Below are 69,365 nucleotides of genomic sequence, written 5' to 3' on the forward strand. Positions count from 1 at the left end.
ACAGTTATTTTTAAGCATATTCAAATCTGTGGCAAATGAGTGTCTAGAACAGAAACTGTTTTCATTTGCAGCAGCACATGTGATGGCAGCAGTCACACGAGGCTGTCTGCTGACAAACCCCCTGCACCTCCTGGGCAGCAAAGAGCTCTGCTGCTGCCTCTGAACCTGCACACCACATCAAGAGGGAGAGGAAAATAAGGACCTTGATAAACATGGATTATCTTCTTTGCTGTAATCACCTCAAAATGGCCCAGGCAGGCTGCAGTTCCCCAGGAGTGGAGTGCTTTGCCCTGTTTCTATAATGACACCTCCTCCCCAAAGTGTCCCCATGAGTGTCCCAGGGCTCTCATGAGCTGGGGCCATCCTCAGACACCTCGGGAAGGGTTCATAAATTTCTATTCCTGAGGTTTTGCCAGAGCCCAGCAGCAGCCTGGAGCCTCAGGGCTGGGGCTGTTTGGGGTTTGGCTCAGGGGTGCTCATGGAGCCCCCCAAGTTCTCCATCCCCGCTCAGGGTGGGAGCCACAGGGCTGGGGCTGTTTGGGGTTTGGCTCAGGGGTGCTCACGGAGCCCCCCAAGTTCTCTATTCCCGCTCAGACTGGGAGCCTCAGGGCTGGGGCTGTTTGGGGTTTGGCTCAGGGACGCTCACAGAGCCCCCCAAGTTCTCCATCCCCGCTCAGGGTGGGACTGGCAGCAGAACAAACCCTCCATGAGAGCCCAGCGTGGCTGGCAGGGCTCGGTGTCATCCCCAAAACCACTTCCTTCTCCTCGTCAGCACATCCTGTGTGATTTCCTGTGCTGTTTTGTAAGAGCAGCACAAATGAAAGGATTCCTCATTTATAGAAAGCCTTTCTCTGTCTTTAGCAGCTTTTCTTTCAAATCTACTTACAAAATCCCTCTCTAAAGCATTTTTTCTACCAGGTTTTCTGGTTTCTTTTCTTCTTTTTTTTTTTTTTCTCCTCTTTTCCCCTGGAATTCAGAGTATTTTCTCCACAGTCAAAATCCTTTTCCTCACTTTATTCTGTTTTTTTTTTTAAACATCATTACTGTTCACATAGAAGCCCCAAGATCCACAATTTCTGTTACAAAACATATTTACAGCACAGCAAAGCTTTTAGGTCATGCACAGGAACCAATTTTTCACTGAAATCACTTACTGGTCATAATAACCACAAACACTGTTGGCTTTATTTCAAATAGAAATTAATTTCCTTTCCATCTTCATCCCAAAATCCACCGTGAAAAGCTAATGTATTCTGAGTCATTTGCAGGCACCGTGCACCACTCCCACTGTGGTTGGGATGCCACTCCCTCCCACAGGAACATAAACTGCTGACTCAAAGACCAGCTTTAACACTGCTTTGATGGATCCTAACTTGAGATAAGTTGGAATTTTCTGGCAGAAATTTAAATCCTATACACTCAATTAGATTATTTTAGTCTCAGTTAAATCACCATCCGCTTTCAATTGTGTGTTATAAACCCTCCAAACACCCTAAATTTTCTTTTTTTCTATTAATTCACAAATTGAATCAATTTACCTCCCTGCTAGTCATGTTCATCAGGGTGCAGCTCTAAGGAGAGCCCAGCTGAGGCAAAGGCAGGCTGTTTACACTCCACAATATTCCTCTGCTCACTACATGTTATTCTTCATGGCTTGTTGGCTTCTCTGCTCAGAGTCAAAGCCATTTACTAAGGCTCTGCTGTTATTAAGAGCATTGCCCATGTAATAATCCCGAGGGTCTGTGCAGCACAGACAAATTCAAGGTTTGTTCACACCACGGGGATCCAAAATGTTTGTTCCTCCTGACCAGCAGCATTTCCTGTGACAATAATAGCTTCTGCTTACCACAGGCTGCCACATATTTACTACAAATTCCAGTTTCTGAGAAGAAAATAATTGTTCCCTTCATGTGAAACTCGACAGGTTTGGTTCACATGACGTGGTGGAAACGACCCCAGCTCCCAGAGTTCATCCATGGGTTTGTGTTATTCCCCCTGTGTCCTTCACATCACCACATTTCAGCTATAATATCTGTGTTTTATCCACCTTGAGTATAATTTTCACCAGTGGCCGCCTTGTTTTAACCTGCAGTCAGTTTTACCCCGAGGGCTGGAAGCAGGAGCTGAACTGCAGGATTTATTCTGGAACACTGCTGAGACACCAAGGAACCTGTGTCAGGAGCAACGAGCTAAATTCAACAACAGCTTCTGTTTTACACAGCCTGTTCCAGAAGCTGTTGGCCTCACCCTGCCTGTCTGGGTGTGATGACACCCTGCCTGCGTCTGTGTGACAGTGCTGTGCTCCAGAGCTGTGCTTTCCCTGTGCTGGGATGGATTCTGGGCTCCAGAGCTGTGCTTTCCCATGCTGGGATGGATTCTGGGCTCCAGAGCTGTGCTTTCCCATGCTGGGATGGATTCTGAGCAGTGCTCCCCAGCTGCTGTCCCTGCTGCAGGTGTGTGCCAGGCACGAGCACAACTCCCAGGTTTAATGTGGGTGCTGAGTTTGCACTCCTTAGTCAGCTAATTACTATTTGTGGCCTCAGTAAAATGAACATTGAGCTATTTGGAATCTTCCCAGGCCTTTTACAACAAGGCCTTGGTTTACAACCAATCCCTTGGTTAATGTTTGTGGAAGGTTAGAATATGCATGATACTTTTTTAGCATCATCCATGTATAAACATGTATGTGTGTTGCTAAAAAAGCATATATAAGCATATATAAAAATTTATACATAAATACATAAATAAATAGAAATGTAAATATATATATATATATAAAGCATATATGTTTGGGTTTTTGTTTTTCTTTTGGTTTTTTTTTTTTTTTCTTTTTAGGATCCATCAAAGCACTATTGGGATTTCTTGAGCAACAGGTATGCAGTGGCCTCAGTAAAATGAAGACTGAGCTATCTGGGATCTTCCCAGGCCTTTCACAACGATCCCTTGGTTAATGTTTGTGGAAGGTTAGAATATGCATGATAATTTTTAACATCATACATGTATAAACATATATGTGTGTATATATATATATATATATAAAGCACATATAAGCATATATATAAATAAATAAATATAAATACATAAATATATATATATATAAAGCATATATGTTTGGTTTTGGTTTTTTTCTTTTCTTTTTAGGATCCATCAAAGCAGTATTGGGATTTCTTGAGCAGCAGATATGCAGTGGCTCATACCCTCTCTGTTGTTTCCAGCCAGAAGCAAAGCACACACAAGGCAGCATCTCTGTGCTTTTCTTGCTCGGCAAGACCATGGCAGCCCCTCGTGGCTTTGCCTCATGCCCTCAGCTCACCGTGCAGCTGGGATGGCCACTGGCAGCCTGAGCACTGAGCTGGGATGGAAGCACAGCTTGGGATGGAAGCACTGATCTGGGATGGAAGCTCAGCCCCAGGAATGCTGCCTGGCCCGGCTTCCCCTCTGCTCTGAGCTGGGGAGCTGTGCTGACTTGCTCTGCCCAGCCCCTGCACACCCAGTTCCTTCCCTGGATTTTGGGCTGGTTTCAATCCCTGCCTTGGAACTGAGGGCTGTGGATATCTCAGGATGCACTCGACAAGCTGACATGGTCTGAGCTAGTCAAACAACCCCAGCCATGGCAGACTTCCCCTGTGGTCCCTGAACATTCCCAACCTTCTTGCTTCACTGTGAGTGAAATTGTTCCCTGTTAATTGTGCTCCTGCTGCAGATATTCTGCTTCCACCCAGAGAGAGCTTTTCCCAGACCTTGAAAACATTGTTCTTTCACCAACCAGATTGGACTTTGAATCTCATGAGTGGCAGGGACTAAGTACACTGTGCCTGTAATGCCCCATCTGTCTTCCCTGGAGTTGCACAGTGCACAGCCAGAGGACCTTTGGGCTCATGAAACCTGAACTAAAAATAGTAATTACTGGGAAACAAAGGGGACAACCTGACCCCGCAGCTGGCAGCCTCAGTACAACAGCAGTGAGCTGTAATTGCCTGCATATTTCTGAACTACACTGGGGAGCAGCTTCCAGGAACTTGCAAGGAAAGCTCCACACACAGCTCTGACAGATGGTTCCCCTTGCAGGAGAGAGAGCTCCTTAAACTCTCCAATCCCCATCCCAAATACAGACTAGGCTGTCTGGAATATTGCAGCTCAACTACCGACAAAATATGCCCAGACCTGACTCTATTCCCTGACAGCAGAGGATTTGGAGAGAACAGTGAAGCTCTAAATTACCCTGATGAAATAAGATTGGGTCACTGTAAGAGCAAAGCCCTTTGTGGTGGTAGAAATCCCAGAGTAGATCAGGGTCCTGTATTGTTTGGCAGTGAATGGATGTCCTGCAGTTCTTGCAGAGAAAATGGGCAGAGCCCAAGAAATGACACAGATTTGAGTTTGTGAGGGCTAAAGGACAGATTAGCATCAAAGCCACAAGTGTTGTCCATCTTCTGAGCCTGACAGCAACACTTTAATTCACTGGCTGAATTAAAGAAGTTATTGACCCTAAATTAGCACTGATGTCAGTTAACCTCTTCTATCCACTCCCTTGCCCAGATGACCTTTGCATTTTATCTTGTAACTCATACCAGATAATTCTGGTATGAGTTACAAAACCTGTGTCCTCATACACAAATATCATTTTTCTATCTTCTTTCTCTGTTTTTCTCCTTTAGGCTGCTTTGTAATGCACAGCTGCAATAAAGATGACTTCAAGACAGAGAAACTCACACACACAGAGGATTATTGCTAAACCAAAAGCATCCCTCTGTCTAACACAACTCAAAACAAGGTATATGATGTTTGCAGAGCCCATTTCTGAGAAAATGAAAACCTTGCTGGCCTCCCACATCTTTGTGGTGGAGAACAGTCACTTCCCAAGTCAAGCCCAGAACAGGTAAAGAGCAAAAGAAAGAGGCTAGGGTTGTCAGGCTGCTCAGAGCTGCAGAAGCCCAAAATCTCCTTGAAAGCTGGGATTCTGCTCTCAGGATCTAAGTTACCCATCAAAGGATCTCTCACCAGGGATCCAGCTGCAGCAGTGAGAGGCAGGGCTAATGAATGCAGTGTATGCATCAGGCTGGTTCAGCCTATCCCAAAATGTCACTTTTCAGATGTTGTCTGTATGAGCAGGACCAGGAAGAGCAGAAATAAAAAAGACATTTCATTTTTCACAGTGTGCTCAAGTTTATCCACTGCTTTCCATAGGGGGACTCCCTCTAATCCAACCCACTGAGGGAAAACATCCCAATGATTATCCCAGACATCTGCATGGGGCAAAATCCTCTTGCCTGGCATTGGAGAAGAAAAAGAAACTTGAAATGGAATTTTGTACCACAATTCTATGGCCCTTTCTGCCAGGTTTGAGCACGAGTGGATCATTTAGCAGGACAAATTCAATCCAGACCATGCCTGGGCACACAAGGAGGTTTCTGTTGGATCAGCCAGGGCTCACAACACAGCGTTTGTGCTGGCTGCGTGCCGGCAGCAGGGAGAAAGACAATATCTAATCTGGCATAAAGCCTACCAACACAGAGCTCCTGTCATAACTTCTTGAACAATTTTGAATGGGATCGGTGCTTTGGGTTGTGTGGTCTAGGATTTTGTACCCAGGAGCCCTAAAGCCAGGTTTCCTGTTTTATCAAACTATGACCACTTTTTGCTGTGCATAAAACTTTCTCTTGTTATGAGAGACCCTTATCCCATTTGAGTGCTTTCTGTAATTCATGATAGTGCTGTACTCTCTAAAACATACATTCAGCATGTCCCTCACAACAGCCTTTCCCAGTTGCTCCTGCAGGTCTGTATGTGTGTGTAATTGTGTGTAAATTTTGCAAAACAAACATCCCAGCTGTTTGATCAACTGGGCCAATGGGTGCCCACGAGCTGGGACTGCTTTGTGCAGTTCCTCAAATGTGGCAGTGCTGGTCTCTGAATCCATCTCTGCAATGATCATTTCTGAAGGGACCTTTTCTCCACCGCAGAGCTGGGTTGGAAAGGCTGAGCTTGCTCCCATTCCCGGAAGGTGCTGTTTTCTAAGAAAGCTGACAGAGTGCCAGGCTGTCATTCCCTGAGGAACTTGGAAGAATCTGCTCTCTGAGCTGTTTTACCTGCTGACACTTCTCATCCAGTGAGTTTTACCAGAGTAATCCTCCTAATTTACGGCCACAGGCTGGTGTTTGTGTAGTCTTTGGGAGAAAACTTATACTGGAAAAGTTGCTTATTTTAGAACCCACAGCCTGAAGGAAGATATTTTCCCCTAATCCTAAACTAAATGATATCATACTTGGCTAGTGCTGTAACCATGGTACTGCAGTTATTTATGACTCTGAAATTAATGCTATAGTTAGCAACACTGGAACAGGGTTTCTTCTATGCTACTGTCCAAGTGCTTTCCTCCCTCAGCCCAAGGCTGCACTGGAAAGCAAGACAGAATGTCTCCAAAGGGTCTTTAATTTGCAGTAAACAATGTCAGCCTCTGCTGATTTCCAAAACTTGGCAACACACGAGTGGATATGTACAAAGATGCGTCTTCTAAGCAAAACAAAGCACTTGGCTATGTTGTTATTGATCTTGTTTTGTGGGGAGATTTATTTGGGGTTTGTTTGTTTTTAGTCCTTAAAGTAAATGTTAATTTCTGTGAAAGGACCTGGAACTGCAGTGTGCAGAGCCAGGACTGGCAGGAGGAGGGAGAGCTGGGCTGGACACTGCTCATCAGCTCCACATCAGGGAATCACCACGAGGGCAGAGAGGAGAGGTCAGCCCTTATCCCTGGGACACTCTGGAAATCATCTCCCACAAATGGATAGCCTGGGTGCACAAAATATGTGTGCACAAAATATCTGGGGACCAAACCAACATTATTCCAGCCTGATCCCTCTGCACAGAAATCCCAGAGAAAGTTGGGGAGAATCCAGCAAAGTAGAACAGAGGAAACACAGAAAACCACCCAATGCTGGATCCCTCCTGGTCAGAGATCAAGCAGTTCTCTGATTCCAGATCCCTGTCAGGAATGCTCAGGGCCATATCCTGAGGGTCAGATGGCAGCCTGGGGACCCAGACACCTCTCTCTGCTCTTGGAGGGGACTCGTGCCAGCAGCAGTAGCTCCTGCATGCCTTACACTGTGCATCACCCCTCAGCCAGGGAATGAGGAGAGCCATAAAACAAAACTGCAATAAAAGCACTGAAATAGAAACAGAGAGGGCAAAATGCAAAGGGGGAAAAAAGGGAAAGGATAAGAAAACAAAGGAAGGAGAGACAGAGCCAAGTGTGAAGATGTGATGGGATCGCGCTGTGGGATGCAAAGGCAGCCCATGCTCTGGTCCACACCTGGAGGCTGTTGGAGTGAATTTGAGGGAATGGAGCTCAGGTCACAGTGCCCATCCTCACAGTGCCCATTCGCACTGCCCATCCTCAGTGCCTGCTCTGGGACAGCAGCCTGAGGCAGGGTTACAGCACAGCAAGGCTGCTCACCTGTGCCACTGCCATTTGATGTAAGGTCTGACTTGGTGTCAGCTCTGCTACCTGGATTAACCTTTCTGTGCTGCCTCTGAACAGAGCTAACAGAGCATTCCGAGTCTGCTTGTGCCAAGAATAAGGAGGATCCAAGTCATTACCCCTCAGTTTAGGATTTTCCAGACTCTCTGGCCTCGGGCCCAATCTGATTTACAAGTTGGTGGAAGAAAGTCTCAGAGCCTTCACTGAGAAGCACATAAGGCATTCTGGGAAAATTTATTGGGTGAGAAAGTAGCATTTATTTGGGGTTTCAGTTTTATTTTGGTTTACAGTCTAAACTTCCAATTCCCAGAGCCACAATTCTCCCATCGCCTTCATGGGATTTATAGTGGAGTCACTTGACCGGGTTTTGCTATGTCTAACATGTTTCTTTATTTTTTCCTTTTTAAATTTTTTCTCCTTTTGACCACAGGCAAAGCAAATAAATCATCTGACATCGTGCCAGCAAACTGCCACAGGCACTTTGAGATTGGAGGAGTTTCTCCTGTCCCAAAAGAGCATTAAAAAAAAAAACTGGCTGATAACTTGGACGGGGTTCAGGTATGTTTGTGCACATACCAGCAGTTAAACTTATTTCTTTTACTATCTTATCTGTCCATTTCTGGTTTTAAAGGGGAGGAAGTTTGGCAGGCAAGTTACTCTTGGAATGCACTCAGTAAACCATGGGCAAGAGGAGTGAAGAGCACAAACAGAAATAACCATAGGTACAGCAGCTGGGAGCCTGACTGCTGGCTTCTATTCCTGGCTTTACCCATGACTCAGTTGGTGACCTCAGGCAGCCACTTCACCCCTCCATTCTCCAGCTTTCTCACAGGCAAAATCCCCCAGCCCACAGGTCAGCCCAGCCAGAGGGACCCTGTGTCTTCCAGATGGGGGGGTAAAAGCACTGAAATTGAAAAATTCCTCTCTTTTTTTGCAGGAAAAGCCCCATCCTACTCCCTCAGCCAGCTCCAGAACCCTCCACATGCAGGATGAGGACGTGGTGCCTCCCTCCCCGAGGGGAGCTGGCAACTTTACCCGAGTGCATTTTGTGAAGGAAAAGCACTATAACAAAATGCTGCTAATTTTAGCGTGACAGCACACAACACATTCCTGCTCTGCACAGAGCTCTGCTATCAGCCAACTTAATTATCCAGTACCTTTGCCCAGCTCCCTCCTTATTAATTGTGCCCAAAGCACCCAGCAAGGCCAATTTGCTGCTTGCTCTCCATTTCTCCTTATGCAAGACCAATTCCTTGACAGCCTGGGCCGTGGGACTGCTGTGCTGGGCAGTTCCTGTGCTTTCTTTCCCCCCAGCACTGCAAACAGGGCTCTGCACTTTGTTCCTGCAGCAGATTCCTGAGATGTTAATGCCAGGCACAGCCCTGCTCTGGGATGAGCAGCCCCATGGCTGGGGCAGGATGGAGCTGTGCTGCAAAAAATGAAATAAAATTAAAATAAAATAAAATAAAATAAAATAAAATAAAATAAAATAAAATAAAATAAAATAAAATAAATTTTAAAATAAAATAAAATAAAATAAAATAAAATAAAAAGATAAAATAAAATAAGATAAGATAAGAATAAAATAAAATAAGATATAAAATAAAATAAATAAAAAATAAAATAAAATTTAAAATAAAATTTAAAATAAAATAAAATTAAAAATAAAATTAAAAATAAAATTAAAAATTAATTAAAATAAAATAGCCCAGAATGCACCCCTGGAAAAGCAGACTCTGATTTTGTAGGAAAAGCTTTTCCCTGGTGCTTGGGAACCTCCTGCACTATTTGGTCGGAGGAATGGAGGGGAATGGAGTGATGGAGGGGAATGGAGGGATGTCCCTCCATCCTCAAACCCGAGATCTTTTGCAGCCAGGAGGATCTCAGGGACCATCAGGAAAGCTGAAATAACACTCAGAATGCCCACAGACAGCCTCTGTGTGCATCAGGACCGGCAGCCGCACAAAGGCATCCTGGATCTATCGAATTTCTGTATAAAAACAGGAAACTGCCCCTCCCTTCGCCAAGGCAGAGGCAGAGCCGCGTGGCTCGCATCTGTCTGACCGAGAAAAGAGGCGGGGGAAGCAGCAAACAGCTCCCTTCCTCCTCCCTTCCTCTCATCCCCGAGCGTGGCAGAAAGAGCATGCATCAGTCAATGTGTTCCTGGGACAAGGAAGTCTGTCCCCAGGACAGGTCCTAGAAAACAGTGAGATTTCAGAGCTCAGACCTCTCCTAACACCCATTTCCAGCAGGGATGTCTCCCCAAAACACCCTGGGAATTTCAGGTGGTTCAAGTTCAGTTTGACACTGAACCCCAGTGTCACCTTATCTGAGGGTTGTTGGTGACCTGGAGGAAATGAATCCTCACACACCAGCCTGCCTGGCCTCCCCTCCTCCTCCTCCAGCCTCACAGCAGGGAAAGCCAAGGCTGAGTCAAGACTGAGCAAAAATAAACCCTTTCCCTTCAGAAACGGTGCTTTTCCCACTGAGCCAGGCTTCGTGAGGCCTGGGGAAGGCTCTCACTTCTGACGCTTAATTCTACAGAGAAAACATCTTAAGAGAGCAGGGATGTCAAATAATACCTGGCCTCTGCCCCACATCCACTACAGAAAGAAGAGGGGAAAGTGAGAAAATATCTATATTCCTACTGTCTTTATTCCCCTGGATTGAGGGAAATTTACTATCATAACTTGGGAACTCGTGTATTTTCTCAGGGCACAGCACCCTTCTCTGCTTCACTCATCATCTCACCGGGTCTGAGTGATGTAAGATGCCAATATAAATCCTGCAGCTCCACTGTTTGCTCTGGCATTGCAGGCAATGCAAATCAGGCTGTAATCAAAGCTTTACCCCTTTCAGTGTCAATGAAATCAATGTATGGTGTTAAACCAAAAACCACATTCAAACATCATTGCTCTGCATATCAAAGTTATTCTCAGCTTAGCATAAAAGTGAGAAACCTCAAAATCATGATCAGCTTTTCCTGACAATGACTCCTGGACGTTGCTATGTTCAAAAGGAAATATCAGGGTGATATTTGTTCACACACTTATAACCATCATTTGCTTTTTTTGCTGTTTTGTACTCACCAGGTCATGAACTCTGTGTATCAAATTATTTAGAGATGAGGAAGCAATGGGGAGATGCTCTTCATGCAAGGAGAATCAAAAAGGGAGAATGTAGCTTCTTCTGGGGGTAGATTATACAGCTGAGAGTATCTTTATCCTCCCCTTTTGGGCAGAGAATTTTCTTTTCATGACAGACACTTGGCTTCTCAATCCTTCCTCTCAAATACACTCTTCTCATCTCTAAGCATCACCTTTCCCCTGCAGCCAAAGAGTGGAGACTCCCCATGGGCTCTCCACACATCCTCAGGAGCTGCTCCACCTGCTTTGGAAATGTTATACAGGGACCAGACCAAACCATGCTCATTTTCACAGCTGGAAGGGCTCCAAAGTGTCTCTCAATTCCTGTTTGTTCCAATCTGCTGTGATAGCTCCAAAACATCTGTGACTTTTCAAAATGTGCTCCAGCTTTTCCCGCTGTCCATTTGTAGTCAAGGAAAGGGCACATCTGCCCAGATCTGCCCTGCCTGGCTCAATTTCAGCCAAAAGGAATCAGAGGAGTCCAAACACCTCAGCTTTGTCCTTGTTGTCACCATTTCCCTCTGACATACCTCATAATGAGTGTTCAGCCACCTCCCAAACACTGATGACAGTTTGAGAGAAGGTCTGTAGGTCACTGAGAATCTCAGGTGAAAACTGTGGCCTGTGCCCCACATACACTACGGAAAGAAGAGGGGAAAGTGAGAAAATATCTATATTCCTACTGTCATTATTTCCCTGGATGGAGGGAAATTTCCTATCATAGGGATTTCAGTGCCCTCCAAGGCCCTATCAGTGTGTGCCACCCAGCAGCAGAGCTGATAACTTGCAGTGACTCCTTCCAGGGCAGCATCTTTACACCAGCACAGGCAGGATTTGGGACCTTTAGCCCCAACCTGGAACACCAGCACTGGCCCTTTTGGCCAGGATTTCTGCTAAGCTCCTTCTCCCTGCCCAGCCTGGCACCAGAAAGCAAACAAGGAGCTCTGGGAGCTGCAGGATCTGCAGAGCCTGGCTGTCAGCAGGCTGGCCTCTCTGGGGGGACAGACCTGGGTGCCTGGGAGGGCACAGACCCTGAGTGAAGCTTTTCCCAAGGTTTGGGCATCAATCAAATGTCAGCTCCAGTGGATTCTCCAGTGTCTAATAAGGTCTGACAGCTTGTGTTGGTTTTTCTCACAGCTGCAGCCCTGGCAGGGCCATTCTTTGCCCAGCTGTTTGTAATGGCAGGAGCTCAGCTCTAGCCACTCTCAGTTTTTGATAGAACTGGCCAAGGGGTTAAAAAGATTTTGAAGAGAATAATTTGGAGGAACATGAGTGGGCTGATATACAATGTGCTTGCATAAGCTCTGTTACATTAGGAAATCAAAATAATCGACCCTTTTCCCTCTAAATGGGATAGAATTTAAAGACCAAATGCTGAGCCTGGTAGTGCAAAATCCTCTTTTAAACTTTGCTCCACGACCTCCAGACACACTCCAGAGCTTCAAGTTGCTGCTTTATCTTCAAGCTTGAGCACAGGAGAGGCAATCTTTGCACTTCAGGTCCCTGTGGAAAAAACGTAGCCCCCACCAGAATGGCTCTTGAGTCAGGCTGTGAGCCGCCCTGGGGAGCCACAGAGATATGCAGGTTTGTAGCACACCTGATAGCCAAGGCAGAGACTGGGACTGGAAACGTGTCTCTGACATTCCACAGGAAGCTTTGAGGCCTTCAAAGAGTAAAAAGGCTGTAAAGGGTGCACAAGTGCTTCTCACAAGGAATAAATTAGCTGTGATGAGACTGCACAGCTCAGACCAGGTATTCTGCAAAGACAGCTGCAGCACTGAGATTCACAGGGTGGATTTATGCCCTGGAGCTGGGCTGGTCCCCAGAGCTGCTCTGCTTCCTGCAGCCTCACGTGCTAGCTCTGTGCACACACAGGAGCAGCATCACCTCAGCGTGTCCCCAGCTGCCCCCAGCACAGGAGCTGCACATTCAGGGACAGGGTGAATGTGACCTTTGCAATCTCAGCTCTGACAGCACTTCCTGCAGGGTGACAGCACAGAGCTGCTCCTCCTCTGCCTCTCACTTGGGCTGGAGAAGAGCAGGGACTGTTGCTTCCTCAGAGCCCACTGCCAGGAGCATCTCTTTTGGTCACTCCAGTCTGAACATGCTCTGCTGCTTGGAAAGCTTTAAAAAGCCCAGGTAGCTGGTGGGGGAAAGGCTTTCCTAAAGCAAAACATCTCTGAAGCCTTCATCCATCCAGCTGCATCACCTGCCAGCCTCTCAAGGGACACACAAGCTGGGAACACCCTGGAAGGGACCAGCCCATCCTGGTGCTGCAGCCAGGCTGACACTGCAGAGCCCTTTGGAGATGGCACTGAGCAACTGTTGAAGGATTTCTCCAGCAAATTGTGCTTTGGAGACCCACTGGGAACCTTGCTGTATCTCAGTCCTGACACAGGCTGGCTTACCTCAGATATTCATCAAAGGAGACCTCCTGCCCCTGAGCATCCTGCCTGGAGTTACTGGAGCTCTCCTTGAAGAGGAACAGCAGCTCTGTAGGGGCTGCTGTTGTGCTGTACTCACAGCTCCCTGCAGCCTATGGCAGAGCTCACCCTTCTTAAAATCACAGAACCAAAATGAAACAGAATTGTTTGGGTTGGAAAAGCCCTCTAAGATCATCAAGTCCAGCCATTACAACATGGCTGCCAAGCCCACCACTAAGCCATGTCACCAAGTGCCACATCCACAGGGCTTCTAAATCCCTTCAGGCATGGTGACTCCAGCATTGCCCTGGGCAGCTTGTCCAATGCTGGACAACGTTTTCTGGTAGAAATTTTCCTTTATATCCAACCTAAACCTCCCATGGCACAACCTGAGGCTATTTCCTCTTGTCCTGTTGCTTGTCCCCTGGGAGAAGAGATCAATCCCCATCTAGCTACAATTTCCTTTCAGGTATATGTAGAGAGTGAGAAGCTCCTTCCTGAGCCTCCTTCTCTCCACACTGAGCTCCCCCAGCTCCCTCAACACCTCCTTGTGTTGCAGACCGTCTCCATTCCCTTCTGTGGACACCTCCAGCACCTCAATGTCACCTTTTCAACCAAACACCGGTTTTGAGGTGTGACCTCAGCAGTTCCCAGCTCAGGGGGAGCAGTCGCTGTCCTGGACCTGCTGGCCAGGTCTGAGCCTACTTAGCAACAAAAGAATTAGCAGAAAATTTGGAGAACCATCGATGGAGTGCCCAACTCTTGCACACGATGCGTCCGTCGGGTACCGAGGAACCGGCGGCAGCTCCCGGCGATGGTTCGCGGCTGCCCCGCGCTCCTGGGGTGCTGCAGTGGGGGCGCCCCCCGCTCCCCGCTCCGCACAGGCTCCTTCTCCCGGCGATCGGCAGGGGCAGGGAGCAGCCAGAGCCCCGCTGAGCCGCCGGGACCCCCCGCCCCACCGAGCCACGGGGACCCCAGAGCCGCCGGGGATGCCCGGACCACCGGGACCTGCAGGGGATGCCCGGACCACCGGGACCTGCCGGGCTCCCGGGGATGCCCGAACCGCCGGGACCTGCCGGGCCTGAGCCGGCGCTCCCGGCGGAGTCGGGCGGCACCTGCGGGCAGGTCCCGCTACTGCAGCGGCGGCCGCGGGAACGGCACGGCCGGGACGGCTCCGGTGCCGGAACGGCCCCGGGGTTGAGCCTCCGCCCCCAGCTGTCACGGTTCGGCACCGACACGGCTCGACCGAGGATGCCGCTCTCTCCGCCGGTGCCTCTGGGAGCGGCAGGATGCTGCCAGTCCTTCCCCGGGAGTTCTCCAGGCTGGCATGGGGGAAAAGCAGCTTTCCAGACCCTAGCAGTGTTCCTGGCTATGGATGGCAGCGTTTCCCACTGATAGAAAAGCTGCGAGACCGAGCTGCAGCCAGGGGTTCACTGCCAGCCCCATGGTGCAGGGGGTTTGGAAGCTCCAAGCATTTCCTCACAATCCACACTTTTTAAAGAAAAACCGTGATTTCTTATTATCATCTGAAGGAACACACTGGATGGAGAATCATAAAAAATCACAAGCCCAAATCATGTAATCCTGGAATGGCACGGATTGGAAGAGACCTTAAAGCTCATCTCATTCCAGCCTCCTGCCATGAACACTTCCAGTAAACCAGTTGCTCCAAGCCCCATCCAACCTGGCCTTGAACACTTCCAGGGATGGGGCAAATGTTCATGAAAATTGCTAAAAATCTCAAACACACACTACAAAGCAGTTCCTGAAGACGTGGGAGCCTTTATGGGCATTTGTGAGCTTCCAGTTAAATGAATTGCTAAAGAAAATCGTGAGGGCTGGTGGCCCGGTCACACAGCAGGAGGGAGCAGCCTGGCAGTCACAACTCCACACTGGAGCTGCTCCCAAGATCTGCACAAGTTGCAGGCAGAGGAAGGACCCTGCTTTGTCTGCAGAGGTCCCTGGGTGAGAGCTGTGGAGATCCCACTGTGAACTGGATGGGTGAAAAGAGGAAAATCCAGAGTGCTGGACAGGTACAAAATGTGGGAGGCACTTGGATCTGTCTGATCCCCCAGTGCAGAGGCAGAGGGATCAGCTCAGAGATGCTGCTCGCATGGGTGGGGGTCAGGGTGGAGTTTTCACTGCAGGAGTCACATTTGGGGCCTATTTTAAACACGTCCCCCACGTCGCCGAGTGCACGTCTCGAGGATTGAAATAGATGGCAGTTTGATCATTGTCTCTCCCAGGGAAATGGTTTTTAATGAGGTTTTAAATAATAAAGTGGGATAATTTCCCTGGCTGGCAAGATCATGAAATTTTTATGCCTCCTTTCTCTCCCAAAGTTTTATCACCCTTTATTTTTAGTGATGTATAATCCCCGCTTTTGAGAAAAGAAAAAAAAAAAAAAGCAGAGAAACCACTTACACAGGGAAAGCCACTCCTGAGCAGCGAGCCTTAGGTGGGAAACAATCTGGGGGAAGCTTCACAGACAGCTCTTCCTCATCCCCTGGGGATGGGAGAACACCCCAGAGGAGCAGAGGGGATCCCCAGGGTTGGTGCAGGGTGCCAGTATTGGTGCATGATGCTGATGCAGGGTGTAAGTTTGGGGTGCAGGGTGTGAGTACTGGGAGCCAGTGATGGGTACGTGATGCTGGTGCTGGGTGCCAGTAGTGGATGCATGGTGCTGGTTATCAATAGTGGGAGCACAGTGCTTGTCCTGTGTGCCAATATTTGACACCTGGTGCCAATATTTGACACCAGTACTGGGTGCAGGGTGCTGGTACTGGGTACCAGCACTGGTTCTGTGATGCTGGGCACAGCAGTGGGTGCTGGTGCTGGTTATCAATACTGTGAGCACAGTGCTTGTCCTTTGTGCCAATATTTGACACTGGGCGCTGGTGCAGGGTGCTGGTACTGGGTACCAGTGCCGGTACTGGGTGCAGGGTGCTGGCACTGGTTGCAGGGTGCTGGTACTGAGTATCAGTGCCGGTACCGGGTGCAGGGTGCTGGTAGTGTGTGCAATGTGCTGGTACCGGGTGCAGGGTGCTGGTACTGGGTACCAGTGCCGGTACTGGGTGCAGGGTGCTGGTACCGGGTGCAGGGTGCTGGTACTGGGTACCAGCGCTAGTTCTGGGTACAGTGCTGGTTCTGTGATGCTGGTGCCGGGCACAGCAGTGGGTGCCCGGCGCTGCGGGCAGGGGGCCGGGGCGGTGGGTGTTGCGGGTGGGTGTCAGTGTGTGAGTGTGCGTGTGTGTGCCGTGAGGAAGTGCCAGGGCTGCAATCGCTTTCGGAAGTGGCCGGCGGGGCCGGGCCGGAGCCTGCGCAGTGCCGCCGCCGCCGCTCGGCTCCCGCTGCCGCTCCCTCTCCCTCCGGTGCCCAGCCCGGCGGCAGCGCAGCGGCGGCGGCCGGGGGCGGCGGCGGCGGCGCGGATGCCCGGCCCGTGAGTACCTCGCGCCCCGGCCGGGGGCTGCCGCGGCCGGGGGGGACGCGCTCCCCTCGCCCCCTCCCTCGCCCGCTGCCCAGCCCAGCCCCGCTCCCCCGCCGGACCCCGCTTTGCCCACCCCGCTCTCCCTCCCCCAGCCCCTCCGCACGCTCCCCCTGCATGGACCCCTGCCCCGAGCATCCTCCCTCCTGCACTGCTCCCCCCACACGCGCGGAGGATGGAGAGCCCTGCCCGTGCCTGTCTGTCTGTCCGTGCGTCCGTGTGTCCGGCTGCCGCCTGTCACCGGCCCCGTGTGCGAGCGCTGGGGCGGGGGGATGCTCCGTGGGGACCGGGCGGCGGGGCGGGGGGACCCCGAGCACCGATCAGGGAGGGGGAACTCCCCGCCGCATCCCCCCAGGGGAGGGCAGGGCTCCTGCCAGGAGGAGGAGGATGGAGAGGGGGAAGGAGGGGGGCACCCTCCAGCCGCAGGGCCGACTGCGCCGGGGTTTGCCCAGCCCGGGGCGGGGGTTGCAGGGAGGATCCCCCCCGAGGCCTCCCCGGCTCTCCCGCACCCACAGGTGGGTGCCAGGGCGGTGCCAGAGCATCCCCGCAGCGGCGCGGCCGGGCAGGGCTTCGTGCCCGTGCGGCTCCCCGGGCTCTGTGCGGAGGGTGCCGAGCCTCGCCCGGGCTCGGGGCAGCGCTGAGCCGGGCTCGGGCAGCGCCGGGGCTCGGGGAGGTTGCCTGAGGTCAGGGCAGCCTCGGGCTGCGATGCCGGCGGGTTCTCCAGCACAGCACGGCCGAGGGCTGGCTCAGGAACCTACCTCGGGGGTGTCGGGGACGCGGCTGTCCCCAGAAGGGCCGTGACATGCGAATGTCGCCCAACACGAGCCCATCACGTGCGCGGCGTCGCGGGATTCCGCGCTTGGCACTGGGCTCGGTGGCCCAGGGATGGAGAGGGACAGCGCGGCCACCGCGCCCTGTGCCAGTCACTGTGCCCTGTACAGGTCACTGCGCCCTGTGTGGGTCACTGCGCCCTGTGTGGGTCACTATGCCCTGTGCGGGTCACTGTGCCCTGTGTGGGTCACTGTGCCCTGTGCGGGTCACTGTGCCCTGTGTGGGTCACTGTGCCCTGTGCGGGTCACCGTGCCCTGTGCAGGTCACTATGCCCTGTGCGGGTCACCGCACCCTGTGTGGGTCATCGCGCATTCCCCAGCACTCAGGGGCTCCCCAGGAAGCTCCCTCTCCCCGCTGCTTCCATGAGGCTGCTCTGGCACGGATCCACGGCCTTATTTAAGAAACTAAACAAAACGTGTGAAGCGAGTGGGAGGGATTCCCCTGCTGCGAGGGGAGTTCATTCCCCTCTGGATGCGCCTCCATCCCCATCAGTGGAGATGCTCATCCCGTGTCACGCTGGGTGAGCGGAGCTGTGGCATTTGCTGGCCTGGTGCACGGCGTTTTCTTTGGGAAAACGGGTCACCCCAGTGGGCACATACTTCAGAGTATCTCCCAGGGGAGAGCGCCACATCAGACTTCCCTAGAAGGATTTTAGCTGCTCGGCGTCAGCCCTTCCCCACAAATGACTCAAGCCACTGATCAAAATACAGTCATGTTCTTCAGCAATTAAACAACCTCCACCTCACAGGATTGTAGTGGAGAAGCAGGAGTTTAGTGACACAAATATATCTCAGTCAGGGTGCAGGCACCCGTTTTGGTATTAATATTTAAGAAAAGAAGGAACTGAAGGCAGATAAATTATTCGAATGAAACCCAGAAAGAGTAAGGGAGAAAAATACCTTGGCAGGGTTGTTGGTTCTGAGTCTGCCCAAGGTGCTGGAGCGGCCCATCTCAGCCATCTCCTGAAGTGCATCCTCTCCCATCTTGGCTGAGCTTTGGTTCTTGTCTTTGCTTTAGGCTGGGCCTGGGTTTCAGCTGGCCTGTGTGAAGTGAGTGGGTGAGCTCAGTGCTCAGAGCTCTTCCCTGTGAGCAACAGGTCAGGAGCAGCAAAGCAGCCACTGTGTCACTCCTCAACCTCTGCAGAGCATGAGCTTGAGCTGCTGAGGCTTTTCCTCTTTATTTTTTTCCCCAAATTTTTATCCCCTGGATAAAAATAATTGTGGAAAGCTCAGGAGGAGATAAGAGCCACTCTGCTTTTCCCCCTCAGCACCTCCTGCTCCTCAGGTCAGTTCATGCACCAACCCCTGGCCATGCCTGAGCACCCCAAAAAAGAGCAGGCAGGGCACAGCAAGGCCAGCAGGCATTCCCCCTGCCATGCCACACTCTCAGGGCTCAGCAGTGGTCTCTTGCCTGAATAACAGCAGGCTCTGAGTGATCTGGTGCCCACGGCCTTCACCCGAGACTTCCTATTGCTCAGTTCCTTATTCATCTGCACATCCCTCTCTGCATTTCCATTACAGAAGCTCTTCAGAGAGGGAGCATCTAAATGCAGCTGGTTTTGTACTTTATTTCATAGTTGTCACTTATTCTGGGAGAAGAAAAGATCCTGGACCTCATCAGTGATTTTTTACACCCTCCCCATGTGTTACAACCTGGGTTCCACCTGTGGGGAGGACAGGAGAGGGAAGTGTCCGACATCTTCCGTGGGGTGAGAGGGGAAGGAGCTGAACTCGCAGGACTCCAAACACCCTTGTCACAGAGGGGAAGCAGCGCTGTGGTGCCATCACTGCCCCAGCTCTGGCAGCTCAGGGAACGGGCATCCAGCCCCAGCATCTCCCTGTTCACTGCCCATCCTGCACCAGCACCACTTGAGCCTCCTCCAGCTCATTCCCATCACTGCTGGGCTCAGCCAGCCCTTTTCCTTTCCCAGCTGCCACTCCATGGGTTACCCCATGCAGCCCAGGGAGGGTGACCTGCAGAAAATCCTGAATCCTCACTGCCCTGGCCATCCAATGGGTGTGATGGTAACTCCAGCTACACCACTGGCCAGCTCTCCCCTCTGCTCCCACGGGTTTCAGGACATCCAGAACTTCTCACAGGGATCAAACATCTTAAATCCAGCTGTGCATGCTCTGCAGGAGCTGTTGGCTGTGCTGCTTCACAAGCCCTGGGGTGAGTTCCCTGTGCAGCTGCCCAGCCTTCCTCAGGACCTGGGGACACAGGAGCTGGTGGCTTTGGGGTAAAGCTAGTGAAGGCAGAATCCTGGCTCCATCCAGATCCTGAGCACCATGTAAGACAAGGCAGCAACCCCAGAGTTTTGATCAACCTTTCACCCTTCTGCGAAAGCGCTCCCTGGGAGCAGGGAGAATTATTTTATTTCTGTTATTTTTGGCTGGAAGTCCACTGGGTTCCTTCTTCAGAGTGGACCAGTCACAGAAACCTCCTGCCTGTGATTTTTCCCCTCCCCAGACACTGTGCAGGGTGTGGAGGGTGATGTCCTAGCCCATCCCATCATATTTTCTGGATCCATAGGATCTCAGTCATTGTGGGTGAGTGCACCAGGAGAGGCAGGGAGTGCTCTGCCACTCACCCATCCTGCAAAACCTCCTGCCCTTGGCCATTTCGTGAGAGCAACATTTAACCAGCAGAAGGGTGGAGCAGCAGTGAAAACAACAACAAAGTTCTTTGGGGTTCAGCTTCACCATTCATCTTAGACATGGAAAAAAGGGGGTTTCCTGACAGCAGGAAAATGTGTGGTCAAGTTCTCGAGCAAGCCGCCCTTCCAGTTCTCCGAGCACTTGGAACCAGCCTGGGCTGACCTTTTGAGGGCTCCCTGCTGGGCTTGGGGGCCCAGGTTTGCCACACTCCACTCTCACTTGTCAGCACTTGCCCCACTCTGGAGGCAGAAATGCTGCAAAGCCTCCAGGGGAGCAGCGGGATGGGCACGGCAGAGCGGGGTCACAGCATTCCTGTGCACGGCCGTGGCTCTGGGTGCACTGGCAGTGCTGGAAACACCCCTGGTTCAGCCCAAACAGGGTCAGCAAAAGGGTTTGGGGCACGGGTTTGGGTTTTCCAGCTGCTCCCCCTCCTGCAGGTTTAACCCAAGCAGGGCTGCAGCTTCCTCGACAGAAGGCGAATGCCCAAGCAGCGCTGCAGGGCAAAGGGCAGGAGAAGAACAAACAGGTACATGTTGGCATTAGTGGGCAGAAAGCTTCAAGGTAGACTGGAAAACACCCAACAAAAACCAAGGGAAGATGCTGCCTGAGAGCCTGGTGTGGGTTTCACCAGGAAGAGAGAGCTGGCGAAGCAGATTTGGGGCTGCAGAAATGTATTGCTGTGACAGCAGCTCGTGTGCTCTGATGGGACCTGCACCCTGCAGCATCCTGGGGGCTCAGCAAAGGCCATCACCATGGCCTGTAAATCAGGGTCTCACTGAGATGCCCTGCAAGGCCCACTGCCACCATGTGAGCCCAGAATGCCTGCAATGGGCACCCACCATGGCCAGGGTCCTGCACCCCAGCTCTGCCTGCCCTGTCTGGTAGCGGGGGGATGAGCAGCTGCACTGCCAGACAGTGTCCCAGGGCATGGGGCCACACAGGGTGACACTGCTTCCTTCCTCCCCACACTGCCAGCTCCTCCCTGGGTGATGGAGCTGAGCCCTGCCATCAATCTTCCCCTTAGGTTGGAGTTTAAATCACCAGAGCAGCTGGATTTGAAGGACACAAATTGCTCACCCTGATCCCTTCTGGTGGCTGGGGCAGGGCAGAGCCTGCCTGCTGCCCTGGCACCATGACCACACCTCAGGGGTCACCTGTGACCCTTGGGATTCTCCAGAACTTGGGCAGGGCATTGGGTCAGCAAATCCCCCTTTCCCTGGGTGTTTGCCTGCAGGATGAGGCCTGGGGGGCTCATTCCTCAGTCCCTCAGTGTTTTAATGCAGGACCCAAGTCTGATGTGGGAGGAAGTTTTGCTGGTATAAGTGACAGCCCAGCTCTGAAAGCTGTAGTCCAGGGACCTGATGCTGGGGACATGTCCCAGTCCTGGTGCATGTCCCCAGCAGCACAAACTGACATCTGCCTGAAGCCAGGCCTGCAAAGGCATCTGTCAGGGCTGGCAGTTGTGCAGGCAGCAGCACCCACAGCTGAATAAACCATGGTGGGCAAATTCCCCTGGTGCAGCATTTGGGATGTGTCCCCAGCTGTCCCCAGCTGCTGGTGTGGCCCTGGCCTGGCTGGTCCCACTGCTGGTTGAGCCAGGCTCAGCCCTGCCCTGACCACATCAATGCCATTGGGGCCGTGCTTTGGGCAGGAAGTGTGGCTGCAGAGCAGGGCCAGACCTGTCCTCAGCGTGGTCACACTCAGCTCCTGCCCGTGCCAGCACAGGCTCCCAGACCTCCTCCTGCACCTCCTGGTGCCTCCCATGCAGGGCTCTGCATGCAACCACTGGGGTTTGGGCTTGTGCTGGGGCCGGGGGAAGAATCACCCCTCAGGTGTGCTGGGAGCTCTCAGAGCTGTGCTGAGCCAGCCCTTTGATCCATCATTGCCCTCTGATGCAGTGTTCTTCCTTTTCATCCCAGTCTGGTTCCTCATTTCCTTGAAGGATGCCACTCTTCATCCCTCAAATTACCACTGTCCCGTGGTCCCAGGGGCCTGGCAGCTTGCTGTGAACAAGGAGCACCCCACCACCCATCCAGCTCAGCTCTTCCCCTGGCCATGCCAGTGCCTTATCCCCCTCCCTGTCCTCTGATCTTGCCTCCCATCAACCAGCAGGTTCCTCCACCCCTTTAGCCCCTGCTGGGTATTGATCACTGATCTGTCTTCTCCTCTCCCATGGATCATTACTGAGGTCAGAACAGGCCCCTGCCCTCACACCACAGCACCTCTGGTAGTAGAAACACAATTGTCAGGGCTTGCCTTACTAAATCCCCCAGCTGATTGGCATGGGGCTATTTTTATGCTATAAAACAATTGACTCTGTTTCAGTGTTCCAGGGTCAGGGGGTGGGTGCTGGCAGCGCTGTGCCTGTCCTGCTGCCCAGCAGCTGTGGTGCCAGGACAGAGCCATGGGTCTGTTCTCCTCTTCCCAGCAGGTGCTGGATGGGTTCATGTGGTCCTTTTGGAAGGGCTTATGGTGGAATTTAGCTTGGAAGATGCTCAAGCAGAAATACACAGGGAGCAGAGGAGGTGGCTGGTCTGGAGAAGGATCCTGGCATTGTCCTCATCCTGGCAGGACAGGGGCTGTCAGCTCTCGTGGTGTCAAGGACTGGGGAGGTGTTTGGACACACTGAAGCATCTCACAGTTCCCATCAGCAGGATTTGCCTTTCCAGCCTCTGGGAATGGCAGAGGAATCACTGCAGGGCACAGGATCTCCCCAGAGGTACCCGCTGGCCACCGCTGCCTCAGCGGGCACATCTGCGGTGTTATCAGTGCCGTGGGCTCCTTATCAGTGCCGTGGGCTCACAGGGCAGCGAGGACACGGCAGGATGCAGCCACATGGGCACAACCACGCCTTCATCCTAGCAGAGCCCAGCCCTGCCAGGGATCACTGGCACCTCTGTGCTGGTAGGACTGGGCTCAGCCCAGCCCCATCCCGCAGAGCCAGGGGGCTCAAGCCCTCAACCTCTTTAATCTTTTTCTAAAAGATTGCTAAGGGGTGGAGGGGGGGGGGATTGAAAACCGAGTCTAAAAATAACTCCTAAAACTTCCTGTGCTGCTGGCAGGTGGCTGGGACAGGCTGCGGGGGCGGGAGGCAGCTGTGGGGCTCGGGGCCGTGCCTCTGCTCTTACCATGGGGTAACCCCGGCAGAGGGGTCCCGGGGGGTGCCAGCCCCCTGCCACCCACCCCAGCTGCATGCTGGGCTGCCTCGCCTCTGGCTGCACTCCGTGGCTGGTTCCAGCCAAATTTGGCAGAGATCAGAGGTGCTGGGACCTCCTGGGAGTATGCCAGGGAGGGGGTGGGGAAGCTGCAGGCTGTGCTGAGCCCTTATTAGACACTGGAGAATCCAGCAGCAGCAAGCCAGGGCTGCCAGGCTCTCCTTGTGCTGATCCAGCGGGGCTGGTCTGGCAGGTGGTGGGTGTTTGCTGCTCCTCCAAGGCATGGAGAGGGCTCAGAGCCGGTGCTCCTGGCTGAGCCATCACTGACAGGGATTTGGACAGGGATGGTGTCTCCATGCCGCTGGTGGTTTGTTCATTGTCCCCACCTTGCCGGGTCCTGTGATGAGCAGCAAAGCTGCTGTCCCGGTTTTGACCCATAAAATACCAAGGGAAGGTCCTTCCTGGGGTGGAGAGTGACAAGAGGTGGCCAGAGAATGGAAAAACTCTCAATGCCTGTGACCTGGGGGTGCTGGAAGCCGTGGGAGCATGGCTGCATCCTGACAGCCCCAGCTCTCCCCCTGCCTTGTAGCAGCAAAGGGAATCCTGGAACACCATCTGGGGAATGAATGAGGTTCGGGAGCGCAGAGAAGCGGCGCCTGGCTGAGCCCTTGGAGCGCCCGGGGGTGACGGCAGGGGAAGGAGCTGCCCAGGCCGGTGGTGGCTTTTGGGTGACAGGAAGGTTTCCGTCCGGATGGAGAGGCTGGGGACAGCAGCAGCACAACCGCGTGGGGTTTCGGGTGCCGGGTGTGCGGGCTCGGAGGAGGGGAGGTGATAACTCGTGGCCGGGGAAGGCGGCGCTGGGATGAGCCGATAGCAGGCACATGGCGCTGCCCCAGGGGAGCGGGGTGGCTGCCAGCATCCCTCCTCCCTCTTTCTCCCCTTCTGCCCTTTTTCACCTGCGGTGAGACCGTGCCACCGAGGGGCAGCCGCCAGCAGAGACCACAAGCCGTGTTGGTCGCTTGTGGGCTGCAGCCTCCTCTGCCCACAGCAGTGCCGGGGGTGAATTTAATCAAGAAAACGGAGGTTGGCTGATTCCTCTCTCTCTCTCTCTCTCTCTCTCTCTCTCTCTCTCTCTCTCTCTCTCTCTGTTTCTATTTTTCCTGAAGAGGAAAAAAATCAAACAACTTTGTTTGTGAGTCACTCTTGGCCGAGGGAGCAGGGCTGCGCTCTGTGTGTGCATCAGGCTGGCACATCCCACCTCGCAGGGCCAGGGATGCTGCGGGAGGCACAGCCAGCGGCTCTGACTCAGCCCGCCCTCCGCACAGCCCTTCCCGCACTGCCCACCTCGCTGCCGCTGTCCGTGCCCTGCGGGCAGTGCTGGCAGCCCGGGCACATCGGGGGCACAGCGTGGCAGAAAGCGCTGTCGCTTTGAAGCGGCCTCGGCTGCGGGGTTGTTCCAGCCTGTCACCCTCGGCAGAGCGGGGTTGTTCCAGCACCAGCGTGCCAGGGCTGTTCCCGAGGAGCTGCCATCAGTGCCAGTCCTGGCTGGGGAGCCCCATCTTGGTAGCCCTCGTGGATCCATCCTTGCATGGATCCAGCCCTCCTGGAGGCAGGAGGCTGACCTGGCTCAGCCCCTGGTGGCACCCTGGTGCCCCTCCATGGGGCAGCTGGCCCCGTGATGGAGCAGCAAGGAGAGCGTCTGGGCCGGGCCGGGGCTTTCCCAAAAAAGGCCTGAACTCTTCGGTTGAGTTTGCCACTTCCCTTACCACTCCCTTTCCTGTGAGAGGATGTGTTCGGCCGCTTTTCTTTTCTCTTTCTCTCTTCTTTTCTCCCCCACCTCCCTGCCCGCAGAGCCAGCGGTCCTGGCGATGCCACGCACCCCCTGAGCCGGCCAGGTCACCCTGGCTGGTGCCATGGCCAGGCTGCAGGTATGGACACAGCACAATGGCTGCTCCCATGCCCCCCAGTCCTCCCAGCACCCACAGCACCGGTGGGCACGTTGAGGACAGCACAGGTTGTGCTGGGAGTGCCCCTGCACTGAGGTGGGTGCTGATTTGTGCCCCGTGCTGCAGAACTGGGGGAGGCTGCTCTGCCCAGGGTGAGCAGGGCACAAGGAGCTTCATATGCAGGTGTGTGGGATGGGGCCAACGCCTCAATAGGCCTGCTGGAAGGGGAGGTTCCCCTTTGAACGTGATTTTGGGGAGAGCTCATCTTGTCTGGTTGCTTGGAGGGTCCCCTCTCCATTTGGCAAGAGGACAGTGCCAAACATCATGGGGACATCACAGGTGTGTGATGCCACCTGGCACAGCCCAGGGACACCCAGCACACGGGGACTCCCAGCCTCACAGGGGGCTTGGGGAGCTCAGGGAGGGTGGTTCTGGGCTGTCTCTTCTTTCTGTGGGGAAATGTCCCCTTTTTGTCATCCTTCCTCTTTCTGCAGCCTCGAGCGCACGCCCTCGCCTTCCCTCCAGCACTTCCCTATCCGCCAGCCCCGTGGGGAGGCCTGGCACTGGGGCAGCTGGTGACAGCCCCACAGCACCCAGCCCCTGCCAGCTGGGGAGCTGGGGGTGGCAGGGGCATTAAAAGGTGCTGGGAAATCATCCCTGCAAATCCAGACCATGATGGCAGTGCCCTTCGGTGTCCATCAGAGTGTGCTGGCATTGCTTTTGGTGCCAACCCAGATGTGCTGAGCTTGGCTTTTGGTGCCAACCCAGATGTGCTGGCATTGCCTTTTGGTGCCAACGAGGATCACACCAGCAGCACCTCTTGCTGCCATCAGACAGTGTCCCTGTGGTCCCTGTGCAGGCCCACAGTTCCTTTCTCCCTGTTCCCATGGCACAGCACACTCCTCCAGAATGGCCCTGGGTTGTGTCCCACAGCACCCAGGGTGGGCAGTGGCCTGATCCTGCTCCTGGCTGGGTGCTGAGTGCTGAGCACACCCCTGGCATGGGAAGGGGGTGCTCCTGTCAGGGGATGCTGCTCCCTCCTGCTGCCTCTCCAGGGTGTGTTGGCTCTGCCACTTACGGGTCAGCTCTGGCCAAGGAGCAAAATGAAGTACCTGGATGCCCTCACAGAGCAAAGCTGTCCCCACACCCCAGTCCCTCAGTCCCCCCCAGTCCAACCAGTTCCATAGCCAGGGCTGTGGCAGAGCCAGGCTGAGCTGGGAGGGAGCTGGGTGTTCCCAATGCTCAGGATGTCCTGTCCACCCCATTCCCACAGCCTCAGCCCCAGCTCCTGTTGGTGCCACAGCCCCTGGCAGTGCTGGGTGCCATGGGATGGGCACTGGGATGTGGGTGGGCAGCGGGAAGTGGAAGATGGTTGGGCCAGGAGAGGCAGAGGAAAGGGAAGAAGTGGGAGTTTAAGTGGACCCGAAGGCAGCACGGTGTGAGAGGGAGCAGAGCTGCTGCTGAACCGGGTGACAAGGTCACAGCCATCCTGCCAGCACTTGGGGCTATAAATAGGGACAATTGGGAGTGAAACACAGACTCTCTCCTTTTTCGTTCCTGTGGGAGCACTGGGACTGTGGGAGGGTTTGGGAGGGCCCAGGAAAGCACTACTGGGTGATGGCTGTGCTGGGAACAGGGGGACTCATGGAGGGCTCTGGGGACAGCTGTGTCCCCAGCTGCATCCCACAGCCTTGCTGTGTCCTCTTGCTGAGTGGCAGCAAGACTCAGACGAGGCCTGGGGCTGCTCAAGGTGGGGATGCTGAGGCTGAGATCTCTGGGGTCTCTCCCTGCTGCCTCTGCTCCCATTCCTTCATTCTGGCAGGGGAAGGACCAGGATTGCTGCCCATCACCTTTGGCAAGGCCCAGGGAAGTAGAGCCAGCTGTGGCCTGACATAAACACTGCCCATGCTGAGCCCAGCATCTCTCCTTCCCAGGAGCATCCCTGCTCCAGGCTGAGCCAGTGGCGCAGGCAGGGACAGGCAGGTGGCCTGGACAAGGTTTGGTTTAGCACCAGGAGCTGTGAAAACTCACCACCACCACCCTGTTTCCTTTCACTCACGTGATGCTGTGGAGCAGCTCTGACTTCCCCATCCCGTGCCTGAATACACCAGGGGTTTCAGCCTCTCTTCCTTGTGGCACAGGGCATGGCCAGGGGTGTGCAGGGCCAGCACTGAGCCCCTCACCCTGCCAAGCCCCACTGCGGCCTGCAGTGAGCCCCACACCATTCCCAAAGTGTGGGATGGGATCCCAGGCAAAGCAGGGGCTGACAGAGCATGTGCCAATGCATTTCCTCTTCTACTTTCCTTCTCACTTCCTTTTCTTGCCCTTTCTGCCTGCTGCCCTGCCCTCGCTTGCCACCTGCCCAGGGCCTTCCCCAGCACAGAGCTGCCCCAGCGCCGCTCCAGGCCGGGGGTTCTGTGCAGTAACGAGGTCCCACTCCTCCCCTCCCCGCAGGCTCCATCCAGGAGGCGGCAGGGACAGTAGCCAGGGGGTCTCAGAGCTCACCCGCGGGCTGGGAGGAGCTGAGAGCGGCAGAACAGCCCCTGAAACACAACCCAGACCCAACGCCGTCCACCGTGTATGAGGCTGGGACACAGGTGAGGCGTGACTGGGGTGGCAGGCAGGAGCCAGCACTAAATTACAGCAAGTCACTGCACAGGGGCTGCTCCTTTGTGTGCTTGCACAGGTGGGGGTTGGTCACTGGCAGCTCCCTGACCCTCTCCCCCTCTCAGTACGCAGGACCCGCGTCCACAGAGTCACTCCTTCCGATGTCCCGGCATGAGACCTCTCCGAGCACGGTGCAACCCGCCAGCAACCACCGCCCCAACGCCTGCTGCTTCTGCTGGTGCTGCTGCTGCAGCTGCTCCTGGTACGTCCCCCTGCCCCTGCCCTGGCTCCTGCAGCCTCACCCACTGAGCATCACCCACCCACCTCATCAGGGGCAGGGGATAAGAGTGCTGGGTGCACTGTGATTGCTGTTCATGAGACAAATCTCTTGGGATGCATAGAGGGACTCCCCCATGCTGCCCTGGTGGTCTCCAGGGATGGATGGCCCCATCCATATGAGCCCTCTGGGAAGCTCTGCCTTGCAGCAGTGGGCACAGAGTCCAGCCCTGCCCTCCCAGCACTGCCCAAAGCCAAGGATGGAAGCAGCTGTTTGCCTCCATCTGCATCTCCTGTCCTTACTGAGGATCTCCAGCTCCTTATTCTCTGGATAGCCCAGATTTTGGAGAGCCCATCTGCTCTTCCTCCTCAGCATCTGCTCATTCAGAAATTGCTGATGACTCCAGCTTTGCAGCAGCTTTGGTCTTTACACCCACCAAGAGCAGTGAGCTTGGAGGAGCAAAAAACCCTGGAGCTGAGCCCTGTGCATCTCCCTCCTAGACATTGTCCTATGCTTGGTGGCATTCCCTGTGTCTGTCCTTAATTTCTGCAAGAGCCTGTGACGGAGAGGGAGCAGAAATTCCAGAGATGGGACAGCTATTCCTCCTGTATCCTGTTCCTGGTTGAGTGGGGCTCAGGCCTGGCAGGCAGCGAGCCCTGGGGGTGGCACAGGCAGGGACATGCCCAGAGCTTTGCCCACGCAGCTGCCCACGCTGGGGCAGAGGTTTGCACAGCCAGTCCTGTGTGAGCAGCGGGGACAGTGTCGCAAGCAGGAAGGGCTGCGGTCAGTGCTGGGACCGAAATTCATGGGCCCAGGGGAAGTTGGCTGATGGCTGCTCTCCACTTGTGCCACCAGCACCCCCGGGGACAAGGGGACACAGGGACAGGGAACACCACAAGCCCCAGCACCTCTATCCCACTATCTGCCTCCAGGCCGGACTGGTGCTGGCACATCACCAATAAACACTTGTTTATTTCTTGGTGATTGTTCGTGACACAACAGCTCACAATTGTTGTGAACACATCAGCTCCGCCTTGGGCTGGTCCAGCACTGACCTCTGCCGGCTGCTGTGGCCACTCCAGCTCAGCTCAGTCCTGGCACATGGCCCTGGCACATGGCCCTGGCACACAGCCTGAATGCTGGAGCAGGACCAGAGCCACAGCAGCCCCCGAGCACAGGGACAGCACAGGGACACACTCACATGGTGACAGCATGAGGGAACCAGGGTGCCACCAGGGCAGTGGGTGAGAGGAAGGCATGGCTGGGGGGTGCTGGTGCCCACGGAGGAGATTCAGTGGTCAGGGGTCAAGGTGGGGTCTGCATGTGTCCCCAATGCCCCTGACTACCTTTCTGTCTCCCCGTTAGGAACGAGGACCGAGAGCGAGCATGGAGGGCATCCCGGGAGACCAAACTGGAGAGCATCCCAAACTGTGAAGCGTGGTGAGTGCAGGGCCAGTGCAGTGGGCTGGGGACAAGCACAGCATGGCACAGTATGGCACTGTCCCCTCTGCCACCCTCCATGGCAGCCAGGACTGTGTTCTGCCCTTGGGGTACACACCAGGGCTCAGGGGTTCCTGGAGATGTGTTCAGCTCATCCCCAGTTCTCACCAAGAGACAGGGAATCTGGAGCCACAGGCTGAATCCTACTGTGGTTCTGCCCTCAGGCCCATTGCAAAGGGAAACTGAGGCATAGAAGAACCTCAGCAGATTTTGGACCTCATTCTGCCATTTAGACCCACTGCCAAGAGCATCTTGCAGCCACAGGGAGAGGAGGGGACAGGCCATTCCCAGGAGGTCTCAGCACTGAAGTGGAAGCAGTAGCAGTGTCCATACCCACTCAGGGAGGAGTAGGATGGGCCAGCAACCCACTCCAGGAATGCTGGGCACCAAGCACCCATTCCCTGAGTGACAAGTGTGACACACCCAGCCATGGGGGCTCTGTGCCATGCCTGGAACAGCTGGGTCAGGGTTAGATGTGCTAATTAGCCATGGATAATGAGTGTACCTGGCCTGCTCAAACAGGTGCTGAGCATTTGCTGGGAAACAGCCTCCCTCCCTCCCTCCCCAGCTGAGAGGGGTGATGGACCCATGTCACTCTCTTGGCTCAGAGCTGCCTCTCCACCAAAGGGCTTTTCCTCCTGTTGATATTTGTGCAGAGCCAGCACCAAAATACACCCCAGTTTGGGAAATCCATCCCAAAGCAAGGCCACTCTCCAGCCTGGCTGAGCAGAGCCAGGACAGAGCCCAGAAGTGACCTCTGAGAGCTCCACACCACCGGAGCCTGAGCAGGAACATCTCCTCATGGGCACGGGGGATGTGTTTGGGCACAGTTCCTCTGGGGTGGGACCAGGGATGAGCAGGAGGGACACAGTGGGATCCCTGGGACACAGGAGGGACACAGTGGCCGGCTGTAACACCTTCCCCTTGCCTTGCCATGGACCTGTCAGTGCCAAACCCACGCCGGAGGAGGTGCAGGGCTGGGCACAGTCCTTTGACAAGCTGATGAAGAGCCCGGCGGGGCGCAACGTCTTCCGGGAGTTTTTGCGGACTGAGTACAGCGAGGAGAACATGCTCTTCTGGCTGGCATGTGAGGAGCTCAAAACCGAGTGCAACAAGCACACCATCGACGAGAAGGCCAGGATGATCTACGAGGATTACATCTCCATCCTCTCTCCCAAGGAGGTAGGAGGCAGAGCCTCTGAGAGGAGGGCTCATGCTAAAATGGGGAGGGCTCTTAGGGAGAGGGCTCAGTTCCAGCTGCTGCCAGAGCCCTGTGACAGTTTGGGGATGAGTTTGGAAGGGTGACGACGGTGGGAAGGGGATATCCAGCCCCCCAAAACCCCCGGGACGCTGCTGGCAGTGGGACTGCGGGCCGGGTTGTGCTGCGGGGCCGAGACCTCACGAGGGCACCAGCGGGCCGGGAAAATGCTGCATCCCGGCTTACAGCATCCCTGGAATGGGGTACCCAGGGCGGGACCACCCCAAACCACCTCCGTGTGCCCAGCTGGAGGACACAGAGGGGACCCAGAGAGATCCCCACGCCTCCCTGCAACCCTCCCCAGCCACCAGGGCTCCAGTGCCAATATCTTCTGCGATGGAGCACACTGTGGTCTCCCCACATCTGGTGCTGCATTATTCCCCAGTTTCCCTTGAGAGGGGTGCAGTGGGCCGGGGGCTTGTCCTTGGGTGTCCCCCAGCCCCCACTTTCTCTCCGTGCCCCCCAGGTGAGCCTGGACTCGCGGGTGAGGGAGGTCATCAACCGGAAGATGCAGGAGCCGTCCTCGCACACCTTCGACGACGCACAGCTCCAGATCTACACGCTGATGCACAGAGACTCCTATCCCCGCTTCCTGAACTCTGCCATTTACAAATCGCTGCTCCAGACCGTCTCCCACTCCTCCTCGGAGTCCTAAGGGCACCCACTAGCCGTGGGGACAGCAGTGGGGACATGGTGGCCAGGGGCGGTCGGTGCCTCCTCCCCTCTGCCGCCCTCCTTGCCAGACCTCACCGTTTTTAGCTTTTTACCTATGAACTGTCACCCCGGTGTCTGGGCCACACTGCAGGACTGTCCCCAGGACACAGCCTGGGCCAGTTCATACTACTGATTCTCTGCCCTGTCCCCAGTGCTGGCCAGAGCGAGCTGGGGGAGCACAGGACAGCGCCCAGGGCCTGGCTCCCCCCACACCCTGTTTGGAAGAGGTCACTTTATCCCATCTCCACACACCTGGGGACACAGCACGTCCCCATTTACCACCTGAGACCCAGCTGGGGGGTTTTTGAGGTGCGGGGGACGTCGACTGTTGTTAGTTTGGGTTTGGTTTTTTAATTTTAAATGCTCCTTTGGTTGGCTTTTACTGGGGGACTTGAGGTGCGGGAGGGGGGTTGACGAGCATCTCTGTACATATAAAAACTTGTCAGGTTTACCTGGTTCCAGCTGTTTGAGGTGGCCCAAAGGGCAGGGGGGTGGTGCTAGAGGCTGTTTGTGTTCCTGGTGGGGCAGAGGGCAGAGCTCTGAGGTGCCATAAGGGACCCATGGGGATGTGCTGGGGGGTGAGCAGATGTCTTACAGCTCCCCATGACACATCAGCACTGCTTCAGCCCCAGGACACCACACACAGTCACCCCAAACGCAGAGCATCCTCCACCCTTGGTTCATGGACCTCAGAGAGGGGGGAAACACCTGTGCAGGTGTTGTTTGCCCTCCTGCAGAACCCTCAGGATGCCTGCATCAGAGCTCCCAGCTGACCCAGGCCTGCTCTGCCAGCCAGGAGAAGCCCAGGGGTCTGCCCTGGTCCCTCACTGAGAAGGGATCTGGGTTCCATGCAGGATGGAAGTGTCACAGGGAGGATACAGAATTCCCATGTTTTTGCACAGCACAAGGAATGATTTACTAAAGGCTCAGTATGCAGGATTAAAACATGTCTGTCCCTGCCCTTCACACTGAAACAAAGCCAACACAGGGGTTTTGCTGCCAGTCTTTGCTTCTCCTGATCCACCACAGCAGTTTCTTATTTATCCATCCCTTCCCCTCCTCTCTTCAGCCCTTCCAAAAGAAAAAAAATGCTTTTTATTGAACATATTTTTTTAACAAACCAATTCTTTCAGCTTTTTTTTTGTTGTTTTTGTTTCCTTCCTTCCTCATGGCATGACTGTGTGGAAATTCATGTCAGTAAATTTAGTTTTCTTTGCCAAGCTGGAAATACAGTTCAAGAAAATGTATTTTTGAGAGAGACCAGCAATGGTTTATTAGGAATGTCGGTATTGTTATTATTGGCAGGTTTTTCCCCAGTCTGCAACCTTACAGCATCCCCACCCTGCACAGGGGAAGTTTTAGTTCTGGGTTCATTCTGTGAGTAAGGGAAATACTCTCAAATGTGGCCCCAGCCTGAGGGTTGGAGGTTGAACATCCCTGAAGCTGTTCAAGAGCATGGCTGGGGGTCAGAACCCCTCCACACAACACAGAGGTCTCAGCACAGGGAAGACCCCACTGCCATAAGATAATCTAGTTTTTCTCTTGCTCCCACTCCATTTTAAACACCTTACAAGCAAATCTTTACTTCTGAAACACCTTTTTATCCATTCTGCTTCCCCTCCCTGGCTCTCCTGGAAAATGAAACTGTAAAATGACATGGTAGTTTTCCCAAACTCCTGCTTGGGACTCTTGGTACCTAATTCAGGATTGTCAGAAGGCTGTACACAAGCTCAGCTCCACTCCTCACAGGAACACAAGAAGAAAGGCAAGAGGCACTGGTAAAGAGCTGGCTCCCTTTCCCAGCACATGAGCCAGTGCTGTGGTCAGCATGGGTTTTAGATCCTGAAGCTTTTTCAGCAGCACTGTGAGGACAGTGCTCCCTCCCAAGCCTGGCTTGAATAATCCCATTCACCACAAGACTCGTGAGGCTTAAAGGAGTTGTCAGCGTCTTTGAATATTTTCCTTCTTGGGAGACTTGGCTGCACCCTGTAAAGTGAAAGCCCTGAGCGAAGGATGCTGGTGGGATCCCTGCCTCCGGAGCAGCACAGCCCTCAAAGGGGCTGGGAGCACGTTTTCCGCTGCTTTCATGTGGCTGCTTACTCCTCTCCAAACATCTCCGAGGTCTCTGCTCAATGTCTGCTGTCTGGCATGCTGGGAAGCCAGTGGAAATACTTGTTTTTCACTCTGGAAGAGGGAAGCAATGCCATGAGATGTGATTGCTCCTGCCCTGCCCGTCAGCACAAGAGCTGGAGGGCACAGCACTGCTCCTGGGCAGCCTCAGACCCACAGAGCTTGCTGGGGTCCCCCAAATGCTGCATCGCCCCAGCTAAAGGCTATGAAAAGGAAAGAACAGGGATTTTAAGTCTGGCTGAAAGCTGTTGTGAGCTCAGATGGAATTTCCCCACCAGGTTTTAGTTAGCTCTCAGAAGGAGCCTGATTCTGTATTTCTCCTTCACAGGGTCACATCTGCAGATGTGGCACCTGGGGCTGGCTTTGCTACAGGATCCTTTCCTTATCTGACCCCTTCCAAGCACCAGCTCTGAGCTCGCTTCAAACCTCCTCCACTTCCACAGCTAAGTGCCAACAGCTCCCACCTATCCCTCTAGCCCTTACCTTGTCCAGATCCAAGCCTCTGGAAAAATTCCTGTATTTGCAGCATTTTCCCTCCTCCTGAGCCTCTCCAGCAAGCCCCTCTGAAACTCCAGGCTGTCTCTCAGCTGTCAAGCTACAAGCAGAGCACAAACAGGAAAGTGCCTGGCACTCACCTTGAACAGTTTGGGGTGGGATTTACTGTGGCTGTTGTCATCCTGCTCTCAGTCTGTTACAACCTGAGCAGTGCATTCTGATCTTTGCAGCAGCTGATGCTGTTGGCATTTAAAGGCTCAAGATGACAAGCAATCAGTGCAAAATCCAGTGAATGCCGCCAAGATGGAAAGCAACATCTGATCTCTGCCCCAAAAGCTGTTTCCTGTCAACAGTACTGCCCACCCAGCTGCCCCAGGCCGTGGCCCAGTGATTGAGATTCCATGAGGTGACAGAAACAAGCCTTCACACACCAAGGGTGTGCCTGCAAGTCACATCTCACTTTCTGCTGCTCCAGGCATTATTCAGTCCTCATCCACCTGGACACGGACCGCCTGTCAAGTTCCAATGCTGGAAAAACAAAGTGCTTCACACACAGTTGAAATAAAAGTCAGAAACTGACAAAAATGTTTAATATTAGTTTTGAAGAGAAAGTGACCGTACTCGCTTAGATGAGAAAGTAATGACTGGGTGTGTTTAGTGAGCTCTCCTGCCAACCTGTCAGCCCATGGCTGTGGCTCTCTGCGAGGCCCAGGCCTCCCTGCTGCTGCTCTCAGCGTGTGACAATGCAAACTCACTGGGACACAAAACACAACTGCCGTGGGAGCCGGCGTGCGGAGGCTGCGCTCGGGTCTGCGTTTGGCTGCCGCTCTGGGCCTTGGCACGTGTCAGCAGAACTGCAAGAGAAGGGAGTTCAAACCCCATTAGAAACCTCACTGCTAAGAAGGTAAGGATCCAGGTGTGGGCTTGTTTCAGAACCTGGCAAGGGCTTGGGGGTTCTCAGAAGTGGGGGCAAAGGGAGCTCCCATGTGAATCTCTTGTTGTGGCTCTTTGGCACTTTGTAGTGGCATCATTTCTGCTCACCCCTGAGCTCTGTGCACAGCATGAAAGAGCCACTCTGAAATCCTGAACATCATCACCACTACCCTCAGAGGCAGCATGGAAAGCACAGTGAAGCTGGTTGTGGAAGAAGGGACATGAGAAGAGAGCAGGGAATGTGGAAATGAGACTTGACCCCAGCTGGTCTGCAGGGATGAACCCAGGAGCTCTTGCCTCTGTGCTGAGAGGGAAGATCAGTCTCTAGAGCCAGTGAGGGCTTGGCAAGCACCTCTGAGGAGCAGCCAAGTGCCTGCAGCATGCTGGGAACAGCCCCCACCACCCCTCAGTGCCAGTAACAGCCCTGGTGTGCTACCTTCCAGCGATTCCCACACTCATTGCACACGACGAAGGTGGTCATGGGCTCATCGGAGCTGCGGGTCTGCACCTGGGGGGACAGAAGGGAGGTGAGAGCTGAGCATCACACATGGCCCTGTCCCTCTGGCCTCCAGGGGTTGGTGCTGGGCTCACAAAATCAATGAGAGACCAAGGTCTGGGATGGCAAAAGGAGCTTTCCAGTAAAATCAGTCTGGTGGTTGTATTACACATAATACACACATCATAACCCCCTTCAGCCTGACATTACCTCAGTGACAAGTTTTGGGACAGTGTATTTCCCTCTTCACTACATCTGCTGTCCATTTCTTGCAGGTGACTCTGGAAGTGGACATGCACAGCCAATCCCTCCCCAAACTGTCCCCCAGGAAGGGATGTGGCCAGCACTGCCATGACAAACCCCTCAGTCCCAAGCACAAAAGCATTAAAAAAGCACTCCAGTCATTCCCATTTACAGAGCAGTCCAACATCCTGGCCTCACAGGAACACACTCCGGGTTACCAGGTTCTGCACAGTTCCAGTCTGGTTTGTGTTTGAGCCATTAAGGAACTCTGATATTTAACCCAGATGTGATTGCTGCCTCTGACTGGCTCTTGCCAGAAACACATACTTTAGTAAAAACCAGATTTTCATGGCATTTGAATACCACAAGGCAGATCTAGACTGAAAACACTGGTACTCCCCACACCAGTCAGGCAGAACTGTGCTGAGGGGTGATTATGGTGATCTATGTGTGTAATTACCCCATGTGCAAGAGTCACAATATTTGCATGATGCAAATTAACCATTTTTACAAGAATGCTGGATAGCTGAATTCTGTAATTCTCCCCCTTTACTGTCTGCTTCCAACATGTTCATAAATGCCAGTGCATGTACTTGAGACTTACATCTCATCACCCACTAGTGATTTCACTAGGAAACAAAGTACAGAAAGCTTGATATTGCTATTTAGAGGACACTGCTGTCTCCTGTTCAAATTCCAGGCACTTAAACTCCAGTCCACTCCAGGTGGAGACAGTGCTGGGAGTGTGCTGGGACAGCCCAGGAATGCTTACTGGGAGCACTGGCAGAGCGAGGCCCCTTTCCTGAGCCAGCCTGTGGGATGTAAGACTGCTGCTGAGCCAAAGGAAACTCCCTGGTCAGACTTCTGGATCTCCTTCTCTTTCCATGTGTTTGTATGTCAAGTCCAAGCAGATGCAGGAGTCTCAGCCGGCACTTGCACACGCAGTTTGTGCGCAGTCACTCAGCAGCAATCTGGTGGCTGCTGGTGCATTTTTGGGTATCTGCACATTCTAAACCACTGATTCACAGCAAAGGCACATTTATCTCCAGATGCCTGGCACAAACATGGGAGCTAAAAAGCACTGGTAATGCACAAGGCTTCCAACAGCTGGCCACGGGGAAGAAAAATCCTCTGTCTGCTCACATCACAGCTTCCTTTATTCCTTTTGTTTCACTCATTTCATGCTATTTGAGTTTAAATAAGTTGGGACTCATCCAGCTGCAGGTAATCTATATTCTTAATTTGTACTTTTAATACCATCAACATGTCTGAGTCAGTTTCTGCAGCCTCGCCTCTACACTACCCACTCCTTTCTTGTCTGAATCCCAGCATTCCCAGCACCTGCTTTCAGTGTAGAGCACTGCTGAACTTTTGAAAGCTTCCTCAGTGCTGCACAACTCCTGCTCTTGTTCAAGTGAGCCAAAATTTACACAAGCTCACAGAAACATGTGTGAGTGTTTTCTGTCCACCAGTAGCAAAATTTGAGTTGTGCTGCAGGGCCTGTCACAGAGCAATGCGAGCTCGTGACCATGACAGATCATGGCCTGTGCAGAGGCCAAGACAGGAGCAGGAAAACCAACCTGGGTGTAGGTGCAGTTCTTCTTCTTGCATTTCCCACAGGTGAAGAGGTCAGTCTGTGTCCCTCCTGTCTTGGCCATCTGATGCTCCCGGATTGCTTCTTTTGTCATGGCTTTCCTGATCTCTTTCAGCTCATTACTGGCCATTTCCTTTCAGAAAAAAAAAAAAAAAAAAGAAAAAAAGAAAAAAGGCAATAAAATCACATCTGCCCAGTTTTACCACCACACCCACTACAGTGGAAACAGCCAACAGGACAAGGCAGCCTGACAGATGGGCATTAACACAGAAAGCCTGTTCCAATTCTGGTTTCTGGTTCATACCCAGGGCCCTGGGATGATGGGAAGGCCCAACAAACCACTCTCCACACTGCAAACCCCACTGCAAGCTCACTCCATGCATTCTGACAGCAGCTAGTGAGAAAACTGCAACCCTTGCAGCAGCCCAGCTAAGCCTCAGGACATCCCCTGTGAGAAGCAAACCCTGCTCCCCAGGCTCCCTCACCTCCGAGGTCATCACAGCAATCTGCTCAGGGGTGATGGCCCCACACAGCACGTTCTTTTTCAGCTCGGGATTTTTGGAGTCCTTCAGGTTGGAGATGCGGCTCCTCACGCGGTTTTTGTATTTCATGTCGGTGTTCTTGACATCCTGGTAGATGCGTGAGGGCAGTCAAGGAGCCTGCAACCAACCCAGAGGCATCAAGCACTTCCCAGCCACCCGTGAAGAGCAGGGACTGTCATCCACTGCCAAGATGGAGGTGCTGGGACATGACAGCAGCATCTGCTCTGGGAGGTCAGTGCTGGACTTGAGAGCAGGTTTATACAATCCCAAACTCCAGGGGCTTCCAGCTTGGGCTTTTTCACTGTGCTGGAAATATTCAGCTATGCTCAGGTTCTACAATCTCCCCTTTCTCTCAGCAAGGCAGCCACAAACCCCTACACTGAGAGAGCCCAGCTGCACCTCCAACCCCACAGTTCCTAAATCAAGCAAATTCCCCACATAAGGCTTATCTCACATCACCATGCAACTTGATCCTCACTGCTCCATCCTTTCCATTGCTTTTGTCTAGATCAGCACACTCTCCTCAACAGGGAGCCCAGGGAAGTTGCATGTATTTGGAAGCAGAATCAAAAGCAGGAAACAACACCCTGATGAGAAGAACAAACAAGGGATTACAGTCTCTGAGCTCCAACTCCACACTGGTAGTTCCTTAGCAGACCCAGAGCCCTGACAAGCTGCAGCAGAACATTTATGCACAGAGAGTCCCATTTTTCCTTTGAGCACATGGATTTCTCTGCTGGAGGCATGCAGGAAGCACAGTACAGCAAGGATATACTCTTCAATCTGGGCTGCTATGTGCTCGCAGTCAGCACCGATGGCGATGTAGTCGTCTGTAAGACAGCACAAACAGGAGCTCAGTGCCTTCCAACCACACCAGGGCTCCCCACGCTCACTATTTCTGAGCTACACATCTGGACAGCTTGCTGGTTTGATTCACATGCTCTTCCCATCAAATGGCATCTTGGCCTTTGCTCTTGCTACCCTCTGACCCTTTGGAAAAGGGCAATGATGAAAATGGATTAATCTAGCCAGTCTGTGCCCTGTGCCTCTCTAGGATATGGACTGCATGAGACAGAGCTAACAACAGCCTAAGAACTTATTAGTTTTCCAATATATTTTTCATACTATTGAAATCAAATGTATATAGGCAGGAATTGAGTTTCATCAGATATTCACCTCAATAAGTAACTCTACTCAGACCAACCATCTGGGAGGGCCTGGAGGTGTGCAGCATTGGGATCAAGCCTTCCTTTCTCATCTCACCTCAGGACTGTCTGCTCCTCCCCTCTTCCCCCACACACCAGTTAAACAGCATCATACAGAGCGCATAACTGCCATGGATTTGGACAGCCAGTATGATAAACACCATAAAGGAAGGAAGGTAGGGCACAGCTGAGCTTAGGGAAAGACTCAAGGGAACTCTTTCCCAGATTTCATATGGAAAGGGTTTTTCTAAGAGCTGTGCAATGTATTTAATGCAGCATACAAAGACATGCATGGGAAGGCTAGAAATAAAGACCTCATGAACTTCTCCATCTGTCATCTACATTCCTTGGCTCCAAATTAATAAGACTCTGCAGTGCTTAGACCCCAATTTTTTTAAGCGATCTGCAATGTGGACACAACCAGATGCTCAATTTCCAGACATGCTGAGTACCTGCCTCTCACTTGAGATGGCACAGTCTGAATGCAAGAGGGATCTGTTCCACCCCAGATCCAGAGGACCACAATATTTAAAGGGCTCCTGTCTGCAAAGGCAGCAGAGTCTTACAGCAGATGCTGCCTGGCATAAGCACCATCCCTACAAAGTCCATGTACTGAGTTACAGCTTGACTTTGTGCCCCAAGGTTGGCAGGGAAGACAGCTTCACTTAACAGCAATCATAAAAGATGTAGAAAGCGAAGCAAATCTCTGCACACCTGAAAGATTAAACTTCAGCAAAGACCACCCCATGTTGCAACCCTGTGTGACAAACCCTGTGTTCTTAACAGCCATTGCTTTGCACATTGTCATGCCTCCAGCTCAAGCCTGGTCCCTGTGTAAGAGTCTGAAAAAGCTGCAACAGCAGCCAGTTCATCAAATGGGTGACCAGTGGCTAGACTGAGCTGCTGGCAATAATCCTTTGACAAGGCTGCTCTAGAACAGTATGTCTAAGCTGAGCTGGCACTGAGAGTCTCTGTGAGAATGATCCAGGAGCTGTGAAGCACTTGAGGCAATGCAGAGCTTCCCCCAGCACTCACCATCAGCCTGCAGAGCTGCCGTCAGCATCTCCCTGCATTTGTTGCGCACAGCGTCGCACGTGACGGGGGCCGGAGGGAAGGTGGTGATTTTGGGGGTGGTCGGAGTCTTTGGAGGCTCCTGCCTTTTGGTGGAGCTAAAAGAAAAACTTCACCTGTCAGAATGTCTCAGTTTGGGCCACTGAGAGCAGAGAAGGAAGCAGCAGGTATGTGGCCAAGCATCCTGTTAATCACAATACAGAACCAGTCAGAACACAGTGCAAAGTCATTGTCCCAAACCAGCACAGAGCACAGCACGGCAGCCAACGCCCTCAGCCCAGACACAGCTCTCCTGTGGACACTGCTGGCTGCCAGCTGAGGTTTAATCCATGAACAGTCTTGTGTTATTCAACACACATCAGCTGCTGCACCACTGGGCATCAAGTGAAAACATCACTGTTGAACACCACCAGTAACCCAAATACACTCAGGACATCTGAGACCATCAGCACTCTCAGTTTGGCACTGCAGAGCAGATTCATGGTACTTCTTTCCTCTTTAACTTTGCAGGACTCCAGGCCTATCACTGCTCTCAGCAGAAAGCAAGCAGAAAGCTCCAGAAGAAGGAGCTGTGCTAAGAAAAACAAAAAAAACAAAACAAAAAAAAAAGGCTCCTTCAGCTTTGATATTTAAAAGACAACAACAAAGTGTAGCACATAAAAGGTTCTTCCTTTTTCCTGTAATCTGAGCAAGACTGATTACTCATCTCACAGAAGAGCAACCCTACACAGGCACACACAGCTCATACAGGGGCCAGGCTAGCACAGGACTAAGAAATACTGCTTTGCTCTTAAAAATAACTCCATTTCTACCTGCAGGCAGTCATGGGCACAGGCAAGGGAATGCAAACACCTGCCTGCTGTGGCTGACTCAGTCAGGTCACCTGCCAGGGGAGCAGGATGGAGACCTGCCTGCACAATCAGCACATGATGTGGGCAGGCTGAGTCACTGCTGCAGGGTCTGCATGCAGAGAAGGAACCTCAGTGAGCAGCTCAGCTGGTTGTGCACACAGAAAGCCTAACATCTGCACATGGTGTTAGTCAGCCCTGCAAATACTGCTGGTAAAAGATCTGGGTTAGTATGAATCACAGATGATTTTCTAGAGCTTTGTTCTCCCCCCTAAATCTAGGCAGAACAACAGCAATTTATTTTTTTTCAGCAGAGATTGCTCTGGCTTTGGTGATTTGGCTGCAAAATGCCTGGTACCATTATTGCACAAAGAGAAAGAAAGGGGAAAAAAAGAAACCTCAATATTCCACCCATGGCATGCCAGCAATATCTTCTTGAAGATCCAAGTGGCTTGACAAATTTTGTTAAGCTGGGTCACTACTGCCAGTTCTTTGCCTTCAAAAATAAATTTGTTATGAACAAGCACTTCCACTACACTGTCCTGGAAGAGATTAGTCAGCCCACAAAAAAACAGCACTAAGCTGGAAACCTTCTGAATCTGCTGCCACACAAACTGAGCCAGACGACTTTAGGGACTTATCCTGTGACTAAGGTCATATCCAGTCTGGCTCAAATCCCACAGATCATCACTGGGGCTACCAGATTTTCTCAGTTCAGAACCTCACCAAGCCCTTTTCAGAAGCATCCATCAGTGAACCTTCAGCAAATGGTTCACATTAAAACAAAACAGAACTTTGATTTCTTGCTTATATGAATGAGATGATGCACTCTGTGAGGGAGATTGTACTGTCAGCTCACTGTGTTTTACTGACCAGTAGCTGAATAAAACCCCTTTTTACCAGTTGGTTATACTGGTCAGCACTGCAGGATCTTATTAAAGAACAGATTTGTGTTCAAGCAGCTCAAAACATTCAATAGGATTTACACTGCATGTGTTACAAAAAGAAGAAACAACTTAGCCTGTAAATAATCCATTAGATGATGATTTTCTCCCATCTGGAATGTAGAAACTGCCATCAGGTACTTTTGTGCTTAAGAAGCTACACACAAATCACAGGCACCACTCATGGGGGTGTATATACCAGAGCATACACTAAGGAATAACCCATAATTCAGGAATAACCATTCTAAAAAATCACAGCTTCTCATGTTACATAAAACAGTTTGGAAAAATTAGACTTCCCAAAGGACAAAGGCAAAGCATACTTAGAGTAAGAGGAAGGACTGAAGGAATATGGGTGGTTTGTGGCAAGAGAAACTTAAAGGAGACAAGTCCTGAAATTCTTTACAAAGGAGGATGGTAGGAAAAAATCCACAGAAGGGTGTAGAAATGGGTTTTGTAAGACAAGTTTTTATTGAGAGTAAGTTTTAAACTGTAAAGGTGAGTTATGAATTGGAAACACTGCCAAGGGCAGCTGTGGAAATGCCTTACCCTGAGGTTTTCTAGGGTTGTCAAAGAGCTTGAAAAAAGCCTGTGAGGGACAGCTTGGGCAGAGATTGTGCTGTGCTGAGAAGCGGCTGCAGGAGAAGTTTCCTGAGAGCTCTTCCAGATTTAAATTTTGTATCATTTTTCAATCAACAAACAAAGGTTTCCCAGAGCAGAATGCTGTGTGTGAACTCAGTGACCTCAGTGTGAACTCAGAACATCAACCTTCACTACAATGAGTCCTCAAACACAGGCCTTCAGTCCTGTATTTACAGAGGTAATAATTGATTTTCAGATAGGTTCTAACTGCAATTGAATATTTAGATGTTTATTCCTTGGGGGTGGAAAAAGCTCAACAAGATGCATGGTAAGTCCCACCTCTGTTGGCTGATGAGGAAAGATACATTTGCCTGCACACACACATCAACCATGCACTGAGATGAGAGCTGATCCCTCAAGAATTAGATGAAACAGACCTCTCAGCCATTCCAAAGACAGAAAATTATTTATTAAGGTTTAGAGGTTAGTTTATAAATAGAATTGTTGGGAAATAGAGTTCAAACACACCTAGAAGACTTATTTCAGGAAATCCTTGTGGTTCACACTGTTCCTGTTAAACATAAGAAAGAGCTTGTAAATCTATCCAGGCAGCAAAAGTTTATACATAAAACAAGGCTGTGCTGGAACAAAATGGTGGCAAAGCAGCAGCCAGGGATTGCAAACAGATCTCAGGGCTGCACTGGAAGAAAATGCCACAGAAGAGCTAAATTCAGGCCACAGATCCAAAACCTCCTAATAAAGGCAGTTTAGAGAATCCTGGAAAAGAAAAACCTCATGCTGCCAGAGACAGAAACATTAGACACAGCCCATTAAAATGCACTACACTATGGGTCTGAAACTCTGCAGCACAACAGAATATGCTTTGGATTAGACTAATGCAGCATCTAAATTCACAGGTGCCAGCTCCACACTGGCTGGCTCAGAGCCTTCAGGTCTTGCAGTGAGAGCTCCAGTCACTACACAGGGATTTCTACATCTGTGCTCCAGAAAGCAACATGACTTTCAGGCTAAGAGTTAGTCAAATATTTTTCCCTGACCAAAATGGAAGGCATAGCCAAAATCTAACAGACTAAGAGGCGGAAATATCTGAATACAAACTGATTTCTTTGGTGTCTTGACAGCAGCCTCATCTGAACCAGCTATCACACACTGAGCAACCAGTCTGACTCCAGTGCAGTCTCTGCTTCAAAGAACAGAAACTCTCCTCTGCCAATAAATTATTATTTTTTTAAGGCAGATTAGTAGTTTATTTTGCAGGACTGGAGAAAAAAACATTCCTATCTCTGGAAGAGAGCCTGGCTCAACAGACTAACACCAGGAGCTGGCCCTTGCTCCTGGTCTAGGCTACACTAATCCATTGGCTTCTGCTCATCCTTCACAGCCAAGGGGATGCTTTGCTAGTCAGAAGATGGAGGTTGAATACATGTAAAAAGCATCAAGGATTAAAAAACCCCATCAAACTGCAGTATCTGCAGCACAAGGGAACATCACCAGCACAAGACAGACAGCTCCACCCCACATAACCCGTGATAAGGGACAAAGAAGGGAGGCAGCAAGGAGAGGTTTTGCCTCTGTACCTACAGCCAAGATCCTCTTCTGAGTGAAATCCCACAGATACACACAGATCTGGCTCCCACTCTGCACTGCATCATTGCACTCCATCCTGGCTGTGAAGTTTTCCAAGGCCTTTCACTGCACTTATCAAATCCTTTTTGCCATTTTATGGAAGGAAATAACCAAAGATACCAATCATTTAAAGTCATGGAGCATCAGCAGCCTTCTCTCCACCAGCAGCTCTGGATCGAGCTGCAAAGGCTCACCCTGAAGTGCCAAGCCTTGAGAGAGCTGAGCAAAACCAAGGAAGTGACAAGAAAGTGACAAACAAAGGCTGCAAACATGGAAAATCCTGCAAGCCAGCAGGACCACAGCCTGAATACTCTAAATCTTCTGTCAAACTTGGGAAATTGGCTAAATCACTTAAGAGCCAAATCTAGGAAGCACACACCCTCCTGGGATCTGAGGCTGGGAGAAATTTCTAGAAGAAAGCTTTAAATCCCATTTTTCCCCTCCCCTTTGATCACTGTCTGCACTCAACAACTGCAGTCACAGGCAGTGGAAACAGGATGCAGCATCCAAGGCATGGCAAGGAGCAAGCATGCAGCTGACCTGCCAGCTGGGGGACATCAGCCCAGGGAAAAGGGCACTTCTGCTGGGATTTGTCAAGGACAAAGAAATGGAAGTTTTACTTTAGTAATGTACCAATCAATCCCATCCACTGCAAAGGCCAAAAATAATCTTCATTCTAAGGAGTTTAAAGTTAGAAATAAACAAAAATGCATAAAAATGCAACATAAAAAAGAATAGGGAAATGTTCTACTATTAGCAAAAACAACATATAACCAAGAGTAAAAAACTTTAAATAAAATATGAATAAAATTTTAAAACTCATTAAAGCCACTGAATTTTTAGATGTGCATTTCTGCATTACAGTTAATTAATAACACCACACAGATCAACCTAGAAGAAGAAAGACTTTGAGCATCCCTGATAAGAAATTTGACTATACAAAAAGCCTGACTCAGACACTTTGACTATACAAAATTCCCGACTCAGACACGTAAAAATAAAATTAAAGTAAGATGCCTTAAGAAAACTTAAATTCTCTAACAATGTCATCTCTGGTAAAAGGGAAGTATTACCTTTGGTCTCTTGAGTTACCAGTCTCCCTGGAGGAAGATGTTGGCAAAGACAGGCTTTTCTTTTTGTCCTCATTTTTTTCCTCAGAAGCATCTATGTTCAAAAAAGGAATAAGTTCAGAACTGATCTTTATGCTGCAGCCCTGCCTATACTCCTCAGTGTTTTCACACTACCCACTGTTGGCCTAAAGTTACTGCTCTCCCAAAAAGAATCAGGAGAAAATGCCTTTATGGCCTTCCTGCTTCCCAACAGACCTTTTCCTTGCCTCCAAGTAGAAACTAATTCAAACAAAAGCCTTCCTCACCAAACTAGAGAGCAGTCTCCCTGCCTGGGAGATAAGCTTCCTCACAAGACAAGCCTCTTCACAAAAGTTTCTTTCAGAGGCTGCTGAGCAGGGATTAGATCAAGTTCTCTCAAGCACAACTAAAAGCAGAATTTCCAGCCAACACCAGCTGAAGGGCCAGTACAGGCTGGTCCTTGTGGAACTTCTTCTGATTCCTAAGTGCTGCTGAAAGCCAACAGCACAACCCTGGAAAGGACCTTCTTGACACTGTAGAACAAGTTTGACCCAGAGGTAAATTGTCTGAGTCTAGCCAATACACACCCAACCCAATGAGGAGGTCACAATCCAGGCAGCACAGGAAAAGAGCCCTTTTAACACTCATCCAGCCTGGCAAGAAATGAGAGCCCATAACAGGGAAAGCCTCCCCAGCTGGAAATGGTCCATGTGAGTTTATCTACAAGATGGTGAACTCAAATCCTTCTCCAGCTCACCACCCCAAATCCATTCCAGCACTTCCCTTCCTGAGCTGCTGACAGCACACACGGTGCTAATGCCACGCAGAGCACAAGTGGGAGCAGAGGCTTCAGAGCACAAATAACATTGCTAATTATTATGTGATGAGGTATAAGTTAATAGTCCTGAAGCTTTCAATGCTCTTCCAATGATGAGCTGGCTAAACAGGAGCTAAATCTAGAGGGATGCATGATAGGACACAAAACTCGAAAGACAGAGAGGGTGGAATTGTAAAGGCTGATTTGCTAGAATGTTTATTCAGATCAAGAGATAAGCTCTCCCAAAAAACTCAGCCTCCCACTGAAGGCAGCTTGTTCACAAGCTGAATCTGACAGGAACATGCTGATTTCCTTACCTAGAAGTTTCTTCCAAGATTTGATGAGGGATTTGGCAAGTGATATCACTTCTTCATCTGTGCTCTGCTTCCTCAGCGCGTTCACCGACATCCCAATGCGGGTGGACTGCAAGGGAACACCCCAGTGAACCACTCCAGAACACACTCAATATTATTAACTGAAATCTCAAATAACCATGACAAAGTCAAAGCCATGACCAAGACAGGAGTATCCAAAGGCTTGCAGAATGATTCTGTGACCCTTACAATTTTGGAAGAGCAAGGTGCACCCTCCAGCTTGCACAGCTGAAGAGAAAACACATCCAATCTCCCACAAATCCCTTCCCTGCACACTTGTGAGTGATATTCAAGCTTAGAGTGAAAAACTCCAAGATGCATCACAAACTCCAAATTGTAATTCTGCTCACTCCTCCCCAGTGTCCTAAATATCAACATTACAAAGAACTCTCCCACGACTGCCCTCTGTGTTTGCTACTTTAACCCAGTCTTTCCCCTTTTTGCAGCCTACAAACAAGATTTGAGCAGTTACACACATGGTGACCCAGAGCTCTTTAACTGCCAATTCAAAACCCAACTTCTGCACTATTTTGTTGGATTTAATGTTTATTTTTATTCTTTGCATGAGGCGAGAAGTGTGAGGAAATGTATTAAATTTATTTAGACAACATTTTGAACTCATCCAGATGTAAACTCGAGCTTTTTACCATAACTGTGCAACTCACCTGCAGTAAATCCAAAGTCATAGGCATACTTTTCAGTTCTTTCAGTAAATCCATCGCACCTTCCTGGAGAGGAAAAGAGAAAGAGAATGAGTGCCTCAGCTTCTATTAAAGGAAATTCAACAGCTTGGGAATAGACACAGAAAGTTGAATTCAAAGGGAAGAACACCAACAAACATTCCCTGAAACATCAGCAAATGCACTGCTGGGTCCTGTTCCACACAGACAGCAGATCCTGCAACCTGAAGGCACCTGAATCATTGGAATGGGCAAAACAGAAGACCAGTGGAGTGCTACAGGTCCTTGCTTGTGTATGGTGCAAGTGCAGCACTAGTTTATTATTCTTACCTGGCATGCTGAACGTTTTTAACACCTGAAAACCACACTCTGAATTACAACTGTCAATGACTCCATGTAGCTGTTTCCTGGTTTTCATATTAATACCCCACTCTGCTGAGGAGAAAAGGGAGACCAGAAGCAAAGCCAGCAAGCTGTGATACTGAAGAGCTGGTCACTTGAAACTTGTTCTGTGAAGTCTCGTAACATCATCTCCACATCCCAGAACCCAGGACCAGGAAACATCTGATGAGGAATCTGTAGATACCTAAAACTGGCAGTCACTCAGAGAACTGGAAATCACTTGTCTCCCTCTAGCACATCCCAGCCTGGCCTAGGCCTGTCTCCATTCAGCTGGCTCTTTCCTCCCAACCCCCTTCCCTCAAACAAGGCTTCCAGTGTTCACATTTAGCAGCTCATTTACAACACCGACCACTCCAAGCTCAGTTGCAGCACAAGGCCTGCACAGCCACCATTGTAGGGGAGCCAGCCCTGTCCTCACATCCCATCCTCTCTGTGCACAAGGGCTGCTTCCAACTCATGCCAGGAAGCAATCCAGCTGCAATCCACCCTACAGAACAGATGCTCGAATCAAAACAGAGTCAAAGCTTTCAGCGTGCACACAAGCAACTCACACCAGCCTAAACCACACACATTTACTGTACCCAGAACGACTGACTTGCCCCCCAGGCAGTTCCACACCTTCCAATTCATCCAGCCCTGAACACCCAAAGTGACCCAGTCTGACTCCAAATGGAGCCACAATGGCAGCAAGTGAGGATCCACGAAAAAACTAGAGCAACAAACAGGTACTCCAGCAAACTGTCCTGCAGGAAGAGTTCTAAGATCAGCCAACGCACAACATGCTGTAGTTCATCACTGTCTCAAATGCCAGCCAAGAGGAAATGTTGCATACTCCTCCTGTAGAAGCTGCCTCTTTCCCAATGAAGCTGGAAGCAAATTCTGCAAAGTTGTTCCTTTCCTATTTCAACACTGATGCTGAAAACTTGCCACCAGCAAGAACAGACATCACAGGCTGTGGTTTAGCCCAAACACACTTCCCTGGGCTGTTCCAACAGTGACACAAGTGACAGCACCCGCCCTACCCACAGCTGGCAAGGTCAGTCCAACATCCAAAAGTTCATGTGATAACAGCACCCAGCATCCCACCACACGAGTACCACACTCCTCTAATCCCTCCCACTCCTCAGACATCATCTCCCACTCCCAGCCCCAAAATCCCTGTCCCCCACCCCAAACACAGATGTACAGCCTACCTCCATCACAAACCCTTTCTGCCTTAGCACTTGCATGACACTGTTCCTACAAGCACTGATATATCCCATTAAGCTGGAAAGCACCGGCTCCTGTCCCCCCAGGCTGTCACACGGGTCACAGCACACCCTGCCAGAGTCCCCAAGTGCAGACAGCAGCTTGGCCAGCCCTGCACACTCCAGAGGCCACAGCAGTGAGCAGCGGTGCCAGTGTGGGATGGAGATGGAGGAAGCAAATCCATCAGCACCGGGGCTTTCCCCGAGGGCAAACCGGACCCCGAGCCGGTGCGGACTCCCCTTCCAAAGGGCTCCCAGCGGGACAGGGGAGCAGGGCTGGGGATGCTCTCCAGGAGGAGAACACCGGGCAGGCAGCACAGGGTGAGCCCCGGAGGCCTGAGATGCGGGCTGGGGATGCCGGAGGCCTGGGGTATGGGGACTGGAGGCTCCCACAGCACACTAGGGGGCACATAGGGCTGCCCGCCCAATAAGTGGCAGTGGGTGGATCCCACACCTCCGCAAAGGATGGGGACAGGAGAGGGCGACGGGGCTGCGGGAGGGAACCCCACTTTAAAGGGGGGAGCGTCTGCTGCAGCACGATGTAATGAGCGGGGCGGCACTGGAAGAGAGGCTCCCAAAATGGGGTCTGGGGGGAGGGAGGCTCCTGACAACGGGCACCGAAGGAGAGGCGGGGGTCCACCAGCGCGGGACAGAGAAGGGGATCCTGCGGAAAGGAGGGGGCGCGTCCGCCAGACAAGAGCCCGGGGCAGGGGGCGGCTCCCCACGCCAACCGGGCTGCGGGGGCCCTGCCGCCGCCACTCACCGCGTTCTTCTTGGCCACCATCTTGTCCAGGCGCCTGGCAATGCGCACAATCTCGTCCTCCCCGCCCATCTCGCCGCTCCCCGGGATCGGTGCCGGGGCCGGACGGGGGTCCGGGCGGGGGGAGCTGCGGTCGGTACCCGGTGCCCACCTCAGTCCCCGGTGCCGCAGTCAGGGCGGGCGCACGCGGGGCACGACGGGAGTTGTAGTCCTCGGGACGCCAGCTCCACCCGCCGCCTGCCGGAGCGCAGCCCACGGGTGGGACTCCATCTCCCAGCGTGCCCCGCGGCCGTCCCGTGCGCTGCCGCCCGGCCGCCGGGGGCGCTGTGGGGGCTGCGGTTCGCCCCGCGGAGGGGGCTCGGAGCGGAGCCGGGGCTGAGGAACCCCCGGTCCCTGTCCCCACCCGCGGGGCTGTGTCACGGCACGGCAGGAACAGCCGTGTCCCAGAGTGCTGCTGCGGCTCCGGAGGAGGCCACCGAGATAATGAGCAGTGGAGACAGGCTGAGAGCTGCGGGGTTCAGCCTAGAGAAGACAAGGCTCCGGGCAGACCTTTAAAGCCCCTTCCTGTGCCTTAAGGCGCTCTAAGAGAGATGGAGGGAGGCTTTGGACAAGGGCCTGGAGTGACAGAGCAAGGGGGAACGGCTTCACACTGGCTGAGGGCAGGATTAGGTGGGGTATTGGAAATAAATTCTTCCCTTTGGGGGTGGTGACAGCACTGGACAGGGTGCCCAGAGTGGTTGCCCCTGGATCCCTGGAAGTGTTCATGGCCAGGTTGGATGGCGCTTGGAGCAGCCTGGGATGGTGGAAGGTGTCCCTGCCCGTGAGAGGGGGTTGGAACAAGATGAGCTTTACAGGCCCCTTCCACCCCAAACCATTCTGTGACTGTTGTCCATGGCTGTGCTGAGCCCTCGGAGCAGTGCTGGATAAACTGCTGGATAAACTGGATAAATGATCCCTGAATAAACCGAGGCTGTGCCCCTCACACGGCCTTGGGGTCTGGACAGCAGTTACCGGTGGCGAGGGGATGGATGCTTTGGGGGGCCAGGCTGGACCCCCTGTAGATGGCACTCGCACACTGTGCGAGGGCAGCGCATCCCCCGGGAGCTGCTGCTGAGCGCTGTCGCTCCCTCCAGCTGGTTCCTGGCACAGGGAGAGCTTCCATGCACAGCCGCCTGCACAGCCCTGGCCAAGCGCTGCTTCAGAGACGGCTCTGACTGTGCTGGTGAGGAGCGGCCGTGTCCTGCCCCGGTGGAGCTGCCGATCATGTGGAAGCACGGGGATATGCTACGTGTGGCCTCGGGATGCACAGGCAGGTCTTGGGAACCAGAATTCCCAGCACTCATCTCCAGCTGCACTCTGTCCTGGGGCAGGCTGAGTCACTGAGGGCATGATCACAGACTCACAGAATTAGTAGGGTTAAAGGGCTTGGAGATCGTCCAGCCTCCCTTCAAAGTCAGAGTCACCTAAAGCAGGTGACAAAGGAACTTGTCCAGATGGGGTTTGAATACCTCTAGAGAAAGAAGTATTGAACAGATCAGTGCTAAAGCTCTGATGGTGCCTGACCCCCAAATCTGCCCACTAGCAAGCTGCCAGCTTGCTGTTTTTTATAGCAATACCATGGAGATTTATAACAATACCATAGAGCTCTGCGATCCCCTTGAGCAAGAGCTGCACCCTGGATGTGTAAGACACGTGTCAGTTCATCCCTGAAGCAGCAAAGGTGGTCCCAAACCAAAAGTGAGTCCTGGGCCCTCTCCCTGGCATGACACCTTGAAACTTCCTGGCTTGACCTCATGTTTGTGAACACAAGTTCCCTCCACTCCACAGTCTGGAGCCTGTGCAGCATCTAGAAATCCTCCTACCCTTGGCAGGGTCTGGCTGTGGAGTCAGGGGGTGCCATTTTGGAGAGCCCACCTCTGTTGGGGAGGAGGAAACAAGTCCCAACAAGGGGACCTTGTGGAAACGAGCAGCTGCCTGTCCCGTGTGTGGGCTCGGGTCATGCCGGTCCTTGGCGTCAGAGACACGCTTGAGCGGCACTGCTGCCACTGTCAGTGTGGTTTGTGTCGCTGCAACGCAGAGATGGTTCCTGACCACAAGTATGGCCGGGGACGTGTCTGAGATTCCAGAGCTCACAGTCACTGATGCCGAGCGCCATCACCCCGTCTCTCCCTGCCTCGAGCAGGAGCCATCACCCTGCCAGCGCTGCCCTCCTGCAGTGGCAGCCAGCCTCACCCAGGGCCCACCACTGCCTGCCTGGCAGCAGGTCCCCGGGGACAGAATGGCACAAAATCCTCATACCTGCTGGGCACATCCCCTGCCCCTGTGTGCCCACGGGCACGGGCCAGCTCTGCAGCCCAAGCCTGCCGGCCTGTGGCTCCGCTCTTCCCAAGGGTTAACAGGACACCACAGGCCAGGCGCTTGCAGAGCAGGGAGGGTTTCTGGCTGACCTTGGCTGGGAAGCAGCGGTGGCGTCGCTCAGCCCTGCCCCCCCAAGCGTGGAGCCGCTGGCCGGAGCGCTCCCCAAGCCTGGGTGGAGGTAGATCCAGAGGAAACTCCACCTCCGCGGGAGCCAACCTGCTATTGCAGGAATTCCCAGAGAAATTCCCGCTTGGGGTGATCTGTCAACGGATCCGTGAACTTTCTTTTACCTCTTGTGAAAGCAGCTACTTGAATGTGCTAAAAACAGAGCAGGGGCGAGTCCGTCAGGGAGAGGCTGGGAGGGGGCTTTTGCTGACCCCTGCACGCCAAGAGACTCCCTGAAAGTCTCTGTTTGTGGTGCCTCGCTGGCAGCTGCCCTTGGCAGGCAGATCTGGGAGAGCCAGGAGAAGTTTCCTGCAAAATAAAACCCCACAAAATCTCACCTGTTTTTTCCACTGGGCTACTGTATTTCCCAAGCAACTCTCAGCAGATTTGAGCACAGCAAATGGGCTGGATCAAGTTGCTTGCACTATCCCCAGTTAGTTCAAGTCATTTGGAGATCAGCCATCAAACCCCACCCTTTCTCTGCTCCCAACCACCACAGGCTTGGTCTGGTCCACTTTTGGAAAAAGCAGAGATGAGAGGCGCTCCTGAGCCTGCCTTGTTCATCCACCCACCACAAAACCCACAGGACAGCACTGTCCTGAGACACCCCCTAACTTCAGGGGTGCCTAGGTCTCCAGGACCTCAGCCTTGGAGGACTGGTTGTCCTGGGTGACACACTGGGCTCTGAGCTGGTAATGAGTGACCCCATCCAGAGAACAACAGACCATCAGTAGCTGGGAGATGCTGAGGCAGGAGCACCACTTATTTTGGGGAGAGGTTCTGATGTGACTCCCCTCCTTTTCACCCTCAGCCTTGGCTGGAGGGCTCCTGGCTGATCCTCTAACCATGTATTTGTGCCAGCCCTGGAATGGAGGCAGGGATCTGCCTTTTCTTCCCCTCCTTGCTGCAGCTGCCTCAGGTCCTTAATCTCCTAGCCCTGGCACTGGGGACATTTGACCCTAGAGCAGTCAAATACTCCATTAAAACACTTAGGAAAGCTGGAGAATGTAGCATGAATGGTGGCTTATATTTTGGTCTTACAGACCATCCTGTTTTCTCCTTTGAGCAGCCAAGGGACCTCTCCACACCTCCTCTTGTGGCACAGCCACTCCTAACACAACAGAAAGCATCATGGTTCCCAGGAGATATTTTAGAATTCATGCATGCCATTCTGGAAGAGCAGCCCACAGAGGCTCTGTGTCCTCCACATCCCCCCACTGCATCTGTCTTGGAGCTGCAGGTGAGCACCCGTGCCTGGGGACACTGCCATCTGGACCTCCTGGGACAAGTCCTACACCAGGAAAAGCTGCAGGATTTGGCTACAGTGGGCAGCAGCTGCAAGGGGAACATGGCCAGGACCACCCTGTGTGCTAGCCCAGCCTCTGCCACCCTGAGAAATGGGGAGCATGGAAGGGAGGATGCAGAGGAGATGATGGCTCCCATGGGCCCTGCTCATCGCGAGTGCCAGGGTGGAGTTTGGACCTCCAGCTTTGCAGATGCTCTTCTGAGACATTTTGGATTTTCCCTAAACCTCTTCCTCCTAACGATTTTAATTATACTGGCTGCTGTTCAAAACAATAATGACAGGGAGAGGAATAAATGCTAAGCAGCAGCCTGTCACGCTTCGTGAGATGCCCTCGGGGGACACTGGGCCAGACAAGCAGCCAGCCCAGAGCTATGCCAGCCAAGTGGGTGCAGGCTGCCACCCCACATCAGCCACCAGCAGATGGTGGGTCTGGGCTGGCCTGTGTGAGCGTGAGAGCCTGTGCAGGCACTCAGGTCTCCTTTCTCTCCCCCTCTCTGTCTCCTTTTATTCACCTCCATAAAACATAGGAAGTTCAAGCCATTCATTTTGCTATTTGTGTCTCCTTCCCCACGCCCCGGTTCCCTCCCTTGCCCCCTGCAGCCTCTCCTCTCACTGCCCAGCATCCTTGACCCCGAGAAGTCTGGTGTGTGTGCACTTCCCTTTTGGCCCATGGAAAGCACCACTCTGAACTGGTGCCTTGATAAGTCTGCTGTGGGAAGGCAGGGGCTCCTGGGCTCCCACACAGGGCTTTCCCATGTAGCATTTCCTATGCTGTCCCTGCTCACCCAGGGATCTCCAGACCTGGGCAGTGGGAAGCTCTCTGGATGGCAGTGCCCCTCCCTGGCAGCAGGTGTGACCTCCTCGGGATCTCTGACTTGCTCTGTGTCAAAATCCACGGTGGAGGCATTCTCCTGAGGAAGAGAAGGAGGAAAATGGTTGAATTCTTATGGGGTAACATGGCACCTCTGAGTTCAGCCACAGTAAAAGATTGCAAAGGGCTCAAACACCCCAGCCCCTTCCTCTCAATGCTTTTGAAAGCAGAGCTCTGATAGTGTCTCCCACAGTGTTTGGGATCAACAGGAGCTGTGTCCTGTCAGCAAAGGAGCAAACATGTGGCAGAGCACACAGGATTGGGATGGAAACCTCAGAGGGGCTGGAGACAGGGATTGCCTGGCAGAGAGGGAGGAAGGAGAGGCTCAGCGAGGAGGGCTGGGGCCTTTTCCATGAAATAACCTCAGCATTCAGCCGTGGCTTGCCGGAGGGCAAAGGCAGTGTTCCCTCCTCAGTGCCCTCACTGAGCAGAGCCAGGTCACCGCGGCTGTGCCGTGCCCTCTGCTCCCCGCGGCGATGGCAGCGCTGATAAGGACCTTGTCCCGCTTATCGCCCCATCAGCGGCTCTGCAGCGGCTCCGCTGCCCCAGCGCCGAGCACCGAGCCCTGATCTCATCAGCGCGCCGCACACTTGCAGCTCGAACAATAACCAACACAATTCCCAGAAATGCACAGCCTCCTGCTAAAGCCTCCCCGGGGGAAAGCATGCCAGCCGGCCTGTCGGCACCAGCACAGCCATCGCTGCCAGCCGCTGGCAAACGCGGAGGCACCCCCGAGAAAACAAGGGTGTGCTGGGTGGGGTGGAGGGAGAGTCCTTGGGGCCACCCATGAGCTCGCTGTCCTCAGGAGGTCCCTCTCCCTTTGCTGTTTGTGACCAGGTGTCTCACCCCGTCCCAGCCACCCTGTTTGCAGCCCCTGCCCGCTCTGAATGCCCGCTCAGGTCACAAGGGGCCGAGATGCAAAACTGGGCTGGGAGGATACAGGCAGGGCCATGGACGTTCCTCAGCTCAGGGGGGACCTGCAGCCTGGAGAGGCTTCTCCACATCTCTCAGCTTCCCTAAGTGTCTCAGGCTGACAGAGCTTTTCCTGTCACATTTGAGTAATTGCTGTTTCCACTTCCAGATGGAATATCTGGACACTGAAGCAGGCATGGCTGGATGCTCAAAGCAGGTATGTGCCTTGTCTGAGCTGAGCTGGAAGTGGAGAGTGCCAGCAGCTGGCATGGCCACCCTTTCTCCAAGCACTGTTTCTGGAGCTCACCAGCCTGTCTTCTCCCCACACAAGGCCAGATGTGCCAGGGAAGCAGCACAGAGCTGTCACCTCCAGACCTCACAGCGATGCAGCAGACACACCAAATCCCCCTGCAAAAAGTGCTACGCCAGCACCATGCCAGAGCTCACACAAGCTAAGAGCAGCACCTGAAACAGCACAAAAGTGTTCCCAGTGCAGGAGGATGAACCTTGCAGCGCCCCAAGTGAAGGAGGACCTGCCTGCCAGTGTCCCTGACACGAGGTGCATTGTTCATGGAAACACACGGGGAAGTCCAAGGAGGACAGACTCGCTGGCTGCGTTGGGCTTCCTGCCTCCTGCCCTGGCGGCTGCCTGACATCATCGCTGCCGGTGGGAATGGCCACCCTGGCCCCACTCGGTCCCTGACATTAGCCAACAATTTCCTGACCTCCTGTCCGGCTTTTCAGCCTCCCACGGCCCCCCACGGTGGGGAGGCTTTGTGCCTGAGATGATAGAAAGATGATAGATTAGATAGATAATAGATAGATAGATTGATAGATGATAGATTAGATAGATAGATAGATAGATAGATAGATAGATAGATGATAGATTAGATAGATAGATAGATAGATAGATAGATAGATAGATAGATAGATAGATACATGCTTGAATCCTGCCACCATGGCACAACAGCTGGCAAACCTGCATCCTCTTCCTCACTACCATGGGCACAATCGAGATGATGCTGCCCATCACCTCACCATCCTCGTCTGAGGGTATGAGGGGACACGGGAGGGTGTGTTCTCCAAAAATGCCCTGTTCAGATTGACAGGGGCCAGGAAGGCTGAGAAGAAGGAATGTGGGGGTAAGCACAACACAGGTGTTGGAAGGATGTGTGTGAAACACATAGGTGCTGCTTGGCCTCCATGCACCAGCCCTGTGGAGGCACCCACCCTCTCCCCATCATCCTCAAATCTGCCCAAGTGACAGCAAGGTCTGGATACAGTGTGTGCCACATCACCCATCCACTCTGCAAACACTGGCTTTTCCAAATAAACAGACTTTTTAGTGAAAATGTGGAGGATTGTGCAAGCCTCGGGCTGTTGCTGTACACCCAATCTTGCCCCGCAGCTGTGAGTTTTCCCTGAGTGACTCCTCACGAGCTGAGCACAACCTTGGGCTGACGTGCTTCAAACCTGCCCTTGTCCAAACCCGCTGCCATCAGCACTTTGCTGCAGCTGCTTCCAGTGCTGCTCTAAGAGTTTTTCCTTGCAGCCTAAACCCCCACCGCTGGCTCCATCCTTCTGGCTCCATCCCACTGGGGATGGAAGGTTTCTCCTTCCCGAATACAAATATAACTGTAATCTGCTAAACCCTGCTGTTGATCCCGGCTGCATCCTCCTGTCCTGAGCTTTCCTACAGTGCCTTTTATACCGGTAATAGCACCAGGCTCCTTCTCCCATCATTGTTGACTCGACAATGAAAACTGTTTGTATTATTGTGTCCCCGAAGCTTTGCCAATAGCACATGTGTCCCGAGCTGATAGCAACAGGCTTTGGCAAGGCTGCAGCTCCATCAGATAAGAGCCTTTAACCTTATTTCTGCAGCTCCAGCGCTCCTCCAAGGGCCATTCTGTCGTGAGCCTTTCCTTATCCTTCCCCTGAGCTTGCAGATCCACGGGCTCCATGGGCCAAGAAGAGGGGTCGCTGGCAGAGGGCAGAGGTGGAGGTGTTCAGGGCAAGCAGCCTGGGAAACAGCCTCAGCTTGGGTGAGAGAAGAGCCCTGGGGGGAGATGGAGAGACAGAGCTGCTTTCCCAGGCAATTTAAGGGCCAAACGCACGGCCGTCCCTTGTCCCCTGCCTTCCTCGGGGACCCGCTCCACCCCGCCGCGCTGCACCTTGGCTCGGCTCCCGCGCACAGCAGGAGCGAAGTGGAGGAGAAACGCTGGAGCCCGGAGGCCCTCGCACGCTCCCGGCTGGCCCGCGAACAAAGCCTTTCCCTTGGAGCCCTTCCCCGCCGCCTCCCTGCGGCCCCGGCCCCCTGTGCTCCGCCAGCCGCGGGGATCCCCCCCGGCATCGGGGGTCCGCAGCAGGTCCCCATCCCACCCTGCATCCCTGTGCCAAACCCCTCCGTGGCTGCTCCCAGCGCCCCCGAGCTCTGGCTCTAATGCTGGGGGATTTTCCGAGCTGCATCACAAAGGATGCTCTGAAATCAGAAAGCAAAGGAAACGGTGCTGCCTGTGGCAAGCTTTAAAATCTCATTTTTAGGCCAATTTATGGGAGAGATGTCACAGTTCTTGGGGTTTTGTGCTGCAAATGCAGCACATCCCCTTTCCCTTCCCTTTATGTCCCCAGTGAAGCACCTAAAAGCAAAAGTTGTTCCTCTGCTGGCAAGGGGGAATGCTCTCAGGTCCTTCTCTTTATTCTTAGTGTTATTATTGTTGTTATTATTGTTGTTGATGTAATTATTATAATAATTCTCTCTGAGGATAGAAGCACTCTGTCATCCTGCCCCTTGCTGGGGAAATTTTTGTCTCTAAAGGGCCTGAGGAGAGACTGGGTCACCCCATGCCCTGTACAAGACATGGAGAAACTGAGGCACAGAGCCACAGCAGCATCTACCCCACTCTGAGCCAAAATTCCTCTCTTCCATATCCCTTTCCCTGTCTGTGTGAAGTGAGGTTCTCTCAGCAACATCCTCATTCTTTCTGCTGGGCTGCAAAAGCCTTGGTGAAGCACAGAGGTGGCCCCGAGATCCTGTGTGCAATGGGGTGGGCTGCAAGCTTTGGCAAAGGTTGTCACTTCAGTGATGCTGCAAAGGGCTCCCCTCCTTCCAGGGATGCTGTAATGTTCCTCTTCCTCCAGGGATGCTGCAAAGGGCTCCTCCAGGCCTGGATGTGGTGATGTTCAGAAATCAGGCAGCCACCTTTTCTGAGCAAAAACCAGCCAGTGCATGGAAACACTGCAGGGGGGCTGCAGGGGAAGTGGAGAGAGAGGGGAGGGGAGAGGAGAGAGGGGAAAGGGAAGAGGGGCACTGGCACAGCCAGCAGCCATCTGCCATCTGCTCTGCCTGTGGAGGTCACGCCTCATGCGAAGTTAAACCATGTCAGGAGCTACAGCAGTTCCTGGGAACAGCAAACCTTTCCTAGATGGAGCTGTCCTGTGCTGCTGGATCCATCCCAGCGAGAGAGAGGATGGGTGACCCTTCTGCTGCCAGCAGGGGGTCAATGCCCACAGTGGTGCCACCACCCACTGTCTCACGTGGGCACAGAGGTTGGGAATGCACACAGCAGAGCCCTGTGAGAAAGGTGTATTCAAACTGCACTTCTCCTGGGGATCACATCCTCTCCTGGGAGTCCCAAAGGCTAAGACCATGGAGAGGGGCCATGCTGGAGCTGCAGATGGCTGTGGTTCTCATGGGCATGTATGCCTGCCGGGCCACAGATGGGCAGCTCCAACCTACCTCCCAAAAAACCCAGGCTCAGAAATCATTCTAATTGCAGTTTTCCTTTCCTTAGCACCCAAAAGGAGGTCAGGCATCCCGAGGCAGCCAGCCTGGGCATGCAGAGGGAGCAGGATCCCAGTTCTTGGCTGCATCTCCTGCACAGACACCAGCAAGCAGCGTTCTCTGCCAACTGAAGCGATGGAAGCAGAGAATAACCCCGGCATGCCCAGGCTCTGCACAGCCCAACTGTCGGCCAGCTGCCTGTTCCTGGGAGGATGCAGTGCCACAGGCAGGGAGCATTTTCTTGCTATAATCAAGAAAAGAAATTGTGCGGATCGGAGCAGCTGAATGGCAGCCAAATCTGCTTCTCGGCGGCTTTTCTACACTCTGTGTTCATGTATTTGGCATGAGCAGCTCTGCATTGAGGTAATTCATTAATGCTCAACCAAAAATGTGTTTATGGAAGTCTTGAAATAGTTGGTAGAAGTGTAAGACTTTCCTTCCTAAAAGCCTGGGCTCTCTCTGTGATGGGAACTGGGTATTAAAGCAACGAGTGCTGCTGCAATCAGCTGCCAGGGAAGCGACTGCAGGCGGCGTGTGCCCTGCGCATTCCTGCATGCTCTGATCTCCTTGTGCTGAAGCTTTTCCTGGGATTTAGTGTCCATAAGCACCATGGGTGGGATTTGCAACAGTTCTGGTCATGTTTAGGGTGTGAGGACCTCACCCCAGATTTCACAGGGAGCAGCTTAGGGAGAGCACAGGGTGATGTGGCTGGAAGTGCAGCACTCCAAGCTGATGGTGGGACAGAGAGTCAGCTGTGCCAGAAAGGGCTGTGGCAGAGCAAAAGCAGGGGAAGGGGAGGCAGGACAGCCTTGGGGAGGCCCAAGGTCTCTGGCCATCACCCAGGAGGTGCAGTGGCTGCACCCATGCAGAGCAAACAGCTTTTTCAGGTTAGCTGTGGGTTTCGCTGCTCGCACAATGGATATCGCTGTTGTCGTTCCAGTTATAATCCTGTATAAACAAGGCTGACCTCTGGTTATTGAAAAGAGCTGAAAATAAAGACAACTTTCTCTGCTTCCTCAGATGCTGTGTCTGATTGCCAGGCTTGGCTGACACAGCCCACACCATGCTCCCTGCTCAGCCCCTGCAGCTGTTGGGAACCTGCAGCACGGTTGGCAGCAGGGCAGAGTGGCAGTGAGCACCCAGGCAGAGCCACTGTGGCCCAGGACACCTTCCCACTGTCCCTGATGCCCTTCATTCGTCAGCTGGCAGCCAAAAAAAAGAGTACATAAGCAGAAAATAGCTGAGCTGGGCATTCCCTGGACTGGGAGTGGTACAACTGCCCACTTTCCCCGACTTGGGTGGGTGTTTGATCCTGGCTGGGGACACTGGGGATTTGTCACCCTTGTACAGGCACATGGCTGCAGCCAGGATGCTCCTGACACAGATGCTGAACCCCAGCTGCCTCGCTCGGCACTTTCCAGCTCCACCTGACCCACTGAACTCTTTGTGCCCGAGGAAACCGGGCGCTGAGCTGGGCCCTGGAGCAAGGGAGGCTCCGGTGAACGCAGCATTTCCCAGGGATGACTTCAGCCTCCCAGCAGGGCTCACACACAGCCCCAGCCCTGAGTCCTTTGCTCTGCAGGAAGCGCCTTTCTTTGGGAAGTCTTTGTTCCAGCAAGGCCGGAGCAGCCCCAGCCCCAGGGGAGCCCAGGGGAGCTGTGGCACTGGGGGCACCTCTCAGGGCACTGGGGCAGCTGCCAGCCTGGGCTGTGCTGCACAGATCCCCAAAATCTGTGTGAGGAACAGCCCATGGCCACCCCGAGGATCCCCATCTCCTTTGGCAGGTGTCACATCCATCCCACCTGGCTGCACTGTTCCTAGTAGCCTAATGATAATTATTCACTGTAATTAATGACAAATCTCTCCCTGTGAAATATCTCATTCATCCATATTGGACACACAACGGCACCGGCCACACACTGTTGGTAATTGCATGGTGATTAATCAATTAATGGTGTGAACACATCTCGAGGCAAGGCTGGTCTGTGTGAGCAAGGGAAGGCAGTGCTGGGCACCCAGGCCCAAGGACCCATCCTGCCCCTGCCCCTGGAAAAGGAGGATAAAAGCACCCTGCACCCTCTGAAAAAGGAGGATAAAAAGCAACTTTCCCACTGCAGCTTGGAGCCTGGCCACTGCTGTGCCACAGGATCCTTCCAGCATCCACTTGCCGCCTCTGTTACCTGGATGCAAATTCTGGGGACAAATCTCTTGGATTTGTGGCACAACCTCAGCCTGGGGCTCCTGCACCAGCCCACAGTCAGCAGCAGAAATAATCACCAGGCTCAGCTGGCAGCAGTCTCTTCCCTTCTTGCCATCCCCACCAGCCCCTCTTTGAGCCCTCAAACCCCTGCCATCCCTTGGGATGATCCAGGTGGTGCCACGTCTATTTTTAGCCGGCTGGGAGCTCGGCACTGGACCTGGCTGGGAGGAATACCGGGATTGGGCGGGCTGGGGACGGGGAGGGACAATGCCTTTGTGCTGGGGGGCTGGGGACGGGCAGGGACAATGCCTTTGTGCTGGGGGGCTGGGGCGGCCGTCCCGCCGCGCTTCCTCCGCTAGGTGTGGCGCTGGGCTGCGCGGGATGCTCGGGGGGGAAGCCAGGGGCCGGGCTGGGGTCAGCCAGCTGCCAGCTCCGTAAAACTGGGGAGGGAATGAAAAAAATAATAATTAAAAAGCACACAACTCCAGAGGCTGTGTGCTGGACTGGGGTCCAGCTTGCCTGGTTCCAAGGGCAGCGAGGAGGGCATGGGGAGAGGGCACTGAGCAGGTCACCGGCTCCATCTGGGGATGCCCAGAGCTTCCTCCCTGCTGCAGCTGCAGGTGTGGCTGGTGAGGAGCCCCTGGGTCAGCAGCACCCCATGTTCCAGCCCTGTGGGCAGCAGGGAGAAAGGAGGGCTTTATCCCCCTCCCAGGAAAGCTGAGCCAGGCACAGACCCTGCAGCTTCACCCCACACCTGGGTTAGGGGCTCTCACTCCTGGAGTGCAGCTCTGTGGCGCTGGCTGTGGGGACACCAAGGGGAACAAAGCAGGGTGGCATTGTCCTTGAGGGCAGGCTCCTCCCGGGATATTTTGGGTGCTTTGCACACAGGCATTTCTGCATCCAGGCATTTTTGTGTGCTTTGTATACTGCTCCATCCCCCTCAGCTCTCCTTCCCCTCTCTCTGTGCTTTGCCTCCTCCAAAACCATGCCACACTCCATGGCTCTTCATCCCATTCCTTTTTTTCCTATTTGTTTCCTTTTTTGCTTTTTTTTTCCATTTTTTAATTCCTTTTTTTTTCCCTTAATGATTTCCTAATGATGCAGAACCAACAGCAAATGCACTATAAGACCAGGTTTGCAGACCAAATGCAAGGCTGGGTCTCATGTGAGCTTGAGGGTCAAAGTGCCTGGCTTTGCTCCATGGTCAGGAGCTCTCAAATGATCCCATTATAACAGGGACAGCAGCACCACCCTGATCTCTGCCCCCTGCAACAGGCAGAGCATCCTGAGCCCAGGTCTGGAGTGGCTGCACAGGGCAGTGTGGATGACATGAGGCTCTACCTCCCCTGGGCAGGGTTTGTCCCAGCTCTTAACACCATTCCAGGGCTAGGAAAATCAGAGCTGCCCCCACTCCCACCCTGCTGCAGCTCATCCCCACCCCATCCCAAATGCCAGCTGGTGCCACCAGGTCCAACCCCAGCTCCAGGGTGGCTCTGAGCCCACCTGGAGGCCAAGGATTGTGCCAGGGCCGTGGAGGAGGCACAGAGAGGATGTGATCAGGGAAAGCACCACATGCTTGGCTGAAGCCTGGGAGAAGGAGATGTCCCCATCAGCTGCTCAGACTGATTGCCCCAAAGCCTCCTCACTTCACTCCACAGGCTGCCTCAGGTCCCAGCCTGAGAGTCCCCAGATCCCCCAGCACCCACCTTGCTCCTCCCAGAGCAGGGACAAAGAGCCAAAGCCTGCAGGGGCTCTGCTCTGGATGGCAGCAGGGACTGCTTCTCCACCAAAGCAGTGCTCCAGCTCCCTCTGCATGGGGGAGAGGAGAGGGGACTCCTTGCAGCTGTGTGGGCTCTCCTGTGGACTGGTGCTGATTTGCACTTTCAAAATTTTAATAAGAAGCTCCAGAAACATGAAGGAAATCTCGCCCGAAACCTCTGTCGCTCCTGGTTGACGATTGAAGAATAAGTGAGACATGATTTTTTAAATTTTTTTTTTTATTTTTTAGAGGCCTTTGTTTTGTTTAGGGTTAACAGCAGATCGGCTTGTCCAAATCACTTCCAGACACACAGAAACCATGGCATGCAATACCCCACGGCTGTGAGAGGCTGGAGCTGGGCTCTTGCGCAACCCAGCGCCCCAAGTCTTCCTGAGGCTGAGGTTCACATTTCAGCCTGGGGTCTGGGGCATGTCCACAGCCAGAGAGGGCCTGGGGGCAGCTACCCGGGGCTGGCACATCTCTCCCAAGTCAGCCCCATTGCCCTGGGGGTTTCAGGGGGCAGGCACGGTGTGCCAGGCTTTGGATTGCAAATGGATCCCGTGTAACTCCAGTGCAGGAAGGACCTTCAGACCACCTGGGCTGACCCTTGGCACTGCAAATCCCCTCTGGATGGCAGCCAAGCCAGTGGAGCAGTGACCTGGTGGCAGGGGACGTGCTGCTTTGCTGTGGCTGCCGATGGCAGCGTGCTGTGGGCACCCAGCCGTGCCCAAGGCACACAGCGATGGCACAGCGGTGCCAGCCCCTGCAGGGTGGGCTTGGCCACCATCACCTGGCTGACACTGAACCCCCCGTTCCTCAGCAGTCCCTAGAAAACACAATGCTTTTCGTGTAAAACTCGAGAAGCCGTTTCTGTGCCTGACACTGAAATTCCCACAGAAAATTGCCAGGGAAAGAGGGCTCACCCCTGCCTTCACCCCAGGGCTGCTCCCAGCCCCGGATGGGGAACGCTGGCCAAAAAACACACACCGAGTCAGCCGTAAGAAAATAAACGCCGAGCCCTGAACATCCCTGTGCTGCTGCACACAGCCTGGCAGGCAAAGCTGAGCGCTTCCCTGCTTCCCTGCCTCCCTGATCCCTGCTTCCCTGCTCCCCTGCCTCGGCACCACTGGTGGCAGGGGGCGAGGGCAGGGCACAGCGAGCCGAAAAGGGGCTCGCAAATAGAAGAGAAAAAAAATACACAAAAACATAAAGAAGACATAAATAAAGACCGAGAGAAAGAAAGACAGGAAAACAGAAAGAGAGAGAGAAAGAGAGAGAGAGAAAGAGAGAGAGAGAAAGAGAGAAAAAAAGAGAGAAAGAAAGAGAGAAAGAGAGAAAGAGAGAAAGAGAGAAAGAAAGAGAGAAAGAAAGAGAGAAAGAAAGAGAGAAAGAAAGAAAATTAAAGAAAATTTTTAAAAATTAGAAAGAATGAGAGAAAAATGTAACAACCCTTCTCCTTGGACAGAAGGGAACGGGGCAGAAGCTTCCACACCGGTCCCAGCTCGGCCCTCCCCGGGTGGTTCTTCCTGCTGGTGCCTGGGGACGCCCCCCTTCCCTCCTCCTCCTCCCCCTCATCTCCTCCTTCTCCTCCTCCCCCTCATCTCCTCCTCCTCTCCCTCTCCTCCTCCCCTCGCCCCGCTGATTGGTCCAGCCCGGCTATATTTTGCCCCTTCCAGCCCAGCATCATCCCAAAAGTTTTTTTTTGGGGGGAAAGGGGGGAAAAAACCAAAAAAAGATAGGAAAAAAAAAAAAAAGAAAAGAAACCAAAACAAACGCAGACGAGCCCGAGTCCCCCGAAGGCAGGCGAGGGAAGCGAGCTGCGGGCGGCTGCTCGGCGGTGCTGGACCCGGTGGGACGCGGCAGGAATCCCGATTCTCTCTCCGGCACCCGCTCGGGTCGGACACAAAGTGCTGTCTAGCTGGAATGAATATATCTGAGTCTAACTACTGCCGAGAGGAGATATCGCAACCCCGGGGCGACTGTTCATGGGTCACCGCCGCCGTGCCGGCCGCTGAGCCCGGGCTCGCCTTCCCGCGCCCCCCGGGAGCCGCCTCCCCCGCCAGCCGCACGCCCAGCCCCGAGCCCGGCTTCGCCTTCGGCCCCGGCCCCGGCGGAGCGGCCCCCGGCGCGGCCCCCAGCCGCACGCCCAGCCCCGAGCCGGGCTATGGATACAGCCCCCCGGCCGGCCGCCCCGAGGGCAAGGCCGCCGAGGACTCCCGCATCCGCCGGCCCATGAACGCCTTCATGGTCTGGGCGAAGGATGAGCGCAAGCGGCTGGCGCAGCAGAACCCCGACCTGCACAACGCCGTGCTCAGCAAGATGCTGGGTGAGCGGGAGCGGAGCGGGAGGAGGGCTGGGGGCGCGGGGATGCGGAGAGCGGGGCTGGGGATGCGGGAGTGTGGAGCTGGGGTTGCGGGGATGCTGCGTTACGGGGCTGGGGATGCGGGAGTGTGGAGTTAGGGATGCGGGGATGCTGCGTTACGGGGCTGGGGATGCGGGATGCAAGAGTACAGGGCTGTGGGATGCGGGTTTACAGAGCCAGGGACACGGGGATGTGGGGCTGGGGATCCGGGCTGTAAGGATACAGGGTTGTGGGATGGGGAGGATATCGAGCTGAGAGACAGGGATGCGGGAGTATAGGGCTGGGAATACAGCAATACAGAGATACAGGTCTGGGGATGATGCTGCAAGAGTGCAGAGTGCAGGGGTACCGAGCTCAGAATGTTGGGGTACAGGGCTGGGGGTGTACAGGATAGGCAGGTTTGGCTCTGATAGCCCAGGGCAGTGGGATGCAGGGCTACAGAGCTGGAGATGGGAACTGCTGAGGTACAGGGATTCAGGGCTGGGAGTGTGGGATGGAGCAGTACAGCGATTTGGGGTGTGTGCTGGGAGTCCAGGGCTGTGGGATGCAGACTGCACAGATACAAGGCAGCAGGCTGTAGGATGCAAGGATATGGGGCTCTGCTAGCCAGGCTCCAAGGGTACAGGATTGTGGGATGCAGATTGCAAGGATATGAGGGTACAAGGATGGGGTGCTGTGGGATACCTGAGGGATGCAGGGCTATGGGCTGCAAGGGTAAAGAGCTGCAGAACACAAGCTTTAGGGATGCGGGATGAAGGGATACCAGTTGCAGGTTGCAAGGATGCAGGGATGCGAGCTGTAAGGATGCAGGACTCTTGGATGGGACTCTTGGATGCAGGACTCAGGCTGTGGAATGTGGTGTTACATGTTGTGGGAATATGGGGCTGTGGGATGTGAGGATGTGAAGATACAGAGCTGCATGTACATAAGATGCAAGGAAACATCTCAGGGAAACAGGCTGCGGGATGCAGAGATGCAGGGCCGAGCGGTCCACAGCTGCAGGGATGCAGGATATGGGAATACAGGCTGCAGGATGCGGGATGCACGACTGTAGGATGCGGGATGTGGGAACACGGGAAGCAGGATATGGGTAAATGGAGCTGCAGGATGCGGGACTACGGGAAGCAGGATATGGCCAGACAGAGCAGCAGGATGCAGAGACACGGGGCTGCGGGGTGTGGGGATGTGGGATCCAGGATATGGTGCTGTGAGATTTTGGGATGGGTGATTTGCTCTGCAGAGGTGCACGCTCTGGATGCGAGATGCAGGGAAGCAGGGACTGTGATCTGTACCAAGGGGCGGTGGGAGGCAGAATCCCCAGCCCTGGCAGAGGGGTTCCCATTCCATGCAGCCCCATTCTCCCACAGCACTGAGGTGCTGGGCACTGCTGGATTCTCCTTCTGGGACAAGGGAACAGCCTGGCTTGGGAACCCATTTCCCAGCCCTTCCTGCTGCCGGCAGTGAGACCCCGCTCAGGTGCCAAGCCATCTGCAGGAGCCCTTCACCCCTGGGCTGCCTCTCCCTGGGTGCCCCCGTGCCCTGGCCAGTGCCAGGTGGCTGTGCCACTCTCACAGAGCTTCTCTTTCCTCTTCCAGGCCAGTCGTGGAAAGCGCTGAGCGCCAGCGACAAGCGTCCCTTCGTGGAAGAGGCAGAGCGCCTGCGAATCCAGCATCTCCAGGATCACCCCAACTACAAATACCGCCCAAGGAGAAAGAAGCAAGCCAAGAAAATCAAGAGGATGGAACCCAATATCCTCCTGCATAACCTTTCCCAGCCTTGCAGTGACAACTTCAGCATGAGTCACCATGGCGGCAGCCAGCCGGGCCACCCCCAGCCTCCCCCACTTAACCACTTCAGAGAACTCCACTCCATGGGGTCGGATATTGAAAACTATGGCTTGCCAACTCCTGAGATGTCTCCCTTGGATGTCTTGGAACAGACCGAGCCGGCGTTTTTCCCCCCGCACATGCAGGATGACTGCAACATGATGCCCTTTCGCAGCTACCACCACCATCACCAGATGGAGTTTCCCCAGGAGAAGTGCATGGGGCGGGACGTGGCCGTGCCCTACACTCAGACCCCCTCACACTTGGCCGACGCCATGAGGACTCCCCATCCCTCCAGCCTTTACTACAACCAGATGTGCTCAGGAACTCAGAACGGGCTTTCCGCCCACCTGGGCCAGCTGTCGCCCCCTCCTGAAGCCCACCACATGGAGAGCGTGGATCACTTGAACCAAACCGAGCTCTGGACAGACGTTGACCGCAATGAGTTTGACCAGTATTTGAACATGAGCAGGACTCGTCCCGAAGCCTCGGGCCTCCCTTACCATGTCTCCCTGTCCAAAGTGACTCCTAGAAGTATCTCCTGCGAGGAGAGCAGTTTGATATCTGCCCTGTCTGATGCCAGCAGTGCTGTTTACTATAGCCCCTGCATCACCGGTTAGGTTGACCCCACCATCCAATGCGTGCACCAGGAGAGCCCCGACTCTCCTCTAAAAAACAAAAAGCCATCCTCCTTTAACCACGAGCTCCATCATATTTAGAGTATCTCATTAAATGCATCGCTTTCTTGTTTGTTCTTTTTTTATTTTGATTTTTTTAAAAATTTTTTTAGAGACAGACCATGCTGAACTCACTGATATACCGTATAACTATATAACACAGATAGACGCCTTTCCCCGCCGTGCTCCCCGCTCCAGCCCTCGGCAGGGCACATCTCCAGCTCCCACCAGCTCCAAGGGGCATTTTCAAGTCAATTCCAGTAAATCCTGCCTGAAACAATCACACCAGGATGAGCCAAATTGTGACCTGTCCCCAGTATTTAACCCAAGGACAGGCAAACTTTTAGGGGGGAAAAAGCTTTTAGAAAGACTTTGCCGGGGCTGTTAAAGAGTCGGCGCCCATTAGGGGTGGGCTTTAGGACAGTTTTTACTGTATTCTCAGCAATATATTTTAATTGGGCAACAAAACTATATTTTTACTAAGCATTTTTATATATAAAATGGTATTTAATGTCTTTTGGGGTTTTTTTTATTAGACTTTTTAAAAAGAAATCAAGGGATATCCATGAGATCTAAAGCATTTATGTAGCAAAGCTGGATTTAAAGAAAAAAAAAAGGAAGGGGGGAAAAAAGGAGATATTTTGTGAAAAGGGAATGCTAATGTAAATATTGAGGAACAACTGACTGGAATTTTGTACAAAAGAAAAATATGACTGCAAACACTTTTATTGTCTAGAACTGTATGGAGAGCAAACTGTTTTATTCTGGTTAATTATTAAAACATCTTCATATAATTGTTCCCATCTTGTGTGCTTGTTGTGTGAACACATATTTTCCGCAAATACATGTTGTCCCAACCATTTCCAGATTTTTGTATCCGTTGATTAATGTTTTGACAACCTGGCAAATGTATTAATTTTCAAGCTGCTGCCCGCCCGCCCCGTCAGCCGCCTCGGGCTCCGCAAGCGCGGCTCTGCTCGGCTCAGCACAGGACGGTGGCTTGGGATGGGATGGGATGGGATGGGATGGGATGGGATGGGATGGGATTCTGGCGGCAGCCCCACAGCACCGCGCCGTGCCGCCCTGAGATGCTCCCAGCAGGAAAAGCAGCTGTTCTCAGATTAAAATATAATAAAACATGTGATATCCTCCTCCGAAACGAGCCTTGGTGTGGTCATTGTTTTGGCAGGCTGGCAGTGCACCGATGCGTGGTCCCCATGGCTCACCCTGTTTTCCCATGAAACCCCCCAAAAATAGAGCCAGGCTGCTGCAATGCTTTCTCTCCAATCCTCGGAGCTGGAAGAAAACTCCGTGTAGCGGAGCCTTTCCTCCTCCTGGCCTTCATTGGCTGCTTCCCGGCTCCAGCAGCGGCGGATCTTGCCGAGCCATCACCATGCCCAGCCGGATCCTGCTCGGAGCTGCTGGTGCTTTGCTGGAGCTTCATCCCCCTCCTGTGAATCACTGTATGATTTACAGGGAGATTTTTTGTTCAATTTGAAAAGGAGGAACAACAATCTGTTGCTTAAAACCCGGTGGCATCCGTTCCTTGAGCGCCTAGTGATTTAAACCAGG

The 69,365-nt window shown here is 53.2% G+C and overlaps 3 protein-coding genes across 4 annotated transcripts; 2 read left to right on the top strand and 1 right to left on the bottom strand.

Moving 5' to 3' along the window:
• Positions 1-16,372: 16,372 nt before the first annotated feature.
• On the top strand, positions 16,373-31,932 carry RGS19 (regulator of G protein signaling 19). Its single transcript, XM_064729649.1, has 6 exons — positions 16,373-16,485; positions 27,574-27,716; positions 27,852-27,988; positions 29,369-29,443; positions 30,451-30,685; positions 31,228-31,932. The coding sequence occupies exons 3-6, from the start codon at positions 27,888-27,890 to the stop codon at positions 31,414-31,416; spliced, it is 600 nt and encodes a 199-aa protein (XP_064585719.1). The 5' UTR covers positions 16,373-16,485; positions 27,574-27,716; positions 27,852-27,887; the 3' UTR covers positions 31,417-31,932.
• A 2,724-nt stretch (positions 31,933-34,656) lies between these two features.
• TCEA2 (transcription elongation factor A2) lies at positions 34,657-49,776 on the bottom strand. Of its 2 annotated transcripts, XM_064729648.1 has the most exons (10): positions 49,577-49,775; positions 47,150-47,212; positions 46,428-46,533; positions 45,279-45,369; positions 40,149-40,282; positions 38,682-38,738; positions 37,852-38,006; positions 37,353-37,499; positions 35,470-35,541; positions 34,657-34,954 (listed from the first exon to the last, which is right to left on the bottom strand). In XM_064729648.1, the coding sequence occupies exons 1-10, from the start codon at positions 49,643-49,645 to the stop codon at positions 34,946-34,948; spliced, it is 903 nt and encodes a 300-aa protein (XP_064585718.1). In that variant the 5' UTR covers positions 49,646-49,775; the 3' UTR covers positions 34,657-34,945. The 2 variants fall into 2 exon arrangements, with proteins under 2 accessions (XP_064585718.1, XP_064585717.1); XM_064729647.1 differs by lacking the exon at positions 34,657-34,954 and having other exon boundaries at positions 35,425-35,541; positions 49,577-49,776.
• Positions 49,777-64,642: 14,866 nt separating this feature from the next.
• On the top strand, positions 64,643-68,587 carry SOX18 (SRY-box transcription factor 18). The gene is made up of 2 exons (XM_064730211.1): positions 64,643-65,254; positions 66,886-68,587. Exons 1-2 carry the CDS (start codon positions 64,852-64,854, stop codon positions 67,734-67,736), a joined length of 1,254 nt encoding a protein of 417 aa, XP_064586281.1. The 5' UTR covers positions 64,643-64,851; the 3' UTR covers positions 67,737-68,587.
• The last annotated feature ends 778 nt before the right edge of the window (positions 68,588-69,365 follow it).

The sequence above is a fragment of the Zonotrichia leucophrys genome, chromosome 20 (assembly GCF_028769735.1).
Source record: "Zonotrichia leucophrys gambelii isolate GWCS_2022_RI chromosome 20, RI_Zleu_2.0, whole genome shotgun sequence".
Lineage (NCBI taxonomy): Eukaryota > Metazoa > Chordata > Aves > Passeriformes > Passerellidae > Zonotrichia > Zonotrichia leucophrys.

What these genes read in the sequence shown, in the direction of transcription:
- RGS19 (XM_064729649.1), top strand. Translation starts at nt 27,888, where the DNA reads ATGTCCCGGCATGAGACCTCTCCGAGCACGGTGCAACCCGCCAGCAAC. An exon ending in TGCTGCTGCAGCTGCTCCTG is followed by an intron (nt 27,989 to 29,368) that starts GTACGTCCCCCT and finishes TCTCCCCGTTAG; the next exon opens with GAACGAGGACCGAGAGCGAG. An exon ending in ATCCCAAACTGTGAAGCGTG is followed by an intron (nt 29,444 to 30,450) that starts GTGAGTGCAGGG and finishes TGGACCTGTCAG; the next exon opens with TGCCAAACCCACGCCGGAGG.
- TCEA2 (XM_064729647.1), bottom strand. Translation starts at nt 49,645, where the DNA reads ATGGGCGGGGAGGACGAGATTGTGCGCATTGCCAGGCGCCTGGACAAG. An exon ending in GGTAACTCAAGAGACCAAAG is followed by an intron (nt 40,283 to 45,278) that starts GTAATACTTCCC and finishes TTTTTCTTTTAG; the next exon opens with CTCCACCAAAAGGCAGGAGC. An exon ending in AGAACTGCACCTACACCCAG is followed by an intron (nt 35,542 to 37,352) that starts GTTGGTTTTCCT and finishes CTGTCCCCCCAG; the next exon opens with GTGCAGACCCGCAGCTCCGA.
- SOX18 (XM_064730211.1), top strand. Translation starts at nt 64,852, where the DNA reads ATGAATATATCTGAGTCTAACTACTGCCGAGAGGAGATATCGCAACCC. An exon ending in CGTGCTCAGCAAGATGCTGG is followed by an intron (nt 65,255 to 66,885) that starts GTGAGCGGGAGC and finishes TTCCTCTTCCAG; the next exon opens with GCCAGTCGTGGAAAGCGCTG.